The sequence below is a fragment of the Scleropages formosus genome, chromosome 10 (assembly GCF_900964775.1).
Source record: "Scleropages formosus chromosome 10, fSclFor1.1, whole genome shotgun sequence".
NCBI lineage: Eukaryota > Metazoa > Chordata > Actinopteri > Osteoglossiformes > Osteoglossidae > Scleropages > Scleropages formosus.
The window spans coordinates 5,291,921-5,346,393 of NC_041815.1; the positions used below are offsets into that span (position 1 = coordinate 5,291,921).

The following is a 54,473-nucleotide window of genomic DNA, read 5'->3' on the forward strand; positions in this document are numbered from 1 at the left end:
GCATTTTTATAAGTTCCTCCTGCTTAACAGCCGTAATTGTAATTGGACTTGGCATAAAACTCAGACAGGCTTGTTGATTTAATGAGTCATGCGTGTCACGTTTGCTTCACATTAGCTAACCTCAAAAATGTTTCATATTTTTGTTTTCCAGCAGCCGTGACCCGTGAAGGTCAAGTTGGAGTGTTTCCGTCTTTCAGGGGGCAGTGAGTATTTTCTGGAGCATGACAATTCCATGACCATGGTCAGCGTGAGTCCTGATACCTTATCAAGGTGGACCTGCCAGTGAACCCTGTCTCTGCTGTCCTGCTGTCTGAGTGAAAAGGTTGGTGAGTTTAAGTGCTACTATTACTCATATGTGTGTGTGTGTGTGTGTGTGTGTGTGTGTGTGTGTGTTGGGGGGGGGGAGGCAGTGTCCTGCAAGTTCATACTAAAAGATACAAGGTATACTGCTGGGATTTGTCTTGCATTATTTAGCATGTGTTTCCATGTGAATGCCAGGGATATTTCTTGCACTCGTGCACCTGCTTTCGTGATTCCTGCAAGCATGACAGCAGGAGAGACGTTATGTTCCAATGCTATCCTGGTCGAATTCTTGCCATCAAAATATTGTCCATGTGTGTCTTAAGCAGGTAGGGAACCATGGGAAATGTAGAGAGCCAGAACTGGGACCGGGTATTTTGTGCTGATGATCCGGGTCTCTGGTCTCGCAAGCACGTGTCCCACTCACTGCGAGTGTCCGGCAAACGGGCCCGGCGGTCAAGGCATGCATCCACAGGCAAGACAGAACACCGGAATTCAGAGACCAGCACGCGGTCCAGCAGCACTCCCAGCATTCCGCAGTCATTAGCTGACAATGGATTGGAACCTTTCATAGAAGCCGGCACCCTTCGTGACTTTGGCAGCCCTATTTGGGTGGATCGTGTGGCCATGAGCTTGCGTCCTGTGTCATTTCACGATGGCCCAGCAGAATCCAGCCAAGTTCCTATTTCAGGCTCCATCCCTAACCCACCAGGGGAGCATTCAACCTACATGGAGAAGGTTTGTGATGGGCCACGGGAGAGTGTGGCCTACAAGAAGAAGCGTTCCAAGTCAGCCGACACTTGGAGAGAGGACAGTCTGGAGTTCTCCCTGTCTGACATCAGTCAAGATAATCTCACCAGCACGGAGGAGATTGGTGACATCACTGGTGAGAGGGGCTCCACCAGCCATTGTGACGAGCCTGAGCTGCTTGACTCCAGCGATAGGTCCAACTCCATGGATGAGCTCTATATCCGGAGAAGCCCCAGCCACAGGTCACAGAACCCTGCCCACCGATCACCATGGAACTGCTTCAACAAGCACAGTCAAAAGATCTGCGAGGACAACTGCATGGTGCCTTTTGAGGATGACAGGAGTGCATTTGGTGCCTACACCTTGCCTTGTCGTCGCTCCCACTGCCTGTCTGAGGGTCTTCCAGGCCACCAAGGGGAGCTTTGCACAAGTCTTCAGGGCCGGAGGGTGCTGACCACACAGGTAAGCACCCACAGTACACTCATTCAGCACACACGGCATAGCTTGCAGGCTAATGTCTGAAAAAACTTCAGGAATGTGTATTTATTAGACTTGATTTTTACCCACACAAATGTTCTTTAAAAGGACCTTCTGCCTACAGCATTAATAGATAATGGGATTTGAAGTGTCTTTACATGTTTAAAATCATCTGGGTGTGCGTAAAAGCCTGGTTCTGCAATTCCTAATCTCCATTCTCCCATGACTCCAGCTGTTTATGAAATTTATGGGAAAGAGACCTTGGATGTAAAAATCCAGCAGAGACTCCTTAATGCTTTCTGGACTCACACTCATAATCTTATAATAAGACTATAACAAGTAAAAGGCATTTCCGTTTCAAAGAGTTAGAATCATTTTCATCCATTGTCGGACTTGTGCATTGAACAGATGAGTGCTTTACCAGAAACAGGAAAGTCTATAAGCCAATAGCCTTCACAAAACCGTATATACAGCGCATTCTGTTTCAGTTCTAGCACTATAGATCTGTAATGTGGGATATAGTTTCTAGTTGAGTCTCCAGCCCATTAAATGTTCTGCTGTTCTGTCACTGGTTTTTGGTGATTTTTACAGAAATATCATGTGTGTCACATTCTGTTAGTGCTTGAGCAACTCTGTGTTCATAGAGATGAAAGAGTGCTCTGGCTTGGCCCCATTTCTGACCCCCAAGTTGACAGAATTGCTCATCCCTCAGTGATGGATGTCAGACCCTGGTGGTAGACACCAATTAGCCTTTCCCATAAGGGGAGGCGGAGGAGCTTCAGAAAAATTCCCTCTCTCACAACATGCGGAGGATCTTTACTGTAGTCTGGTGGGGAGCTTGGGACTGAAGTGACCAGGAGGGGGAGGGTGAGGTTAATTCCTGGCAGCAGACCTGTGATCTCTATATGTGGCGTGGTGTGCAGGATATCACAACGGGTGATGACAGTGAGCATGGGGACAGCGGCATTGACGGGGTGTCGGCTGAGGCGGAGCAGCGGCCGAGACGCTACAAGGCCATGTCAGCCTCCTTTTCTGTGTGCTCACCCACCGGCCAGGGCCTCTTCGCCACTGGCAGCGACAGTGGTGGCAGTGGAGAGGGCGGAGGTGGAGATGTGTATGAGAACTTCCGGCTGGAGCTGGAGAGGAGCTCATGTCATGTAGCAGAGCCTCCTGATGAGGTGTGCTCTGCCGCTAGTGATGACTGCAGCAGTGGCACTGGTGGCTCAGCTTACCCACTGGACCCACCCCTCGACACTGGCCAGGGGACGGTTCGCAAGGCTGGCACACTCACAGTGAAGAACTTTCTGGTACACAAGAAAAACAAGAAGGTGGAACCAGCCCCAAGACGGAAATGGAAGCACTACTGGGTTTCACTGAAAGGTTAGTCTTTCTCAACCCTTAGCGGTCCCATTCCTTCCTTTACCATAGCTTTCTAGCAGCTGCCATTTTCACTTCACAACTGAGCACTTTTTATGAATTAACACAGCAGGATATGCTTCAGCAGTTCAGCTTAAGATCAGCAGCAAAACAGCAGTGACTTTTGGTAACCAACAGTTTTTGGCTGATTCCTCCACAACATTAGCCGCTTTGTCCGCTTCCAGCTGTAGATGAAGAAAGTGTGGAAGAAAGTTCTCCATAAAACCTTCATAATGTTCACATGTGTTGCATGGTTATAGATGTTCAGGCATAACTGCTTTAATGTATTGTTGGAATTTGGACATAATAAGCAATGTTTTCACGCTAACACCCACTAATATGAGTTACATCTGTTCCTGCTTAGTCTGGATCGAAATGAAATCTGTTCTGTTGAGGAGTCAGAACTGCACTTCTTATGCCTACCACTGGAGAGCAGAATGAAATTGGGGAATTCACAGCACACAAAGCTGTAGATACACACGTGTCTCCTTTTAGGAGATTCCCTGAAGAAATGTCTTCTTGCGATTTTCAGAGCAGATCAGTTATGCTTTAAAAAGGCCTGCTGTGTTCATTCAGTTTAACTTCAAACTTCACAGAACAGTTCAGGGCAGTCTGTTCACTTGACTTTTGCTTAGGGTGCACCCTCTTCTTCTATGAGACGGATGGGCGTTTTGGGATCGACCATAACAGTGTGCCCAAGCATGCTGTATGGGTGGAAAACAGCATTGTCCAGGCTGTCCCAGAGCATCCCAAAAAGAACTTTGTGTTTTGCTTGAGTAACTCGCAAGGAGATGCCTTCCTCTTCCAGGTGAGGAGCACTGCTGAATTGTACTCACTTTTAAATGCCAGTCAATGTTTTTTTTTTTTTTAAGCGCCAAACATCATCCTTACTTGTATAGATGGAAAGTTATAGAATAGACATTTTGTACTGGAATAATGAACTTCCAAAAATAAAAAAAACCCCATGATTTTATGTGTGCATTTTATTTTTTATCATTTTAACAATAATTTCAGTTTGCCTAGAAACTGATGAGCATGACACATTTTAGTGCTACTGACCAAGAGGTACCAGTAGGCAACCGATACTGTGGTGACCTCTCCATATGTGTGCATAACCTTCAGCCCCTCTCTGCCTCTCAGACCTCAAGCCAGACAGAGCTGGAGAACTGGATCACAGCCATACACTCAGCCTGTGCATCTGCTGTGGCCCGCCAACATCGCCGCGACGACACTGTGCGCCTTCTGCGCTCTGAGATTCGGAAGCTGGAGCAGAAGATCGACATGGATGAGAAGATGAAAAAGATGGGTGAAATGCAGTTGTCTACGGTCACCAATGGGAAGAAGAGGAAAACCATCCTGGAGCAGGTACACCTCATTTAGTTGGAGACTAAACATTGCCAAGAATTTCATAGTTGGAGCCGACCAATGTGTGACGAGAATGCAAGAAGATGTGATTTTTGATGATAGCTGAAACTAGAAGCTTTAAGACATATATCTGATAATCAGGCATATTAAAATCAAAAACTGAATATAAACCTAATAGTTCTAAATGTCAGTTTCAAATTTTCAGTTACTGTATGTTTTTGATGCTGGACTCTAGTTGAATGGGTGCTTAAATCAAAAGGAACCAGGCGCTCTGTGACCCTTTGAAGAAGTACTAGTTCCATTGGCCCCATCATAGCTTGACTTTCTATGGAGATGAATAAGAGTAAGGTTGCTTCGTATAAAGCAGAAATTGCCCCAGTCCCTGCCAGACCTTTGAATGGGGGGGCATTGTTCCTGTCCTCTTTGGACATCTTGGCAGAGGGACAGATATCCTTAAGGGCCATTCTTTCCTTGTCTCAAGAATGAAACAGTCCAACACCTGTCTACTATGCCCCTCAAAACGGTACAGCCTTAACTTTGAGTAGAGGTGAAAGGTCAGGTGCTTGACTGAATGTGTTACAGAATTTCTGTACAATGGACAAGGCCTGCCCCTCAAACAAAGGGCATTTTCCTCACACTAACAAAACCATGGCGATATTGTGCTTGGAAAGCTGCATCTCTCTTGAGAGCTTCTATGAAGCCAAGTTGAACAAAGTCTGCTTGCAACCAGCATCTGTCTGTGTATGTCTCTAGATAACCATTTCCTTTCTTTCGCTCTCATTTTGACTCCCTCTTTTTCTTCTCTTTTCTCTGACAAGATTTTCCTGTGGGAGCAAAATTTGGAGCAGTTTCATGTAGACCTGTTCCGGTTCCGGTGCTACCTGGCCAGCTTGCAAGGTGGCGAGCTGCCCAACCCTAAGCGGCTGTTGGCTGTCGCCGCACGGCCCACTAAACTGGCTATGGGTCGCCTGGGCATCTTCTCAGTCTCTTCCTTCCATGCATTGGTAACTGTCTTGGATACAGTGTTCTTTCTGGGCAGAAAACATCTTTAAACGTCTCAAATAGCCACCTTGGACTCACTTTGAAAAACAAACAGCTTTTAGTATGATTGTTATTATCATGTTATTTTGCCATGGCTTTTGTCCAAAGCAACACAAAATTTCAACTAAGACCGTTATTATTTTTTACTTAAGCAATTAAGGTTCAATACTTTTCTTAAGGATGGCTCATTAGGACTTTAACTGGTCAATCATTAGGTTGATTAGAAGAAGCTTAGAAGAAACTGAGGCTGAAATCATGTGAATGTGTGCAAAAGATGTTAGTGCAGACTTTTGGATTTATTGTTATTACTCTTTGTTTGACCGACCAATGTCTACAGCTGCTTGTCCTGAGTAGGGGTGTCCCAGTCTGGAGCCTTGCCAGGCAGCACAGGGCAGAGGATACACCCCGGATGGGATGCCAGTCTGCTGGAGGGCACCCCGGGCAGGGTTTGAGCCCCAGACCCATCACACAGCAGGCACAGACCAAACCTGCTGCACCACCATGCCCCCTCATTTGTTGTTTAATTAAAAGCAATATCATTAGTGTATTTTGTTCACATAACTAAATATATTGCACTATTACATTCAAGACAACAGTTTACTAGCAGTCAGACACATCAAGAAGCACAATAATTAGCTTGCCAAAGACGGCTACTTAATTAAAGGAATTATCTTTAGTTTGATAGTAAATAACACCAGGAAGACAAGTACTGCTGCTGGAGTTTGTGATTGCAACAAATGTGTGGAGTGCAATTGAAACTAAAACTATTGTTTGCAACATATGATTAAATCTTATATCTTTTTTGGTGCAGGTGGGGGTGATAAAATTCTAAGTGATTACTAAACATAAAGAAACAGAGCAGACAGAATCAGTTCCAGGCTTCTTTCACGTACCGCGAAAGAAAACATTTTTAACAGGTTGACTGGTTTCGTAACACGGTCTGACATGCTGCATAATGCTCGATAATAAAACAAAACAGTGCATTTGAGAGCTCCTGTCTTCTAGTGCACTTCACCTGGTTGAGCTCATCGATTTTGACATTAAATACAGAACTCTGAAAGAAAAAACAGTGAATGGCAGTTTTAATGTTGCGTCCAGAACTAGCAACTCAATGCACTACTTGTTCCACGGCCACCCACGTAATGCTCACCGCAGGTGGGCGTCAGAGGACACTGGTTGCCGAATGACATGATACACCAAGATGAGGAGATCTGAATGCACCCACAGAGGTGTTTTGAAGGCAGTACTTCAAAAAGCTTTTTATTTCAAACGGTACGTATATGTTTCAACAAAAAAAAAACAACAATACAGTACAATAAGTTGCATTGTGTCCTTTCAGAGCGTATTTACATTGTATTATATAACTAAAAGCCCAGATAAATAGACCTATACGCAATGTAATCCATTTTAACACAGATGGTTTCGAAAAACTTCTCAAATTTGAAGTGGGTTTTGTTTTAAACTGATGGCATGGTGGGTTTGGACAGTGCCAGCTGTGTGGCGGGTTAGGGGTTCGAGCCTTGCTTGGGGTGCCTTGCAACGGACTGGTGTCCCGTCCAAGGTGTGTCCGCCTCCCCCTTCGGCCTTGCACCCTGTGTTGCTGTTCGGGACAAGCGGTTGTAGACGTTGGTTGGTTTGTTTCAATTGTTTTATGTGACATGAATACAAAATTAAGATTCTCATGCTTCTCTAGTTGAAAAACGACCCGGAAATAATTGGTGCATACATTTACTAGCCAGAGATGTTGAAATAATTATCAGGTTATCAAAACGAAAAGACAAAACGACTTACTTACAGCTGACTTATTCAAGGTAGTACTGTGGATGTCTGCTGTCTGTACTAAGAAGTGACTCTCAACAGCTGTGTGGATTTTCTGCTACATCAGAAAACACGAGGTCTCCTGAATGACCAGCAGGGTGCTGTATGCCTCCTCCTCCTCTCCCAAAGGTGGTGGCCCGCATGGAAAACGGGGTGCGCCAGAGAACGCAGGCCATGTCTCGAACCTCCACCAAGCGCAAGAGCAGGTTCTCATCCCTATGGGGTCTGGACACAGCCTCAAAGAAGAAGACAAAAGGCAGACCCAGCATCAGCCAGGTTTGCTGCTGTTTATCGCAGCTTTCTGAAACATTATACAGCCATTCCTCACATAAAAGGGTTCATCTGTTCCACGAATTAACAAGTTTGATGAATGACCGTTGAGAGGGGATGCAATTAATGTTCTTTTTTATCTAAAAACTTAATCATCTAGAATGCTTGTAACAAAAATATAATTTCAGCTTGTCTTTCCATGCTGTATTTTCAGTCACTCATTCATTATGGATAGCTTGTCCAAGGCTAGGTCATAGTGGTCCAGAGTCTGTCCTGGAAGCACAGGGTGCAAGGCAGGGTATAACCTTGACTGAGACATTTTGATAATTTGGCTCATGGATTTTTATGATATAATGAAAGAAAGCTCACACGATCACTGCACTGTGGACTGTGCTGTGTTACTAATGAATTTTTGGTGTTCATTGATCTTCTGACTTTATGCTAATGTGAGGGTATGCATGTTAAAAAGAAAAGTTGTTTATATGTACATTAATTCATTTAGCAGATGCTTTTCTCCAAAGCAACTTCCAATGAACTCTATGTAGTGGTATCAGCCCACACACCTTATTCACCGTGGTGACTTACACTGCTAGATACACTACTTACAATGGGTCATTCATCCATACATCAATGAAACACACTCTCTGTCACTCACACACTATGGGTGACTTTAAGGATCTGCCTCAGAAGCATGTCTATGGACTGTGGGAGTTTACCAGAACAAACCCACACAGAGACAGGGAAACCATGTAAACTCCACACAAACTGAGCAGGGCACTGAATGCACATTCTCTCGCACCACCCAGGCGCTGTGAAACACCAAGGCTATTTGCTGTGCCACTGTGTCACCACATGATACATATAATATATAATAAGAGTTACAATACTTAATAATGATAGTTACATATAGTAATAGTTCCATGTTTATAGCTCATTTGTAAAACTGAGCATTAAGGGACAACATGTGCTATAGTGGTTAGAGCCACTGCCTTGCTCTCGAAGGTCTCAAGTTCACCACTCCTATTACTATGGATCTTGCTACATACCCTATATTACTTCAGCAAAAACTACCATGCTCTTTCAAAGATATAATTGTCAGTAACTTAATATTGTATTTTGCTTTAGAGAATGAGTTTGTGATAGTGTTGAATCTGCTGTTAAGTTTATGGTTTGAATTTATCTTAACTGAGGGTTGTGAGAGGGGGGTGTGGTGGTGCAGCGGGTTTGACCTGTCCCTGCGCTCTGGTGGGTCTGGAGTTCAAGTCCTGCTTGGGGTACCTTACAGTGGAAATATAAAACTGGATTGGTTATGGAAGAAGTGTGATAATGCTATTAAACTCCATGAAAGAGCTTCTGTCTTCATCTAGTGCCTCTGTTAAAAGAGGTCTAATGACCTGCCATTCACACCTTATATACTAGCAGTCCAGGGTAATGTGGAGGTTAATAGATATTGACATAACTGTTGTGCAAGTAAAGTGACTGCACAATGGGCAAGGATGCCATTGCAAAGAATAATCAGCCAGTTGTATGAAAAAAGTAAATATATTTTCCTAAGCTGTTTTCTCAGAAGCCCATTATATAAGAACTGTGTGTACTGTGCAATTTTTTTTTTTTAAAAATTGTGACTGAAGTTCAGGTACTCAAGTACAAGCCCTAACAATAACCATTAGGTTGAAAGTTTGAAATCAAGGTGATTAAGTATCTCTTTGGTAAAGTAATCAACTTTATGCTCCTAAATAGATGAACTCTGAAGCTGTGTTATTAAAAGTTGCTCTGTAATATTTTTTCTCTTGTGCAACTAAGTAGCAATGAAATATTTATAGAAATTATCTCTGCAAAACCCGCTTTCAATTCACAGGTGTCACCCTGTAATTTGTAAGCCTTTTCACTTCCAGGTGTTTGCTGATGGCAGGGAGCCGACGAAGAAGTGTCCGGATGGTGTGTTTGTGGACACTGCCAGGGAATGTGTGGTACGTGGGATCCGTCAAGATCCGTATCTTGGCCGCAAACTGTCACGAAAGCTGCTATCTAATCGAGCAGAATGGATGCGGATTTTGAGAACAGATGAACGCTCAGACTCTGCCATCTTATCAGAATGCCAAATGGAGTTCTGCGCTACACTTGTCATGTTGTCAGTCTCCAAGGAAAACAGAATTTTTGGTAGTCCAGGGACTGATAGTAACCGTGAGGTCTTGGGATCAATCAAGTGGTACGGAGACAGGGCAGAACAGGGCACTGTTCAGTGTTCTTCTTACACGTCTAGTACTGGCCTGCTGATGGACAGATGGTGAAGGAATGGTAGGACGGGGAGGCTGGGGGCAGGCTAATCCTTCGTCTGCTATGGGTTTTTGTTGCTGCAGGCAGACTGACAGATCTTAAACCACACTTTTCCTCAGTAGGCAGAATGTGCATCAATCCATTCTGGCACGAGAGGGCATGTAGGACCAAGCTGAAGAAGACTCTCATGGATACAAGCTTAACATTGTATCAAAGGGCAAGGCAATATTACTGAACTCACGACGCGATTTGGAAAGGACTCACCAGCGATGACTTCACTGCTTTGACAGCGCTACACATCTCTAAGCAGATAAAGCACTGGCAGCCCTGCTCCAGAGAGTGGGCTATCTAAAAAACCATCAAATGATACCCCATCTCAAATTAACAAGCTGAATATATAGAATCATAGAAAGAGATACGCAGCTTTTTGGAGCACCTGTATTTGTCCATAACATATATATTTATGTTATCAGCTCTGCTTCTTTACATACTTTTTAAAATCCTTCTGGTCTGTGTTTAAAGATGTAAGTTAGACACGACAAAACCCTAACGAAAAGAAAATTAGTTAATATTTTCTTCATACTGGTGGTGGCAGGTGCTTCAATATGCTGTTGTCTCAACCCTTAAATCATGTGAACTGAAGGAGGGGCAGATCAAAATGGACTAGAATGGCGAGGCAGAAAATTGACACACGTTATTCTGTTCTCTGTCAAAATACGGGAGATGTGAGGACAATGCTCATGTGTTTTGTTGCTTCTACTTTCTAAAGAAGGAGAATGAACGACCAGTGAAAAGCATCCACAAATCCAACACAGAGAGTGATGTTTGGGTGCCACACTACCTCACGCCTTCATGGGTCTGTTTGCCCAACGACAAGCCAGTGCTAGCCATTGTCCAACCGGGAGACTCCACCCTTGATGTTCTTGAAAGCATCTGCAAGGTAGGAGTCCAGCACCTCTTTCAGCAAGCGCTCTGGACAGTCAAAAAGTTCCATTCATTTGACAGCATTACAGAACCCTTTTCTTCTGATCCTCCTCAAAATGTTTTACTAAAATATATATACTATAAAACCGTTACACCTCATCCACTTTTATGCTGTAGATGTTCTAAACTTTCTGCACAACTGCAGAACCTTGTTTGATTCACCTGATGACATTACATACATTATTTGTTTATTGCAGTTGCCAATACCGACATTATGGATATTATTCATTTGTTTGATGTTATTTATTTGATTGTATTCATCTGCCGAAACTGGTGGTATTGAAAAAACTGACTGTCTGCCCCTGAGTCAAAATGATCATGCGTCTGCATCTCTAAATCTATAACTTGGTTAGAAAATACACTTTTGTTTATCTTTGACTTGGAGGAAACATTTGTTAAATGAATAAATACAAATTTAAATTATATTCACTTGTCACAAGCATTCTGAACATAATTATAATTTGTTTCTTTGTAATCACCTCTTGTATTTTTTTTTTGCGCTCAGTGATTAATAAACATGCTAAATGCACAACACTTAGAAGTTAAAATACGATTTTTTTATCCCCCTCAAAATGTCCTGAAGTTGATCATTTAAAAAGGGGATGAACAACTGCAACAGATTAAGCTTTCTGTTCATTTCAGAGTGTTTTTCCCCTTTCAGATCGTGATGCATTGCTACAGGCCTTGATTTACAGACCCAGAGGCACACTGTGCAGAGAGCATCTCCCACGGGGCTGACTGAATGTCTGGGAAATCCAATAAGACAATGCTTGTTGCAATCCTCAGATGAGGCCAGCAAGTAAAAGATTTCCCTGTCTGTGATTTACAGAGATCATCTAGGCAATGCTCAAATCATGAAAAATGTTGCCATAAAGCTTAAGCAATATTATTATTATTATTATTATTATTATTATTATTATTATTATTTGCTACTATTTAAAGGAGGCCTTATGATACAATCTTAGGGTTTCAGAAATCTTTGAAGTCAGTCTCATATTATGATATTGATTTCTTGTCTGAGCCCATTTCTGTCAGAAAACAAATTTGGCAAGTGAAGAGTTTAATTCAGCTGTTCTTAATAGGTGACATCTAACGGAGAAGGTGACCCATTAACACAGAACATATTACCCAACCCAACAAGTTCAGACATCTACTTCCAAGTGTGACCTATGCTCTTTGTGATAGTTATATCAAAATAAGGCTTGTCTTTACTCTTAGTACATAGAAATTCCACATCTGGGCTGAATGAAGTTTAGTCTTGGAAGTACACGCAACACCACTCTCTTTCTTGTTCCACTGGGAAACAGGATGAAGCCTGGGAACTAAACCACCACTGCCCATAATGGAGATGCAGTGAGTTTACTCTTTCAAAACTCCTGTTCTTCCACAGACTCACCATCTGGATCCTGCCAGGCACTATATGAGGCTGAAGTTTTTAACTGATGACCAAGTGCAATTCTATGTTCCAAAACCCGAAGAGGAAGTGTCTGATCTGGTGAGTTTTACCACAAGTACCTCAACAAGTTCTGATTCCCAAGATTTTGGCCCCTCTTTCACCTTTTTCAGTTGCTTTTTTCTCTTTAAACTATATACCCAGCGGAAAGGTCGTGCACAGCTTCAGAAATACAGTACCTTTTCACACCATTTATTAATTGTTTATTGCAGGTCTACAAAGAAATTCAGATTTGCTCCAGGATCACTAAACTCATTAAGTTTGACCGTCATGAATCTTGTACAGCTGGTTATGGTAAGATCTCTATGAAGCTATAATAACAGAATGTCACGTCCTTGTTGCTATCCTACTTATATCCTAATTTGTACAGCTTTGACTGAAGCCTGGAGTTTCCATTCTTTAAGAAAACTGCTTTGACGTGTGTGTATTTCTAACAGGGTTTGTACCATCATATCTCTGTTGCACTTTTTTCCTCCAGGTTTCTCCATCTCTGTAGTGCAGGAAAATGACAGACAGAAAGTCTACATCACTGACGTAAAGGTGGGAGGGTTAGCTTTCGCCAGAGGTAATTTGGCTTTTTCCCCTGTCCTTTTCGGTTATTTCTTGTGTCTTGCAAAGCAAGGGAGATCAGAGGCTCGTGATTTGAATTTACTAAGTATAATAATACACTACAGTAAGTATATAAGTAAGTTATATAAGTTTGCTGTAGTGTTTGTACTGGTCACTCTTGTTTTCCCAAAAAGCTTAATCCACGCATAACATTTATAACACTGTATAATGCTGTGCTGTAAATCTATGTTTAACCTACGGGAGTGTTTTCTTATACAGAAAAGTAAAAAGTCCCAAGACTTAATACCTTATATACCTTTTCTGTGTTCATGGTGCAGCCCAAGACAAAAAAAAAAAAACTGAACTTTTATAACTGAAGTGCCAGAAAAGTAATTTACACTAGGTGAAGAATTGCCTACCCCACAGGTTCAAACGTATAGCAGTACCGGTCGAAGTGATCAGTACAGTTCTAAGGGGGGTACGTCGGACCCTAACCATCCTGCTGTTGATTGTTCCAGGCCTGAATGCAGGCGATGAGGTTCTGCAGGTGAACGGAAAGGACACCAGCTGTCTAAGTGTATCTGACATGAAGGCAGCATTCCCTCATCCTTCCCTGTCCCTGACCGTCAGTACGCTGCCTACCCTGGATCGGACCCAGCTTTGCTACTTTCCACCACAGCAGTCCGATGGTCTGAGGGACCTCTATACTGACATCTTCTCTCAGAGTCAAGGTAGGGGAGTCTCAGTGAGGACCACAAGGGGACAGTGCAGACTAAAGTAGAGTAACCTCAATTTCAGATCAGGAGCTTAGCATAGCTTTTTACTGACATCACTCAGTATTTACCCAAAATCATTTGATCCTTCACCAAAATCAATTTTTTCTTGATGTGGTGTTCAACCATAATAGTATTGGTAATGGAAATGATTGACAGAATTTGCTTCCTGGTTTTGTAGAAGACATCCTTGATGATGGAATGGTCATGGGCCTGGAGAGCTCTGGGGACAGTCTTGATGGTGATTCTGAGATCTTCAGTGATCCTGAAGAAAATCGCAAGGTAAGAATTAATGTTATGTCACCCTTAGGTCATGTTAGAATATATCAGGAACTTTAAATTTTAGTTATATTTACATTATTATATGTATTTGTATCACAGTATTTATATTTAAGTGTGTTCTATTTCAAATATCTTGATACTTTGTACTTTCTAAGGTATTTTTGCCTTGATTATTTGAATAAAGAGCTGTCGTTTGTTTTGTTATATTGTTTAATTAATTTGATCCTTTAATTCTGGTTTACATGTTCAGCTTAATTGAGCTAATTTCTCTGTCTTGCACAACTGGCAATACTTTATGTAGTCAGTTAGTAAAAACTGAATAATGATAGATAACTAAAATTAATTTGTACTGCTTTGTTTGAGGACCATAATTTAGCTAAATAAAAACAGAACACATAGCAAATTTTTCCCAAGTGATGGTTCTTTTTAGTTTTTAATAGATGTTCCATACACACCAGCTCAAAGTCAACATTAATCTTAATGAAGACTTTGAAAACCTCTATTTGCAGGATAAAGACGAGGAAGCCATACTTACATCTTAATAAATCCAGTTATAAATTTATATAAATTTATTAGAAATGTCTAATAAAGCTTTTCAAGTAAATTAAGGCAGCCATTATTATGGCATGAATGTAAGATTTTTAAATATCCCCTGCTTGTAACATATCTAGATCCTGTAAACACAACTTTAAATGGTGCCATCAGAGAATGTTTTGGATTGTAATGACATTCATTTGAACTCCTGTTAATACACATCCGATGATCTGCATGGCTTTCTGGAATGGTACAGCAATCAACAAAGTAGATCAGAGGGTTGTAGATTTGCATCCAAGGAGTGTTCTTCTCTTGAATTGCTTCATTATTTCAGTCACTGTTCAATTATGTAAGTGGGTAAGAGTGTAAATTTTGACTAAGTTGGTCTAGAAAAATGCCTCTGCTTAGTCCCTAAATATAATAATATAGTTATGCTGACTTTTTTCAACGGAGTGCCAGACTATGAGTAATAAAAGAAATGATCTTCAAGGTGTCTTCTTGAGGGGAAAAGAGTTTTCTAATTCCTGCTATGTAAATGAAGCACTTTCCAAATGGAGCCAGAAATTCATTGTGAGAGAATGACATCACGGGTTTGTGTTGCTATGTTGCAGGGCCACTGTGGGGTTTTTCGTTTGCCTGTATTGGTTTACTGAAACTTGTTGCATTAGAAAAAAAACTGGTGCTTTTTCCCTAAGTGTCCTAAAACTGGTGGCTCACCACAGGAGCCCATCGTCTGGGATAGGGTGGGACGCCAGAACCACTTTCCTATTTAAAAAGCTAACCAGCATCCAGCCTGTCTACCTGCATTGCTCCCTGATGCACCATCTGCTGTGAGCTCATTTATTCAGCCCACAGAGCAGGGCAATGTGCACCTTTGTCTGCACATTTCTCATTCAGCATCCCACGTCTCATTGCTCATTTTCCATGAAACTGCAGCCAGGTCTGGTTGGCTTTGACCTGTTTCTTTTCTACTCTGTCTGTACCTGAGGGGAACATCACAGCTGTGTGTTCATGTAAAAGGACTTGTATTATTTTATTTATTACTTTAATGAGTTAGAACAAGCAAAGGGGGTATGTTTTGCATGTTATACCATGCTTTTTATGTGGGATTGCAATGAGTGTGTATTGCTCCCTGGCTCATTTTGAAGGGGATGTTGTGCTGTCAGCCAGGCAGCTGTTAAAGGGATCAGGGGCATGTATCTGATGGTAAGGGAATATAAGAGAGGGGGGAATCTTACTGAAGTATTCTCGCTTTTTAATTGCATGATTATGTGTGATAATTAAAGCTATTCCGGGACCACTTTGTCAGCCTGGCACCATAAGCTTTAAATAGATAAATAATCAGACAGACCTCCAACCCACCAAACAATGTCTGTAACCGCCTGTCCTGAGCAGGGTCACGGCGAGCCGGAGCCTACCTGGCAACACGGGGTGCAAGGCCATAAGGGGAGGGGACACACCTTGGACAGGCCGCCAGTCAACTACAAGGCACCCCAAGCAGAGCTCAAACCCCAGAGCCGCCACACAGAAGGCACTGGTTAAACCTGCCATGCCATGCCACGCCACATCACACCATCCCCCCCTCAGACAGACCTCGACACAAAAATCCAGGAACGGTTTGAGTTCAAGTCAGTGTATCTTTCTTTTGTTCCCAGAAGTTTCGTTTGAGAAAGAATACAGAGGAAGGGTTTATGCTGCAGCACCTAAGACCCGGATCTCAGACTTTTGCATCCAAAAAGGACTGGTACTATAAGTAAGACAGCCAAGCTGTCAGGCTTGCAGTGGATCCTTGCAGCTGAAGCATCTGCAGGAGCAGCAGGAGGCTGGTATCTGCATGCAGACTATGGTTTCTTTCCCCCGCCCCCAGTTTAAAGCCCCGTCTCTCTGACTCTAATCACATCACCAGGAGCCACTGTGCCAATGGAACGGAGCCAAGGACTCCTGCAGAATATTTAATCAGCATTGAAGTTGGATGTATCTCTAAGGTTTCTCCTAAAATTGCATGCAGAGGGGGCAAAATGTTTGTGGTCCCTCCTTTCATAATTTACACAGTGGTGTTAGAGTAGTCACTGAGGGGCAGGGGATATTTGAAGCTCTGCCTTCCGTAATGCATAAATGCAGGGAATACAAAGAAAAAACAAGCAAATTGTTCAACACAGCAGGTATAGTATTTGACAGTGGCTCAAAAGTCGTTTTGGTCATCATTGCATTGTGAGATCATTTGTCATGCTGGTGATTTAAGTATGTGTGTCTTGCAAATATTTCTTAGTTTTGACAAGGGATTACGGCTTTACGTCAAGCCAAATACCGAAATACAGGAGTAAGACTCTTAAGTTCTTTGGTTTTTTTATCTTGTGGAAGCAGGAGGTTTTTTCTCTTCCTTCCAACCGCTTGGCTATAGACGTATTATACGCCATATTTTATAGAGTATATTCACACGTGTAGGTCTGAAACCTTTGAGATTTTTTTTAAAAGTCTACTCAACGGGTTCTGCTATGATGTGTTAAAACTTTATGTAACTTTGTTGGATACTTCTTGATTCTTGATGATAGCAGGCATTTTGCCCTCACTAATAATGTCAGTCTCAATGTAATAAGCAGCACCCCAAGTGATCAGCAGAGGTCTTCACACGTTGCGAGCTAGCACAACGTAGCACACCTGATCCCAGGCATTCAGTTATCCCTTATAACAATCTGGTCTTTAAAAAGAAGAGTCTGGCAACAGTCAGCTTGTGGACTCTCAACCAGTGTCCACCATAGTACCTGACTGTCTGAGCTGTTCTGCCAAAGTACCTCCTGCTCTTGTCTCCAGTTCCAAGTACCTGCTCCTTGTGTACTCCTTCCCTCGAAGGATTCCTTGTTCTTCGCATCACCGCATTCTGAAAGTCCTCAAGATATCATGTCACCAAATCTTTTTCCTTGTTCTGTAGTCTTCACGTCTCCACGACACAGAATCAGTACCAATCACCTATTACACTTTGCCCTTGCAACACCTGTAAGTAAATTCTGCTCTTGAGTTCTCCAATATCTCCGTCTGAGTAATTATGATACTGCTTATACAGTTGTTATATTCTAGCATCTTGACTCAGACTTCAATGACCGTGGTTTTAGGAAAGCTTATGTATTAGTCTTGACATACAGTATACCACAATAGTAAATAATTGCTGAGATTTTGTGATGGCAGAAAGATGGCATGGGAACGCTGGACTCAAGTGCAGGATCTTTCGTTAGACTCAGGCAGGACAGGCAGGTTCTTGTGGTTGGGGACGAGCGTACGGTCGATCGATGGGTAAACTGGGTTGCAGCCAGGATCCGAAGATCTGGTCGTGGGGCAAAGCAAGCGGTTGTATCCAGGGGAACATAGAACAGGACAGGATGCAAAGGGCTTTGGAGCAGGACCAACAAGGAAGTATGTGAGAGCGCAGAGGGGCCAGCTGACTCAGGGCGAGTGCAATTCCATAATTAGAGTTGTTCAGTGCCTTAAAACATGCTGGTGTTGATTGGCCTCAAGTGTCCTCATTAAGCGAGCAGTGGAGGGGAGTGAAAGATTTTTGTACGTTTTAGATTACATGTGCATGGAATTCACTGTATGCCAATTTTTCATTTTGACAGTGAGAGCATGTCCATGTCCACCTGTCACTGTGGAAGCAGTTGAACATGTGTTTTTGTGACATTATAATGACACCATTGTCTAAGGTGACTTAAAGTGTTAACAATGATTTACCAAATTATACAGCAGTGTATTCTTGAAATATCAATTCAGGGTAAGTTTTATTGTATTAGGAGTGGGATTTTAAAAAAGGGACTTTAGGGTTGTAAGGCAGCACCCCTAACTACTGTGCAACCCACTGCCTCATACTTTGCCAGATTAATTTTGTTTTGGTTTTGCAATGAATGGCTTTGGGATTTTCTATGGGGCCACCTTATGAGTAATCACCTGCAATGTCTGGGCGGTTATTTAGAATGCCCTAATTTCTTTCTGCTTTCCCTGGGGTGTGGTCATTTGATCCAAACCAGGGGCTATTATTACAATGTAAAAATTGTACCAGCACTGACCTGTAGTTCTCTGCCACAAACCATGAAGCAGTGGCCTGTACTCAATAAATACGTTTAGGTGTGCCTGGGCAGCCTTTAGTGGTCAGGATAATGAGATGGGTGCAAGTTGAAGAATTGGCATGTTCTGCATAACACTTTAAAGTTCTTAATTTGGATTTCTAAAATAGAGTATTTAGTCGTGATTGTTGCACCTAGTGGTAAAACAAAGATACCTCTCCTCCAGCCTAGTTAGACTTGTGCTATAACTGTTATGAGTCTCTCGGGTCTTTCAGAGAGCAGTTTCTTCTCATTGTGGTCCTGAGACTGGAGGCAATGCATCACATTATAACTTTAGGCTGTACTTATTCTGAAGTTGATTCCCCGTTAGTCCTTCCCCTTCTGTTTTGTCAGTATTTTTGAGGAAGTGATTTTAGGTCGTTTTTATTCATCGTTTTATCCGTTATTTACTATTTTAATATATCCCTTTGTTTTATTTTGGCATTGGTTTTTGGACCAATTTTATGTCTGTACTATTAAAGGCCCATATTTAATTTCATATAGCTGTTTATTATGTAGAGGAAATATGTGTGTTGGCCTCAGGTATGAAAATATTGTAATAAATACAGAGATGAGCAAGAAACAGGAGAATACAGATGAGTGAAGAGTAGGACGGTCAATTAGCCTGATGTCATGGATGTACACTTCATTCCTCAATACTGGTTAAGTAACAGTGATCCAGAAATGACAATATAGATCATTCATTTGTGTTTGCTGTGTGTGTTGCATAAAGGCTTTGTGATTAGTTGCAGTCTGATTTGGAGGGAACGCTTTTCCTGGCTCTGCAGTGAAATTCTTTGGGGACCATCTGTGTGTTTTGACATGCCTACCACAAGCTCCCAGGTTACTGCTGAAGGTGCGCATTCACGCTGATGTGTGAGAAGGGGGTGGTGGGCTTTTTGGCCCTAAACTGCATAGAGGTACGCTTATTTATTTTATTTTTTTTGGGGGGGGGGGGGGGGGGAGATTCACAGCATGGTCTGTGACATGTCCCTGTTTGTCCCCTGTCCCCGCAAAGTTGCCTGTCAGCTTATCCTTAATCTTACCTTAATCTTTCTCTAGTTACCAATATTGCAGCCCTCTGCATTCCGTTATCCTCTTCAACCCTTTGCCGTCTTTAATAAATGCACACATGCAAGAGATTTGTAGTATAATCTTACATTTCGCGTTGGAAATTAGGTACAAACTTAACATGCCCAAGTAGAGGATTTTAAACATGGGTATGTGGAGGCACCGGCATATTCTGAAAATTTTGCAGGATCTAAGATAATAGTGTATCGTGCTCATGCTACTCATTTCATAAGCACAAGGTGTTGTAATAGCTCCTTTACCCATTCTGCTCATGTCTCGCTCCTCTGCAGCCCACTCGCTTACACCCCCTACCCCACACACTGCCCCACCTCCTCCGTATTTAAATTTCACTGCAGAGTGCCTCACCAGCCAATCCTGCTCCACGACAGTCTCCTTCCTGGTTCTTTCATCCTCCCTCACTCCCCTCCCCATGGACACGATTATTATCATCCCCTGCTCAGAGCGCTGCCCGGTGTTCAGAACTGCTTGTCCTTGCACTTAGCCAGCGCCTGTAAGAGAACCAGCAAAAGCAAAAGTGTTACATCCCAGCTGTGCAGCAAAGAAGGGGAGTTTGCAGCGGCTTGGCTTGGCTTGGCGGTTGGGGGAGGGCGGGGGGGAGGACAGGTACCTGGTCACTTCCCCAATACCCTCCCCTGACCACAAAGCTTGTTTTAGAAACAAGATCAAGAGAAGGAGAAGCACTGTGAAGACCACAGTTTCAGGACCTGGTGATCACCTGGGAGACACAAGCGATCTTGAACCCTTCACCGTCTGTGGCCACGCCCACGCTCACACCTGACCATGTCTGCGCTGAGGAGGAGCCGCCACGGCAAGCGCTCCTCCGACTCCATCTATGACATGCTGCACCTGGTGAGATCTTGCCCACCTGCCTATTGTTTGCATTTTGAGCAGGATGTCGCGAACATGGGAGCTCGACCGAGGTTTTGGGCTGCCGATCTTCTCAGTTGGCTCCATTCCCCTGTCGTGGGCCGCTTTTGCACCTTGGGCTCTGCCGCCTACACTTGCTACAGGAAGCTGTGATGCGTTTGTGCTCCGCAGGGCTCTCTGGCTCTCTCTTTTGGCTAGAGCTGCGTGATAGTGAGAGAGCTATATGGTGTCTCGATGAAAGAAATGAATCCGGAGGTTTGGCGTGCTGTGCGCTGGTGCGGGAAACTGGGCTGTGGTGGAAGATCTGCAAGGACTTGGTCACCCAAACTTTGCCCAATAAAATTGCACAGTTGTTTAAGCAGCTGCACTTATAGCCATGAGTTTACATGTTCAGATCTCAGAAGGGGCCCTCTGGTTGTGTTATTGAACATCGAAATTGAGCTTGTTTGCCACAGTAAATTGGTATGGCACGTGATTGGATAGGAAATTTAGTTTTACAGCTATAAATATCTAGCGAGAATGAGTCGGTGTGTGACTGTCGATGTGCAATACATATAATTAATATTAATTTCTGTTAGTAGTTTGCGATGACACCCTGCTGTTTATCATTTCAGTATTTTTGTTATGCATGTTTAATTCCTTGCATATGGTGTGAAAAACACTATTGCATTTGAACTGCATCCCTGTTTGCATTCTGTCAGCTGCTGAGCAGAGGAGAGCAAACAACTGTCATCTGACACATAGAAATTTTTGAGAGATGTTCTGCTGGAGATGAAAGTGGGATTATGTTCTTTTTTTTGAAGATTAGACTCTGGCTGCCATGGGCTCTCAATGAGATGGACACGTAATACTGCAGCGCTTTTTACCAGTGTGGTTGCCCACTGGAGGTGTGTGTATGTGTGTGTGTGTGTGTGTGTTTGTTGGTACTGTGTGTCAATTTCATTCTTTTTTCTCTTTGTGTTTGTATATTTTTGTTATTGAGTTATTTCATTCTGTGTGTGTTGGTTTGATGTACTCTTCCTCGGGATCTGTGTCTTTGTTGGGACTGTGTGCGTTTATACTGTGTTTGTGTGTGTCTGAACAGATGTTTGTGTGTCGCTACTGTATCTGAGTGTTTGATTGCACTTTCTGTGTTGATTTACAGTATGTGTGTTGTGTTTCTGCTGTGTGTCTAATTATACAGCATATGTGTTTGTAGGTACTATACTGTGTATATATAATATGTATATATATATATATATATATATATATATATATACATATACAGTATATATACACTGTATGTATGTATATATATATACATACACACACGTGTATATTTATAACTGTGCTGGCTGCGGATTTTAAATAAACTCTTTCTTTTATATTTGCACTGTTATCTCTTGATCATACTGTATGTTTTTGATTCTACTGTTTGTGGGTCTCAACACAAAGAAGTGTGAATATGCTAATTATGTCCAAGGTCTAGCAAGGACCACTTAGCATTATGTGGCTGTTTTGTGACAGACGTTTCTAATTATAGACGGTTTTTTTAATGGTGAGATCTACAACCCACAGCAGTGCAATAAAAACCAGATTTCGTGGTTTCACAATGAGGTGCACTATCACGTACTCTTGTCGAAAGCAGAGGTAGGTGTAGCTGTTGTTTGTGTGTGTGTTTTCTAGTTCTGAAAGATTAGGTTTATTGTAACTGTTATTGTTGCTTGGGTTAAGTCTGATTATTTGGACAACCTTGATCCAACTTTATTTTCTGAATTTATGGCCTAATAAGTGGGATCACAGATTGTAATGATTTCTTTCATATGGTGGAAAGTAACAAAGTAACTGAACTTTAGAATCACATATCTGCACCTATGCCTCTCTTTCTGTTAATGTAATGTACACAATGTATTTTCTATGAGATGTACGTCGCTTTGGAGAAAAGCATTTGCTAAATGAATAAAGGTAAATGTAAATGTAAATGTAAATGTAATGAGTTATATATGGCACCCGTCAAACATGTGGGTCTACCAGGGCACCTGAAATAAAGCAACTTATACACAGATCAGCCATGTCAAAAAACCAGAGAGGTGAAGTGAATAACTTTGATTATCTTGTTATAATGGCACCTGTCAAGGGGTGGGACATATTAGGCAGCAAGTGAACAGTCAGTTCTTGAATTTGATGTGTTGGAATAAGGAAAAATGGGCAAGCGTAAGGATCTGAACGACTTTGCCAAATTGTGATGGCTAGATGACATGTGATGGGTAGTACCTATCAAAACTAGTCCAAGGAAAGACAACTGGTGAACCAGTGACAGGATCATAGGCACCCAAGGCTTACATCATACTTTTAGGCACCCAAACCATACATCAAACTTTTGGCGTTTATAAAAAGCAGTTTAAGGATGTCTGCTTTCTTCCATCATGGTCTGATTTTTTTTTTTTTTTTCTGGTATTTTATAGTGAACTCCTGTCAAAGACTTTGCTGAGGACCCACGTCAGTGCTCTTTTCATATGGCTCATTGGATCTTTCTGGAATCGATCCCTGGGGAGTCATCAGATATGTCAGTGTGGCGAACGTGCTCACCCTTGAGCAGTCACTGATTAGCTATGCAAATCACAGACACCGCAGCTGTGCACTGGGAGATCACAAGGGTATCAGGAAACCCCTCACTGAGGGGAACAGCAGTGCTCACAGCTGGCCCAGCAGACACTGGGACCATCTGACTTCTAATAGACACTCAGGTCCGTGTCATGTTAGAGCCACACTAAAACGCAGTCTTTCATCCTTCCTTACCACTTCACATACTCTTCCTCTCTTGAGGTTGCCTGCTCATCATAACTTTTTTTTTGAGCAAAATGGATATATCTAGCCCTGCCAGTCTAATGCTGATCTTTTTCTTCATATATCTAGTTCTGTTTGAACATTTGTGTATCAGATGCAGTGATTTCTTCTTCCTGTGTATTTAGTTTTGCTGTCTCTCATGTGTATCTGATGCTATGCTCATCCCCTTTTATCCATTACTGCACTTGGCCTCTGTGCATCCTGTGTGGTTCTCATCTCCTTGTGCCCATAGAATCTGTTTAGCAGTCTACTATGCACCTCTTTATTCCATCTGTGCCTCTATTAAGACCTTTTTGGGGAAAGCATTACATTAGCTATTTGCTAAGCAGATGCTGTTATCCAAAGACACTTTACCTGTTTTTGAAAACCTTTCTGGAGAAAGTATTACATTAGCTATTTGCTAAGCAAGTGCTCTTATCCAAAACCACTTTACCTGTTTTCGCAGTAATGCATCTCAAGCAATTTTACTACTTTGCTAAACAATTCAATGGCGTCACCCCTTCTGGGGCTTGACTGCAGTTGTCACTGCATAATTACACTTTAGTGAAAGTTTGGTTTTGCTCTTCGTTTTCCATCTTATGCGGAAAATGTGTTCCACTGAACAGCTATTTCAAGGACAATGCTTCAAACAGTGGCTTTGAAATGCTTCTTAGCATTATTTAATCCATTTTACTGAATCCCTTATTGGAAGTCTGGGGAATAATTTCCTGGCTTGTCCCGACTTCTTTTTCCTGTTTCCTGGTTTGCTTCATTGGGCACAATTTTCACAACACCCAGTTCAAGATATCAAGAGCTTTGAAGTGGAGCTGGAACAAACATTTTGCTGGGAGAGTTTAAGCTCTTCAGGAACCATTAAATGGGTATTAAGGAGAAGAATAAAAAAATCATGCTGAAAGGAGATTGTTGTAGCTAAACCACAAACATGCAAATTACCATGAGTTATAGTTCATCTTGATTGATATAATTGGCCGTTTCTTGTTTTTTTTCAAATTAGCATTTTAAAACAAAGTAGAGCTAATCACATAGCTCACAATGCCATTTTGGAAATGTTGCCTTTACTTTTTTTAATTATTATACTTTTGTTGGTATATTTGGTTTGTTTAAGTTAAAATTTCTGTGTGTTGTTTGCAGTAAATTGGGTGTTCAGTCCAGCCAGAGCTGTAGGCTGCAAAGGAAAAAAATTCACTCAGACACATAATAGGGTCTACTTATATCCCTGCGTGGTTGGTGAGGGCGAGAATTGCTGCATTGATCTGTATGTTTTATTTGAGTGATCTTTAGAAATGAGACCTTTCGAGTGAGTGATGCTTGAGGAACCCCTGCTGTCAGTTACTTCTGATGGAGTTAAAAGGGGAATGTAGTTTTGTATGGCATGAAGAGTTGTACATGAGTACATCACTTCACTGTGTGTATAAAATCAGAGCAAACCTCTCACAATTCAGATAAATACCTCCCTGGATTCTGAGGTAGCTCTGGACAAAAGACAAACCATAGGTTTGCCAGCTGTGTTCATCCCAGAGTAATCTAGCATAACAAGGGTTCATTTTCAGGTCTGAGGTTGAGGGAGAGAGTGCTCTACTGAGCCAAAATTACTTCTGACACCAGGGAGACTTGAGAAGAGTGGGAACAGTGTTCTGGCCTAATAATTTCCCTCAATACAGTAGTTGTTAATGCTTTTTTTCTTTGAACATTAACACAAAAGATGGTCCAAAGAGGAACAGTGTTCATATCTGTAATGTTATACATATACTGTAACTTACTGTTTAATCCCAAAATATATGTCTTGTATCTTGATCACGGATCACATTCAAACTGAGTTTGGGTCCTTTGCATCACATATGATGTATTACAATAGCTAAGAGGATATATATTAGTATCTATGCTTTTTTGGATTATTTTCAGTTACAGTGGAAAATTGTAACATTGTGATTTTGTGCTTTCGAGTAAAGAAATTCCTACACGGTGGTATATCCATATTTAGATTTTTTTTTGGCTTGACACTTTCCAAAATTGTTGTGCAGGGGGAGGACTGGCAAAGCAACAAGCGTGAACAGAAAGTTTAAATTAAACATGGCAAGAACATTCTGCAACTCTAGAAATAAAACTTTCACAGGTTCTGGCATATTCTACCTCACTGCTTAACTATGAAAGTTTTGGAAGGTTATCCTTGGTCCTGCACACATCCTGTAGGGTCCAGACCTCTAGGGTCCAGAACCTGTAGGGTCCAGAACCTTCACCTCAAACATACTTGACCTAATTGTTGTGCCACAACTCCGGTTTCCTTGGCGACGTCCCACTGTTAATTGATAGTTAATAGTTAACATCCACTGTTAATTGATAGTTAATATATTATTGAGATTCTTTGGTAGGGGATGTGAGGGAGGACGGTGGATCAATACACTACCTGGATGCTGGCCAGCAGGAGAGACAGAAATAAAGAAAGTGGGGGAGGGAAGGAACCAGATGGAGGTGGTTGTTACGGAGGCTGAAAATAGATTGCTCGAGTGGAGACGATTGTCAGATATCCCAGCGCATAGGCATCCCGGCTCAGTGTCAGAGCTGAGCCAGGGCGAGCAAGAGATGAAAGAGACGAGAGCCCCTGCACGTTGGAGGGATGTGGGAGCAGGCTTATGTAAGCATGCTTCTCCATACCAATTAGTCGGCAACTTTGAATTTCAGTCACTTCTCAGCAAAGAGCCAGAGAAGTCTTCGTTCACCTTCTCCCTTTCTGCCGTCCCACTCTTTGTCTCTCCGTCTTTTACTGTCATTCTTCTCTCTCCTCTTGTTGATCTTTCTCTCCTTGCTTTTTGCTTCTTCTTATTCTATCTTTGGTCCACCCTGCCTCTTGCTGTTCTTCATCTCTCCTCATTCTCTCACATTCTCGATTCCACTTTATGTCTTTCTGTTTCACGATCGATTTCTGTCTCCTTTCCTTTCTCCATTTTTCTCCTACAGAGCACAGAGCAGGTGGCGGCTTTCTGCCGCAGTCTCCATGACATGAACCCCTCCGAGGGCTCCTCATCCACCAGCCCGGACTCACCCCTTCCACCACCTGCAACCCCCCGCCAGCTCTCCGACGCTGACAGGCTCCGCAAAGTCATCTGCGAGCTAGTGGAAACGGAGCGGACCTACGTGAAAGTCAGTACCGAGTACCGCTGCATGCTCCTCTGCTGTGCATAGAACTGTTTTTTGGGTAACACTGAGAGGGACAGTGGGTGATGGTCTTTGTTCATTCTCTGGATCTGTGGGTGATGGGTACAAAGCCCAGTGACAGAATATTTCTGTTCTGCAAGGATTTTTTTTTTCCATTTCCTCACATGTATCTATCCTTCCAAATGTCAGATTAAGGGTTTTGCTATTTTCAGTGCAAACGTACAGTATGTGTTAGTTCCCTCGTTTCAGTAAGATGAAAAATATGCTGAAATGCCTGGGACTGAAACATTGTTAAGCTTCTTTTAATAGCTGTATGCAGTTTTTGCAGGTCAAAGCAGAGAAAAAATTTAACAAAATATCTTCCCTGCTCTATAGGTCCTGCTTGATACATTACAATTACTCATTTCAAAAACATTATTCATTCATTACATTTTATTTTTCTGAGATCTCAGTGGATTCTTTACATCCAATAATCTTGCTTCTCCTGACAAGTGAGCATTTAACCAAGTTATTGCATGTCCTTGGTCAACACCACATTCTGTAGCTATTCTATAACAAATGACCCACAATAAACCAAATACACCATTGTTATTTTCTAGGATCTCAACTGCCTTATCGAGAAATATCTGACACCCTTACAGCAGGAAAGCTTCCTCACGCAGGATGAGGTATGTCAATGCCACGTTTTTACAGCAGGATGCAGAGTGGTGGGTGGGTGTATTCATAGGTGGGCTGGGGCACTAAATGAATCTATTGAGCTCCTGTGGAAAAGCAGATCAGAGGTGGATGAGCCATTTTTACCTTTTTATGTCTGAAAAGGGCTGCATTTCATATGGAGAACTTGCTGGATTTTATAAATGTAATGAGGTTCTAATCAAGCAACACATGGTTCCCTGAAGACATGCTGGATATGCTGACAACAGATGATTAGCTCTGTGAGCTTGCAATATGAAGGTCCTTGGTTTATGTCCCTGCTCCTGATGCTGTACCCTTTGTACCCTAGATCAAGACAGTTACGCTGAACTGATACAGGACGAAGACAATGCTGTTTAAATGGTTAAATCATAGAAAAGTTGCCTATCTAACACTGTCAGTTTGAACAAAGGCATCAGTGAAATTTTAATTTCATTTTTATGCAAGCAGTGTTTGAAGGATTTATAATGTTGCGCTCTTGGTGTCTTTTCAGTTGGATGTACTCTTCGGGAACTTGCCCGAGATGGTGGAATTCCAAGTGGAGTTTCTTAAGACTTTGGAAGATGGGACGCGATTGGTACCAGATCTTGAGAAGCTGGAGAAAGTGGATCAGTTTAAGGTTAAAGTCCTCTTCTAAATCAGTCCCTTGGTCTTTTAAAACATATTTGAGCCTTAACAGACATCTGGTATTTTTTGGCTCAATAATCCTGGAGTACTGTACAAGGAATTCAGAAAATATGGCTAGTGCAAATGCATCTGTGGATCTTTGTAAGAGATGTAAACTGAGCTTTGAGAAGATTTTTGTTGATCTCTTACTTCAGTGGAACCCATTTTAAGAACTTGTTTGGATGTGGCTCAAAAACATGAGGGTGGAGACATTTACATTTATTCGTTTAGCAGATGCTTTTCTCCAAAGTGACGTACATCTCACAGAATAGCATTTGCTGGGACTGAGATTTTCTTGTCTTCTCTTTGACAGAAAGTTCTGTTCTCCCTTGGAGGATCGTTCCTCTACTATGCCGATCGATTCAAAATCTACAGTGCCTTTTGTGCCAGTCACACCAAGGTTCCCAAGGTCCTTGTGAAAGGTACTATTTTTTTTTATTTTTCTCTACAAATGTTTACCTTATGTGAAACTTCCACATGTTGAATGGAATAGCAGCACTTGCCAAGAAAAGTTAAAACATTCCCCAAGTAGTCAGTACGCCAGCTAAAGTTTTAAAGACAAGACCACAACTGATTATCCGCTCAGCTAATTGATGAGTTATGACTGCATGGTAAAAGTAAATTCTAAGAAGAGATATTTCCTGTTAATTGAAATTCAGCAAATGAAATGGAATTATCTTGGTTGTATGGAATCAAAAGAGAAGTCCTACAGAGCTTCCAAGTGTGTTCTCTGTCACAGAAGTAGTCAAGAATTAATGGAGCATACAAGGAGGAAAAAGAGAATGAAGCCCTAAAAACTAAGATTGTTTGTTTTCTGAAGCGATGGAGGAATTTGTGTTTCTTCACATAGTATGACTTCTGGATGTGTGTTCCTTTAGCCAAGACTGACCCTGACTTCAAGGCTTTCCTGGATACACGAAACCCTAAACAACAACACTCATCCACTCTTGAATCATACCTGATTAAGCCTATCCAGCGGGTCCTAAAGTACCCACTGCTGCTGAGGGAGCTGTACTCCCTGACAGACCCAGACAGCGAGGAGCACTACCACCTGGATGGTAAGCCAACTGCACCAGAACACACCTCTTCCCTGTGTCGCATACACCTGTATGTCCCTGCTTCTGTTTCTACCTGGTGGTATCTGGCTGCAACTTTTTGTGATGTCTGATCCTCCCTAATGTTTCCTGTTTGGGATTTTACTGCTAATATTCCAGTGTGATAATTAATTTGTTTACTTGGGAATATTTGTGTCTACATTTGAATATACTCAACAGAAATTTCTGCATATCTGTTACAGCGGTAAAATCGATACCCTCCTGACAGGGTCGTACATGTACCTCCATGGATGCCACACCTGCAACTATTAGGCCAGATTTCTAAATAAGTGTGACAAAACACACAGAGATGTAATTTTCAATGGATTTGCTCTCTCTCATCCTCTGCAGTGGCCATGAAAGCCATGAACAAGGTGGCCAGCCATATCAATGAGATGCAGAAGATCCACGAGGAGTACGGGGCTGTATTCGACCAGCTTATTGCTGAGCAAGCGGCAGATAAGAAGGAGGTGAGGTTGCTGTAACCCACCCCATCTTTACTGTTCTTCCTGTCTTCTTTACACCTCCCATGTATTTCACCGGTGTACAGCTGCAAATAAACCAGCAAAGGTATTGGATGGTTTGTTAACTCATTATTTCAGGTAGAAAAATTACTAGGCACAGTCAGAACTATAAATGTTGATCAATCAGTAGATCATGATAATAGTTGATTGGTACCCATCCCTCTATAGCTGGGCTCACTGGACGGCCACACTTCAGCAGCTTCAGTGAGCAGCTCACCTATGATATTTGCTGTGTTCTTCTCCTTACGACGACATATCTTTAAGGATGTTTGTGAGAGAAACGGTTTCTTCATTGGTGAATTGGAACACAACAATAGTATTGTGGTGATTGGTGAGTGTGTGTTTATGTGTATTTTATTTTTCTGAGATTTTGAGTCTGTGTCCCACAGGTCACTGACCTGTCTATGGGTGATTTACTGCTCCACACTAATGTGTCCTGGATTAACCCCCCACCGTTTTTGGGAAAATGGAAAAAGGACCCAGAACTAGCCACATTTGGTACGTTGGGGGCTCACAAAGTCCCACAAAAAATTAAAGCCTGCACTGACATAGCACCGTGACAATTATTTATTAATTTATTTATTCATTTTTTGCCTTTCTCCAATGGCTTTTGATGCTTTCCATGTTCATTTTCTGCAAGCATACCTTAGCCCATACCCACAGGGGTTTTTATATACAAATGCTTTTAAAGAATAAATATTAAACTAAGTTTCTTTGAATTTGTGCAGACTTAGGTAATTTTAAAAGGGCATTCAGTGTGTTTTTGCTGTAGAAATTCTGCGAAAAGGTTTCTGCTTCACTTCTCATGTGTGTTAGTCATTCTATAAGGTAACATTTTTTCCAAACATGACCTTAAAAGCATAAGTCACCAAGCCTCAAGCATCATTTTCAGAAGTCTGGGGGATTCTTGGCTCTGGTCCAACTCTCCGTCTCTGTTTTTCCGCTCTTTTTCAGTCTTCAGAAATGCTGTTGTATTTGTGTACAAAGAGTGCTCCAAGCAGAAGAAAAAAATCGTAAGTGCTGTTTCCTTTTCAAGCATCCATTATCAGTGAAAATGAATAAGGGCAACAACACGGCTCTGAACCAGAAGTACAGTGATGTCAGTGATGTCATGTGGATACATATCACGCGGCACTCTTCTGTTTTTACCAAAAAAATGTTGGAATTATGTATTTATTAAGATGGGGATATATTGGCCCCAGTTCTACCCCCTTGTATACAAACAGTTCTGTCTATTGCAAACACATCACACATCATCTGATGCCGCTTGTCCCATATGGGGTCGCGGGGAGCCGGAGCCTAGCCCGGCAACACAGGGCGAAGGGACACACCCAGGACAGGATACCAGTCTATTGCAAGGCACCCCAAGGGGAACTCGAACCCCAGACCCAGCGGAGAGCAGGACCCGGTTCAACCCACTGCACCACCACGTCCCCCCCTTGCACACAGTTCTGTATATTTTTATTCCATTTATATTTTCATTCTTCCATTGATTTAACATGAGGAAATATACAAATGTTTGCAGATACCGTTGTCTTCAAAGGGTGATATTACTGTGCGATTGGTGAAAGTATGTTTCTCTGGCAGGGTGGGTCACATCGTGGATCCACATCAGATGAGAAGGACCCCTTCCGTTTCCGCTACATGATCGCCACTGACGCACTCCAAGTCCGCTCCCTGCCAAGTGCGTGTAAAGACTTGTTTATTTTTTATTTCTTTTTATGTCCTTTTCCGTATGTGCGCGCCTCTCTTAACTGTGCACTTGCGACATACTTTCATCAAAATGTTCTTTATGGTAGCCTGAATCAGAACCTCAGTACGTTCAGTACCTTTTTTTTTTTCATTCTTCATTTCCTATTCATCTCGACCACACCTGGTTTCTAGCAGAAATTATATTAATTAAAAGGTAGTGTGGTGATTAAGGACACGTGCGAACTTGTACCCAGAAACTGCCTTTTAAAGTCCCACGACAATTAAAAAAAAAAAAATGCAATGTACTTAACCTGAATTTGAGATCAAAGTTTAATTTGCATTCGATTAAAACTGTGGGTAAATGCTTTGGCTAAACAGTTATTAAAATTTAATGAATAGCCACTGACCTTTTTCTTATACATGCAGCTCCTTAACTGATCTGCCACCTGTCTACAATAAAACTGAAAATGGAGAAATGCTGGTTTGATCATTATTTCTCATCAGTCATTAATTCTGTTTATTTCACTTTGAACAATTGCAGCGACTCATGTGCTCTTTTTCACAGATGGTGAAGGCACTGCGGCGTGTGAGATTGTTCATGTGAAGTCAGAATCGGAGGGGAGGCCGGAGCGAACCTTTCACCTCTGCTGTCGGTCAGAACCGCTTTTTACCCCCTCCAAACATATAACAGTATATAGCAGTTAAACAGTTTTACTCAGTAAGACTAAATATTTCTGCAATAGGATGCATTTAATTAAATTTCCTGACATTACTTCATGTAACACATTTCTAGTCTTTTACATTTTCACAGCCTTTACTTTTAAATTTACTCATCCAGCAGACAGTTTTCCCCAAACCAGCTTACATTGTAATATGTGCACACGTATTGTACACACACACACACACTTTCTGAACCACTTGTCCCATTTGGGGTCGCGGGGAGCCAGAGCCTAACCTGGCAACACAGGGCGTAAGGCTGGAGGGGGAGGGGACACACCCAGGACAGGACGCCAGTCTGTTGCAAGGCACCCCAAGTGGGACTCGAACCCCAGACCCACCGGAGAGCAGGACCCGGTCCAACCCACTGCGCCACCACACCCCTTACCTACTGTACATCTAGCTTTAAACTTGGCTGCTTCTTCCATGGTTTTCCCCTGTTTGCGAAATGAAGCAAGCCCCCTTCCAGTGGTTGTACTGCCAACAGAAAGCCATGCTTAGCTTGTGTGTCATCTGTCTTCACAGATCAGCAGAGAGTAAGAAGGACCTACTGAAGATGGTTCACTCCATATTGCGGGACAAACAGCGAAGGCTCCTCCTTAAGACAGAAAGCCTGCCCCTCAGCCAGCAGTACGTTCCCTTTGGGGGCAAAAGACTCTGCGCCCTAAAGGGGGCTCGGCCTGCCATGAACAGAGCAGGTACAGGCCCGGTCTCATCTGTTGATCGCATTTTTATCATTATTATCATTATTATTATACTAGGAGGCAAAGCAGTAGTGCTTTATTTAGCTGATGCCTTTGTTCAGTACTATTTAGGATTATTGCAATACATTATGTGTAGCATGGTTGAGCAGTGAATAGCGCTGCCACCTCAGAGCATCCGGGTGGTCTGAAAGAACATCAGTTGGATCCCTGCGACATCTGTTTGAAGTTTCATGTCCTCCCCCGTGTCTGTGTGGGTTTTCTCCATGTGCTCCAGTTTCCTCTCACAGTCCAAAAACATGCAGTTCAGGAGGATCAGTGACTCTAAATTGCCCATAGACTGTGTGTGTGTGTGTGTGTGTGTGTGTGTGTGTGTGTGTGTGTGTGTGTGTGTGAGGCTACCCTGCAATGGACTGGCATCCCATCCAGGGTGTATCTACTCCCCCAGCCTTGTGCTACTCTCCAGTTCACCGTGGCCCTGATCAGGACAAGAGGTTATTGAAATTGGACGGATGATACATATGTGCTTTTAAAAGTACTGGTCGGCAATAACATGACAACAGTTCTAAATAAGCATGTTACTGTTTTCAGTAACCACATGTATTGTATTGTTTTCATTCTTATTTTCCACTGGGGCATTATCACACACACATTGTTTGAAACCACTTGTCCCAAGTGGGGTCACGGTGAACCTAAACTGGCAACACAGGGCATAACGCTGGAGTGGGAGGGGCCACACCTAGGGTGGGACGCCAGTCCATCACAAGGTACCTCAAGCAGGACTCGAACCCCAGACCAACCAGAGAGCAGGACCCGGCCAAACCCACTATGTCACTGCGCCCTCCCATTTCTGGGGCAATATGTTTTAATTTAAAAGTACATTTTATAAAGTATATGTTATTTGTATATGTTTACATTTTCATTTACATCTTGCGTAGAGATAAATCTTTCATACTTCCCTTCTAAAATGTCTCCTTATTTTTTTGTTAAATTGTTCTTTGCTTGTGACAGAATATATTTCCTTTTTGATTGTTTTCTATTGCTAGTTCTTTATATTATGTTTTACATTAATATTCATACTTTTTTTAATAATTACTTTTGCAGTAAATTGATTTACCACAAAATCAAAGAGTTCTAGGAGCCATTGTACCCTTTACATAGTTTAACTGAGTAGTGTTTTGTTTTTTGGGTATGAAGAAAAGAGCTGAATTTCTTGCCGGAGTTCCTTGGTTTCTACTACCCTCACCTTGTTACCCTTGCGTGTAGTTTCTGCCCCAACTCGCAACCTTGGCCGACGGAAGCTGGTACGCAACCGCTTCACCATCGACACAGACACTGTGTTTGACAGTGGGCTCGACAGGGACATGGCTACAGAGAACACTACGCCTGATGAGCTCACACATGCCGACACTGACCGATGGGTGGAAGAGCAGTTCAACCTGGACCGCTATGATCAAGAGCAGGAAGAAGAGGAGGTCAAACAAACTCACCGCTGGATGGAGGAGCAGTTTCACCTGGATCGCTATGACCCAGAGCAAGAGGAGGTCAAGGAAACAGATATCCTTAGCGATGAGGATGAGGACTGTGCCTCCAACAGGTCAGCGAGCATTGAGCCCGGCCTGGAGATCCCAGTCAGGGCCCTGTCCCTGGACAGCAAGGAGGAGAACATGCGAGAAGGTGAAGACGAGACAGAGAGGGAGGACATACAGGTAGGGAATAAAACTGGAGTAAACGACCTCACCTTGGAGAGCATGCAGTTACGAAAGACCCCGGAGGGTTCAGAAGGCCTTGTGTCACCCCGGCAGGGTACGCAGTTTGGAGGCGCTAGCGAGGAAGTGATCTGGGTGCGACGTGATGACTTTGAGAGAACGGGGAACATTTAAATCTGGAGATCACATGGGCCAAGAACTCAGAAACTCCTAAAGCTTTAAGTTGGCTCAGTGGAATAGTGGAGTCGCCATATCGATGACCTGCAGTCTCACTGAAGTCTAACTTTTAACCATAATGCTTTAACAGCAGATGTCACTTTTTAACATTAGCTCTTCTGCTATTAAATACCTGTAAAGACTATCCAACATAAATAGATGTGTAACAATATCTCACCATAGACATTATAAGTTAAATTCAGAGCAATACACACACACTCACACACACACACACACACACACACACACACACACACACACACACACACACAGTCTGAAACTGCTTGTCCCGAGCGGGGTCGTGGTGAACCGGAGCCTAACCTGGCAACACGGGGTGCAGGGCTTGAGGGGGAGAGGACACATCCAGCATGGGACACCAGTCCGTTGCAAGGCACCCCAAGCAGGACTCAAACCTCAGACCCACCAGACAGCAGGCACAGGCCAAGCCTGCTGCATCCCCGCGCCCCCGTGCCCCCTGCCAGGGCAATATAAAGTCATACAATTTATTCTCCTAATACATCAATGTGCTGACAAGGACTGAGTCTATTTTTATGATTATCCTTACAATCAAGATAGTGAGCTTTGGAAATAGGCAAAGTTTGCACGTGAACATAGGCAGCTAACTTAATTGGCTCAGAAGTAATATACAAATCTCTGTGTTCAACTGGGAAAACTGGAATTTATTCAATACTAAATGACTCAGATAATGTATATCATATTTTAAGGGCTGTAAATTATTTATTATGTCCTATGAGGAATAGAAGAAAGATGTAGAATATACTGGAGATTCAACTCGCTCATGTGTTTTACTGCTGGTGAGCACAGGTTAATTATGGCAGCACAGCCACTCGTTTATTTATACATTTTCCTTTAAACACACTGATTTCCGAGAATTTCTCTCTGTTTTGTATTGAAGACATACCTTAGGTTTTTTGTTTGCATTTTGTTCAGTTATCAAATCTCCAACTTTTATAGTATTAACTAAATAATTGTTAAATTTTAACTGTCCTGTTTTACTTGAATTCCTGCAGTTTGGAGAGAAAACATTTTTATTGCTGTTTCTTATTAAACTGCCATTTATTTATGTTTATTTTTTTTTAACACTCTTGAACTCATCTGCCGACATACACACTTGGTGATAAAAGACTGAAACACAAATGGTAGTGATTAGTGCACATTGTAGTAGTAAAACTGCACTTGCAATCTATTACACTCATGTGAAATATACAGTCCTCTAACTCTTTGTGGTTGAAAATGGTCTTGTATATCCAGTGCCTAGTAAGAGGCAAAGCAATGGTTTCTTGTTATTCTTTTGATGTTGTTTTTTTAATATCTTATGAAACAGTAGTATTGCCACAGGTAATGCAAAATTTATTTTGATAAATCCTTGATTGTGAAGCGCAATCCAGGTCAATGGTGATGTGTTGTATTATCAGCGAGCCCTAGAGGTGAACGTTTCAGACGTGTCCTTTATAAAACTACCCTTTGCAATACCAAGACTCTGTTTTTAATGTACATAGGGCTGATACAATATCAAATAAATTGGTTTCTTACTGTGTGCTGGGAACATTTTGTGTGAGACATTAAGTTACAGAGAAACCCATTTGGAAACAGCATAATTTCCCTATTCCTGTTCTCATTTGAAGCTTTTGTATAAATTTTTACATGGCACACGATTTCACTTGTTTATATATAGTGCAAATGTCTCTTTACTTGAGGCAATTTAGGTTTCCTGTACTAGAACCCGAACCTCTGATCTATTTGATGTATTTCACTAATTCAGCAGTATCACACTATGTAATGTGAATTTAACAATGTCTGATTTACATTATTAAATTGCTCATCGGAGGACTTAGTGTACATCACTTACATTTACATTTATTCATCTGGCACACACTTTTCTTCAAATTGATATGCAGCTCAGAGTAAACAAAAGTACATCCCACTGCAACTTTAAATATTTCACCCCTTTGTATAACTGAATATTTAATGAAGCTGTTTGGTTTAAAAACTTCCTTCAAAAAATCACCTGAATTTTTAACGTTTAACTCTTATATCAGTACTCTGTTTATTAAGCCACTACATAATGCTCAAGGGTAAAGCTTCCTGTTATACAAAAAATAAAACATGCTTGAATATATTTTATCATTTAGCCTTTCATTGTTTATCATGTTCTTTGAAATACGCACCTATGCAGATATGAGTGTCTAAAGATAAAATAGGAAAGTGTCAGCACTGCAACCTATTTTATGTAAGTTTTTTAAAAAGATTTGCAAGCAAAGACATATGGTCTGGGCTTACAGCTCCTCAGGGAGCTGCATGCCAGGGATGAAGTGCACAGAGTTAAGAAGGATGGAGGAGAGGGTGTAGGAGTAGACGCGAGAGCAGGAAGAGGAGGTTGTTTTGGGGGCGGCAGGCAGGCCTTCAGAATGGCAAACATCCAATCTGAGTCATGGTAGGAGGTCACAGAGGGAGCTGAGCCTCTACAGTGTGCAGGGACAGATATGTTTAGAACGATTCCCCTGGGCCACAGTTTAATCAACATCAATAATATTTAAAAAAAATTTCACTTTCCACATTTGTCCTATGTGGAGAAAACTGGAACACCCACAACAGCTGCTTAATGACATTCTTTTTTCCTCCTATTTGCTAAATCAATGGACAGAAAGCAAAATTGCTTACTAAAATAAGACACCAAGATCCCTTGGAGGAATTGTTCAGTAAAATATTCATCCTTTTCTCTCCCAATTTGCATGAAGTGATCCCTCCCCATACCCTATTTCGCGCCCCACTGAGCTTGATGCACTCCTCCATGAGCAGTATTGGGCTCTATCAGCACAAGGAGATTGACCTCTGTAGGTCCAGCCTCTTGGCACTGTATGACGGGGACTCATCTTCTGCAAGATTGGGATACCTAGTAAAGTAATAGTAACCATTACTGCCTTTGAATCCAAAGGTTGGAGGTTTGATTATCACCTCTGGCTGAGTACCCTTGAGCAAGGTACTTACCCAAAATTGCTACAGTAAAAATACCGAGCTGTATAAATGAGTAAATAATTATAAGCACCTGAACATTGGGGGATGTGATGGTTTGGTGGGTATGGGGTTCGAGCCCCGCTCAGGGTGCGTGATGGTTCCGTGTTTCTCTCTGCATGTACCTCCCCCAACATACAGAAGACCGCACTGGCAACCCCCTTCTGTTCCTACCTTGCCATGAAAGCCACACGGGTAATCGCTCTAGGTCAGGTTTGACTCGATAACAGCAATTACCTGAACACCGTAAGTCACTTTGGAGAAAAGCATCAGCAAAATTAATAAACATATAATAGTTTCCATTTCCTTTACTCTTAGCCACTCCACTCCATACTCACTGTACCCTTTCCCTGACAAGGCTGCTTCTTGCTCTCCCAATTTCTCAGTTATACCGGCCCCAAAGAAACACTCTAGGAGGGGTGGGCAGTCACTGGTACCTTTTTCCCAATTCCTTGACCTGGGACTTTCTTGTTATCTTGTCCTTAATTCTGGCCAGTACAGTAGCAAATAGCTTTCTTTGCTTGGTTTGCTTTCTTTTATTGCCACTTTCTTTTTACTGTTACTTTTTACACTTGAAAAAAACACAATATGTTCTCTTAGGTCAACAGAACTGAATTCGACTTAGAGGCATGACAGGAAAGACCAGCAGATAGCTGGAGCAGATTATTCTGCACTCAGTAATACCTTCCAGTCCTGTGTGTTCAGTGACATGCTGGAGAGGACCAGCTCATGGCTTTCAGAAGGCAGATAACATCTCCAGACTCATTAAGAGTGAACACGCATGACTGCTCATAGAGTTCATTTACCTTTCTTTTATAAGTTAGACACCTTTCTTACACAAAGCTAAAATAGATCAAAGGGATTCATTTTTACTTCCTCCTATAATTTTTCCCTAAATCTCATTCGTTATTGCCAGCGCATAATTGCAAAGTTTCCCTCTTGAGTCATTCATTTTATACTTTCATTAGTCACGTGCAAGATACATGATAAATTTTTCTCATTTACATACAGATCTGTTTATGTGCTACAGGTAGTGCCCATCAGCACAGAGCTCCACCTAAAGGGCTCTGGAAAAATATCCAGCTGGATATACATGCACAATTGCTTTAAAGTGAACTGGATTAAAGGATCAGATCACCAAGAACACAATACACACACACACACACATTTTCAGAAACCGCTCATCCCACATAGGGTCACAGGGAACCAGAGCCTACCCGGCAACACAGGGCGTAAGGCCGGAGGGGGAGGGGACACACCCAGGACGGGATGCCAGTCCGCCGCAAGGCACCCCAAGCGGGACTTGAACCCCAGACCCGCCAGAGAGCAGGACCCGGTCCAACCCACTGCACCACTGTACCCCCCCAAGAACACAATAAATAACAGCAATACTTACACCACCCTGCATCTTGAGAAAAAAAAAAAGTCATTTTCAATAAAAATGGTGACTTTGCCTAATTTGGGGCTGCTGTTTTCAAAAATGCCAACCAGAAAACTGTATCACATCAAGTTTTTGTATAAAATACACACACAAACACACATTTTCAGAACCGCTTGTCCCATACAGGGTCGCAGGGAACCAGAGCCCAACCCAGCAACTCAGGGCATAAGGCTGGAGGGGGGACACACAGGACAGGACACCAGTCTGTTGCAAGGCACCCTAATTGGGACTCGAACCCCAGACCCACCAGAGATCAGGACCCGGTCCAATCCACTGCACCACTGCGCCACCGCACCTCCTGCATCTTTCCAAATATGTTATATATTTTTCTGTATTGGTATGACACTTGCTAGCATAAACATATGATATGAAGACAAATACTAATTTTTTTTCCTCTAAAAACTGAAGAAATATAATTAGATATAGAAATAAATACAGTAAAAGCTCATTACAGAATATATTAACATAATATATATATTCAGCAATCAGATTGGTTCAGTCTTCAACATTAGTGCAATACACAAAATCTTCTTCCTTACTAAAAAACTGTATGAGGTCTTTCTCCCTATTTTTGTAGAAAGAAAATATTGTTCTTGGGACAAGCAGATTTTTCTCACTGAGCCTTGAACCCAAAAGTTCTGCAGCCTTTTTGGGTAAATCAATATCACAAACTAAATCATTCAGTTCACCCTGACTGCATCAAGTGTGGGATCTTCACATTCTTCATCATCTGTGTATGGTTCTACAGGTGAAAACTGTTCAACTTCATCTGTGTCATCAGTCAAGGCTGTGAAACCTGGAACAGGTATTTCTTCAGAATGGATTACTGGTATTATAGCTGATTGCAGATTCGGGTAACTTATTGCCGATTTGAGAGTCACCCAAGTGATTCTTTGGCTCCCTCCACACCATTGGAATGCCAAAGTTTAAGTTTTTTCTTTGTCCTTTAGCCCGTTGTCTCAGATTTTCAACACAAGAGCGACAGACTGGTTGTGGAACCCAGGTCTTATCTTGGCCACCCAGTTTCATTCCAAAATAAGCAAGAAAAGCCTTCCTCACAAAGTCTTCTGACATTGTGTCACTGCTTTCATGTACATTTACATTTACTCATTTAGCAGATGCTTTTCTCCAAAGTGACATAGATCTCAGCGAAAATACAATTTGTGCATTACATTAAGAGGAAGAGACATACAGTAGTTGCAGACATGTGATTCTTAGGTAAACCCAGTTTGTTACTTTCCACTTGATGCACCGATGTTCATCACTCAGGTAGGTGCATAAAACACACAGGATAGATGAATCCTGAATGTCAATATGTGGTCAAACAGCCACAGATATAACAAAATGCTGAACATCTGGATCATGTATGCAGTCATGGCCCACAGGGACAATACCCCTAGTGACCAAAGGAGGCGCCACTCAGATCTACTCGTCCAGTGCCATATGAACCGCTTGTCCCATACGGGGTCACGGGAAACCGGAGCCTACCCGGCAACAGAGGGCGTAAGGCCGGAGGGGGAGGGGACACACCCAGGACGGGACGCCAGTCCGTCACAAGGCACCCCAAGCAGGACTCGAACCCCAGACCCACCGGAGAGCTGGACCCAGTCCAACCCACTGCGCCACTGCGCCACCGCGCCCCCGATAATTTGATACTCATTCAGATATAAAAGGATGAAATTGTGAGCAATCAGCCGAGGCAAGATTGTGGATTCTTAATCAGCGGCCTGTTGTGATTTCCCTTGTAAACCTTAGTTACGCACTTATACCCAAAGTCTTGTTCCATAGGTGTTTATGTTCCACTTCCAAACGCCTGTCCTCTCTATTCCTCATTTTGTGCTCCGCTCCAGGTCCAGAGTTCCAGTCCGGTATTTCGTCACACCTCCGTATTCAAGCCCCGCTCACAGATTTGTGTTTCACTTTTCACCTTCACCTTTACGCTGTACTTTACAGTTTGCACTGTGCACTTACAAAAACACTCTGCGCGCGGGGTCATTATACTTTGCAGTATGTTCGTGTTCGCATGTCACACACAGCAATTCGGAGTGATAATTCTGCACAACGACAGAAAGGAAATATGTGAACCACTCCTTACCCTAGTAAAAATGAACCCAAAGCTCCACTCTGCTGATATCACTGGCTCACTGGAAGGTCACAGTCACCCATTCTGGTTGTTGCTCTCACAGTACTTATTGCTGGTAAAAATCTAGTAAAAAGTAGATGGTATACTATAGGCATACATCTTGAAAGGGGGGGGGCTTGACGTGCTAGACAAAAATATATATAGCTATTATTTTTGGATTCAGCGCCCCAAAACTAGGTGAAAACACAGCTGTTAGTTTTCAGTTAGCAAAATTAAATTGTAGTCAAAAGTGTTAATCCTTAAACCTTAAGCAAGTTACTCCTAACCTTGAACTCTGGGACAAGGTCAGCGGTGAAGTACTTTTCACATCTTTCTCATGGTCTGTACATACTGTATGTAGTGCATTTTATTACACAGCAGGTGGAGCCCAGTGCCTATAGAGTTATTTTTACATTCACTTCGATTGCCGAGTTATTTCAGTTGGAAATTAGGGCATCTTAAATGTCTAGTAGGTCATGCATAAGGTTGCCAACCGTTCCGTATTTAAGGGATAAGAGTTGCGTTCCGTATTAAAACCACACGGAACGCGGTTTGTCCCATATTTTAACCTTTCACACCCAGAGACATTTAAAAGTATTTATTACATATACTACATAAATAAACTTCGCAGTTTGCGTAAAAGTGTTAAAATAAGATTAGGAAAACTTGACAAAGATGGATGTGAAACACAGCTGTGTTGCGTGTGAGTCCAACTGTGAGAGGGAGGGTTAAGGGTCAAGGGTCAAGAGTCCCCCTCCAGCGAGAGGGACAAGGCAGGTAGCTACCAACTAGATTACTAGATATCATCGTGGCTACTAATAGTCCACCTCGTAAACGAAAATGATCAAAGAAGTATAATAATGGGAGACAAAGTCAGGGAGAACGAGTTTATGGCGAACTGTAATTTAGATTTTGTAAGAGAGATTTTTCTCTCAGCCACGGTGGAGTTGTGTGAGATGTAGGTGTGTCCACGTAAAATCGTCGACGGAACAACCCCCCCAGGAGAAATTTCCAGTTTTTTTGTTGCACCCACCTCAACCGATACTGCTATATAGTATGTGGTTAGCTATTGTTTTGTATATTCTATTACACAGACATTTTCTTCAAACTTTTACTTTTCAAAATATATTACAAAATGGATAATCCATTGTTAAAATACATTTCCAGTATAAAACTACATTTGATTTGAGTGAGCTAAAAGCAAATTAAATGTCTTAGATTCATTTTAGCATTTAATTCAGTCAAGCAGAGACTTCTTTTTTTACACATGTACATTAGTTACAGAGAAATTCCGAGTGTCCCTTATTTTTCTATAAGCAACCCAGAAGTGTCCCTTATTTTCTTCTGCATGGGTTGGCAACCCTAGTCATGCAGTCTCCCCAACAGCTCCTACGAATCCTAACCTGTGCAAAGTCTACGTTCTCCGTGTGTTTCGGTGCCTGTCCTCAGGGTATTGTGGTTTTAATGTAACAAATGAGATTTTATTGAGATGGTTGTGCAGAGGTATACTGTCTATGTGATTTGTTAATGGGTGATTACTTCCTATTACATGTTGGTGATATCACAACATTCATTTACTCATTCAGCTGATGCTTTTCTCCAAAGATAATTTCAAAGTTAATCTACCTACAATTCTTTACCCATTCATACAGCTGGGTAACATTACTGGAGCAATTTATGGTAAGTACGTTGCTCAAGGGTACTGCAGTGGGAGGTGAGGATCAAACTGGCAACCTTTGGGTCCAAAGGCAGCAGCTCTAATAATTACACTACCAACTGTCCCCTTGACTTAATAACCCTTCACTGGTGACTTATCACAAGGAAATGACATTTATCATTAAGTTGCAAATTCTGTGCCACATCAAAAAAAGTTACTTTCAGTCATCGAACAGTTTACCTGTAAAATATCTAGAGTACCTTTAAGCAAATTACTTAATTTGAACAGCTGAAATAGATATTGATTTCAGCAAATAGGTGCAACATAGTTATAAGCATGCAAATTTGTCTGGGAACTGATGACATAAAAAAGAAAACTGATCAGAGACTCAACCTTCATAAGTTATCTGAATCTGAGGAAAGTTATAGACCCACACACAATGTCTACAACCACTTCTCCCAAGTAGGGTCACAGCAAACCAGAGCCTAACCCAGCACCACAGGGTGCAAGGTTGGAAGGGGAGAGGACACACCCCAGACAGGACACCAGGCATAGCAAGGCAACCCCAGGATTCAAACCCACCAGGGAGCAGGCCCCAGCCAAACCTGCTGCACCACTGCACACCCCCTTCCTCAACAAATACACACACACACACGTTTTCAGAACCGCTTGTCCCATACAGGGTCACGGGGAACCAGAGCCTACCCGGTAACACAGGGCATAAGGCTGGAGAGGGAGGGGACACACCCAGGACAGGACACCAGTCCATTGCAAGGCACCCCAAGCAGGACTTGAACCCCAGACCCACCGGAGAGCAGGACCGTGGTCCAACCCACTGCGCCACTGCGCCACTGCCCCCCCCCTTCCTCAACAAATATCCATAAATAATTTACTCTACTGAAAACGATTACCTTTACATTGAATTATGTCATGGATAGCAAACTCATAGATATATTTTTATATTTTCAAATTTTTTAAACATTAATTTTAAATCAAGCATCTGCTTTACGGAGCCACAGAAGCCAATCCACAGATCTCCACAGGGTACATTAACACCAGGTTAAGAACATCAGACTTACAGTTTTACAGGGTCTTTCTGGCACTGTCAAACCTCCATCCAGCTACCGTGGCTCTAAGGAGTTCATCTGTTGATAATGCAAATACCAAATTTTGGTCTTTGGTCAATGTAGATCACTAAAATTCAAATAATGGCCCAACAAACATCTTTGTCTAAACAATACACTACCTGTTGTCTTTGCAGAAAAAATAGGGAAACCTGTAAGTCTCGTTCGATTAATGCATCACCTAGGCAACATAACATATTTTCTGTATTGCTGAATAAAACATAACCTGCACATTTGATATTCATAACATTTTAATAGATTATACATGGCAAATATTCATATACTTCACAAACATCTGAGAAGAGTTGTCATGCAGGACAGAAAGGGTGATGTTCTTATGGTTGGAATGGATTTCTACTCGATCAGTCTGTTTGGGAATATTCAAAAGCGGGTTTGGTCCACAATGTTTCGTTCTACATTTAGAGCAAGGATGATGTCTGGTGTATTGGACCCTGCTGTGTAGAGATACAGTTAATCAGCAATTTTCCTGATTAACATAAAATTCAAATTGGCAAGCCTTATTACTGCTGCTACACAGAGCGGAGAATAGTAGCTGTGTATTTTACTGGGAAACACTGAACATAGCTGGTTTATTATTCATTTTTGATTGATTTCTGTGCAACATCCAAGCTGATCTTTTGTAAAATACACTCCAGCTTATTCACGTAAGTTATTTAATTTCTAGTTGTGGAGATTCATATGGCTGACTCTCTTGTAGCTTTCTCTTGGGGGTCAATTTTTGTCATTTCAATGAGTGATTTTGTTTGATAGTTTTCATTGTGGCTTCTTTTTGCAAGAGGGATTTTATTTTTATTTTGTTTAACTTTACTGGTAGTTCAAGGAAGACTCTGGCTCATACGGGCGTTACCTTGCATCTTTGTGAGACTCAATAACAGATGTTTGCGTTTGCTCTCATAGCAACTGTGCTTATTTTATTCTTTCATTTACCCTGTTTCTGTTGGTTGGTAAAGGCAGGCAAGCTGGAGCTCTCTTTGAAAAGTGGGAACTGCGAATGTATTCAGGATCCAACTTTCAAAGCTCTCGTTTTTCCTTTTTGAGATGGACTTTGTGCTAATTTGCGTTTGGTTTCTATCAGACTTTCGATGTGTTGCAGCAGCTGGTTGTACCGGTTCTGGAGTTTCTGCCATTGTTTTCTCCTGTCATGCACTTGTGTGCTTGAACGGTTAAGTGGTGTTTGCATGAAACTTCAGAGCAACTTTCTTCCTTTGCCCTAAGTAGCTTCTGAAAAGGGCATGATGTCATGCAGTGTAATGTGAGTTATAGCACAACCACAAAAACTGCAAGCATCACATTGAATAATTTGTTGCTGTAGTTCCTTCTGTCAAATAAATTTATGTATCATATCATTCCACTAAATAACATAACTCATTTGAATAGCTGGTAAATTCCTCACTTTGTTTTAGGTTAATTTCCCTGATAAAGGGCATTTCAGCAAATTCCATTTCAGGTTTTTAACTTGTGGCCTAAGCTTCTTCTGTGCCTTCACACTTGAAGAATATCTTAAATCACAAGATTTCATTAAATATATTGAAAAGCAGTCATTTTACAAATATGACAGGTAGTGTAATTTAGTGGTTATTGTAATCGAAGGGTAAGTACCTTGCTCAATGGTTCTACAGTCAGGGGAGAGATTCAAACCTGCAACCTTCGGGTCTAGAGGCACTAATGCTTACCATTACCAGCTGTCCCTGACATGGTGTTCTTTAATAAGGGCATTACCATGGGAAGGTAATTGTATCCTGTAGTATTTTGTCACCATTGTAATAATTCCGTCTTGTTAGACTGCAGGTGAGCAAATGCACGCAAGGTGCCAAGTCAAATCTTACCCATAGCAACCACTCATATGGTTTTCAAGGCAAATCAAGGGAGGAACAGAGGTGGGTTGCCAGGTCCTTCCTCTGCATGTTGGGGGAGGCAAACACAGGGAGAAACACAGAGCCACCATACCCCCTCAGCAGGACTTGAACCCCAGACCCACCACACAGTCAAACCTGACGCACCACCACACCCCCTAGGTAAGTAAATTATATGTATTAAAAACAATGCTTATTGCTGAAAGATCAGCTGACTCTTATCAAAAAAGCAAGGGTAACGCAATGTTACAGGAAGTGCTACAGAGAAATTTGATGAATTTTATACTTGATAGGATGATCTTTGTGAAGCATGACATTTGGAAGGATCTGTTTTTAACTAGGAAATAATTCAAGAAGAAACTGTACAGTTATAAGGAAGGAAAAAAATGAAACTGCTGAATTTCAGTTTTATGCACTGACTCTACCAGCAGCATCTATAGTTACATTGTTTAGGTGCTGGGGGGAAAAAAGGAGAAAAGGTTAAAAACAAGGTAAAGGGACACTACAAAACCAGGAGAGAGTTTGTTCCTGAAAACAGACATTAAGTACAAAATAAGCTAATGGTGTTTCCATTGAAAGAACTGAAGGAGCTTTCTGACTCCCTCAGTCATTTCTGTCAACAGTGTGTCCTTGTCAGGGTTGCAACGGTCCAAAGACAATCCCAGAATCAGTGGGCATGAGCCTGGATAGGCAAAGGACATTACTAGCAAAATTATTTTCATATTCTCTCTGCCTGTTTACATTATTTAGCTTTTTTATCCTGCATTTCTGGCAACAAACTTTATGATAGCAAATAAAACCAGACCAAGACAAATGCAGGTGAACTGTCTACTAAAGTCCTTGACAACAATTGGCAACAAGAACCATACAGAAAGTGAACAGAAATATTACAGGTTTCCTGTACACCTTGAGCTTTTGTTAGCTGAACCTATATTCATCCTATCAAGGATGAAACATGCACACAAACCAGCATGACTACATAACATGAGATCTTACAAGAGGAAAGGCCACTCCTCTCCTACCGATATCATTCCATTCAACCATAGAAATACTGAGTGCAGAGACACAATGCCGCAGAAAGAGGCAAAGCAAAACTCAGACATGATAACTAAAGTTGAGATCTTGGGCTTGGTGCTGGGCTTGATTGGCCTCGCGGGCACCGTTGTCATCACAGGACTGCCTAACTGGAGGGTGACAGCCTACATCGGGGCCAACCTCATTGTCATGGAGAAGTTGATGGAAGGCCTGTGGATGGACTGCTATCGACAGGCCGACTTCCGAATGCAGTGCAAAGTGTACGACTCACTACTGATCCTACCACTGGAGCTGCAGGTCTCCCGAGCCCTAATGTGCGTCTGTATTTTCCTGTCCATCACTGGCTCACTGGTGACAGGCTGTGGCATGCGACGTACCGATCGGTCTCAAGAGAACAAGCGGGGTAAGAACATCACCATTCTGCTGGGCGGCTGCCTGTTTCTGCTCTCCTGCATTGTAACAATAATCCCTGTGTCCTGGGTAACTCACACCATCATCCAGAACTTTTATAACCCGCTACTCCCCGATTACCGGAAGCAGGAGCTGGGCGAATGTCTCTTCGTTGGCTGGGCAAATTCCGGTCTGTTTCTTGCTGCCGGGGTCATCCTGATTTGGTGCTTTGTACGGCATGGGCAAGAGGAGGACCAGTACTACAGCCCAGAGGAGATTGTGGACATGATGGAAAGAAAACCCTCTCAGAGTCATTCCAAGAGTGAATACGTCTGAGAAGGTCTGTACTCCCGGAGGACTCTGTATAGAGATGGTGCCTCTTTCCCAAGTCCTAAAAACATTGACGATGCTTTACACCAAAAGCTTTTATTGCATGTATTGATTCTACTCAAGATTGTTTTTGTTCTATAAAAAACATGAACTCATGATCAATCCTTTACTGTGACTTGATGCCGATGCACTTCTCTATCCATTGTTAAGGATAATGAATTTATATAATGAATGATGAATGAATAATGATACATAATACATATACTATAATAATGATATATATATGCATAATGAATTTCTCTTTCTCTTTGACTGAACTGGTCAGATAAAAACCTGTGTTAAATACTTTAATATATTGTAATTATTTTTACATTTTGTTAAAAGGGTGTTTAAAAGCAATTTATTAAAGTTTTTGCCAATCTGAGCTATTCTGATATAAAATTTTGCCAGTCTCATAGTGAGATATACGGATGAAAAATGGTTGAAAATCTTGAGCTGGTATATGTTATTGTCCTTCTTTGTCGGCACAAAGTACACAGAATAAAGCGAGTTTGTAATCATTCAGATATACATCTGCGCTCCATACAAAATGAAAGCTGGGTGTTTATTCTTGAATTAATGTGCATTTTTACACACGGAAACATGCATAGTCTTTGCAAGCCCAGGGGGAGATATCCTAAGGCACTTCATAGGAATAATTTTTCATCTTTTGCTAAAGCAAAGCATGCATTATTTGTCCAACGCATATAACCAATTAGGATTTCAACAGTATGGAGCAAAGCAAACAATTTTTAAGGTGAAATGCATGATACACCTTGGAAAAGTCTCCAGTCCATTAGCAGACACTCACACATATAAACCAGCATCACGGGATCTCTAGGAACTTCACAGAGACAGGACTGTTCAAATTCAGCGCTACACACACGTATATCCACACATATCGATTTTATGAAATGACGCAATAGGATTCATAGAAAAATATTGAATAAAAAGTACATGTATGTAAAAACCCACATAGAGCCATGCACACACCACACAGACTGAGCTAGATTCGAACCCTTACAGATCAGTTCCACCAGTGGTACAGACTGTGCCACAATTTCCCCGATGTAGAACGCTGAATTAATCAGTCACTCACACATTATCCTTAATTTATTTTCCAGTCAAGGTTGTGGTGGATTGGAAACACAGGTCTTTGGGCTATAAAATGAAACCCACCAGAAGATTTACATTTATTCATTTAGCAGACACTTTTCCCCAAAGCCAGAACACTGGGAGAACGTATAAATTCCACACAGAATGTGCTGGATTCAAACCTACGCCTGAAGAACCAAAAAGCTCTGAGACAGCAGTGAATTGCCAGCACCTGAAAGCTATATCAACAAAAAACAATAAATACAAAACGCACAAACAAACATAACAGATACGAATGTAGACAATAAATATATCTGACCTTTAATAGACGTGTTAAATACAGTTAAACATTCTGCTGCCAGCCATCATGTTTCCTCAAGAACTGGTATGCACTCATTGGACAACATTCACTAGATGCCCTCCTCCAAAGCAATTTACCCTGTTCACTTACCAACAATTACACACACACGCTGTCTGAAGCCGCTTGTCCCGAGCAGGGTTGCAGTGAACCACAGCCTAACCTGGCAACACAGGGCACAAAGCTGGAGGGGGAGGGGACACACCCAGGACGGGACACCAGTCCATCACAAGGTACCCCCAGCAGGACTCGAACCCCAGGCCTGCCAGAGAGCAGGACCCGGTCAAACCCACTGCCCCCCCCTTACCCACACACACAGACACACACACACAGACACATTTTCAGAAACCGCTCATCCCACACAGGGTCACAGGGAACCAGAGCCTACCTGGCAACACAGGGCGTAAGGCCGGAGGGGGAGGGGACACACCCAGGACGGGATGCCAGTCCGCCGCAAGGCACCCCAAGCGGGACTTGAACCCCAGACCCACGGGAGAGCAGGACCCGATCCAACCCACTGCGCCCATTACCATTTACCCATTAATACAATTATACCAATTTATATTATTTTTACCCATTTATTGGATAATTTTACTGGGTCATTTAAGGGTAAGTACCATGCTCAAGGCTATGACAGCTAGAAGTGGGACCAATGGCAGCAGTTCCAACCATTACACTAGCAGCTGCCCCCAACAGCTGTTTGGCTTTATCTTTACTTTTAAGAAGACCTGATGTTTATTTTTTTCTGCTTGAAGAAATAAAAAGTGAATTTCTAGAACCAGAGTTATCTATACCGATACCGCTAGCAGGAAGTGCATGCCTTTTCCAGCCAGCTGCTGTACAGCAATTACACAATACACTTTCTCTGGTCAAACAGCTTTTTAGCGTTTAGTTACTCTATTGTTAGACTACATTAAATATAAACTGGGAGTGTCTGTCTTTGTATGTGTGTAATTCTCTTCTCATATCTGTCTCTCAAAACTCACACCATCCATATACAGAAAAAAAAAAACTTTTACTGAATCTGAACCACGGGGGCGGGGGGCAGTGGTGCAGTGGGTTGGACCGGGTCCTGCTCTTCAGTAGGTCTGGGGTTCGGGTCCCGCTTGGGGTGCCTTGCGGCGGACTGGCGTCCCATCCTGGGTGTGTCCCCTCCCTCTCCGGCCTTGCGCCCTGTGTTGCCGGGTAGGCTCCGGTTCCCTGCAACCCCATATGGGAGAAGCGGTTCTGAAAATGTGTGTGAATCTGAACCATTTTACACTCTGCTTACATCTCAGTGCCATGCATGTGATTTATTCCAAGGGACCACCACACCTATATGAAGGCAAAATAGACTTACAAAAAAGTAACTCATGATGCTACGTGAGCTCTGCTGGGAACAGATCGTTTGAGTTGATTAAAAAAACACAATTGCCTACTTACAGGACTGTGAGAAATCTTTAACAAAAAATCCAACTGGACACTGGGTAAAGAATTTCTGAAAGGGCTGTTTTTCATGTACCCTGTATTGCCTTTGCTGTGATGTGTCTGTTCACCTGTATTTGATTTGAGAAAAATCGCACTGAAAAACATTTTGAAGTCAGCCAGCCTATTATGTTACTGCTGTCAAAAAAATGCCACATAAAAGTAACCAACTGACTTTCAACTGCTGCAATAAAATAAGTTACTCCCAGTTAACTTATGATGCTTTTCAGGCGGGGACAAAGTTGCTGGACCTGTACCGTGGCATAGCATTCTTAACATACTTGCTGAGGTGTAAAAACTAGTTCTCTGACGCTTCCCTTCATACTTTACAAGTTTTGTCTGGGAGGACAAGGTAGCAGGTTCCTGATCACAGCTCCAGCTCCAGTCCTGACAACAGACATGGAAATGTCATATGTGGACAGCGTGTACGAAGAGAAAAAGAGGCTAGAGAGAAAGGAGAGGAAAGAGGGAATCTGCCTTGAGGTAGTGGCCTTGGTCACCGGGTTCATTGGACTCATCGGCGTTTCTGCTGTGACCGGGTTGCCCATGTGGAAGGTGACAGCCTTCATTGGGGAGAACATCATTGTCATGGAGACACGCTGGGAGGGCCTCTGGATGAACTGCTATCGGCAGGCCAACATCCGGATGCAGTGCAAGGTGTATGATTCTCTGCTGTACCTGCCGCCAGACCTGCAGGCCGCCAGGGGACTCATGTGTTCTGCGGTGGCCCTCACCTGCTTCGCCATGGTGGTGTCGGCTGTGGGCATGCAAGGCACCAAGTTCGTGGACCAGCGTGGGCGTACCAAACATGTGGTCCTGGTGGTGGGTGGCTGCCTCTTTCTGGCCGCCTGCGTCGTCACGCTCATCCCCGTCTCCTGGACAGCAAACGTGATCATCCGTGACTTCTACAACCCACTGCTGATCAACGCGGAACGCCGTGAGTTGGGTGAGGCACTTTACATCGGCTGGGTAACGGGAGCTTTGCTTTTCGCTGCTGGTGTGATGCTGGTGTGTCGCCATGCACCTCGCACACAAGAAGAAGAAAAGATATACCCAACTGGTTCCGTGAACTACCCTTACACCTACCAGCCTGAATACAGCTATCAGCCAGCGTACACCTACAACCCTGGCTATACCTACCAGCCTGCATACTCCTACCAGCCCGTCTACTCCTCTGTGCCTCCTCAGGGATCAGTAATTTACAACCCTAAACAGTATATATGAGTCAAGCCAGGATTTCTGGTGGATGGGGGTCACAAGTTAAACACTTGTGCCTTGGAGCTCAACCTACCCCTTGCTCAACTGCTCCAGGAGAAAAAAAGCACTGTGAAAAAAAGAAGAAGATGAAGAAACAAGCTAGGAAGCAAGGGTTTTCTTCTAAAGATTGTTTGATTGTTAAAAATGTTATGCTAACTTTGAGACAATGTAAAAAAATCTGACTTTTTTTTTTATAATTTACAAAATCACAATATGAAGAGTAACAACAAACATTGTTTGAAGTTTCATTCATAAGCAATTCCTTACAACTGATTTCTTTCAGATTTCAAAGAACTACTGAATGACCAATATTTTCGGGACTTTTAAAGACCTTTCATAGTGGAATATGATAAATAATAAAGTAAACTTACACCAATGACAGTACAGATTGAACTGATATTTGTGTATTTTAATGCTTACCACAAACTAAACACTCAACCATGTTTGTATAACCTGTATGTTGTTTTACTGTCTAATGATGAATTTAATGTACATATGTGTATAAGTTTTGGGTTAATGTTGAACTTTGGAATGTTTGTTCTGTTTTCGCATCAATTAATCAATTAACTTTGTTATTTTTTTCAAAACTGAGGACCCTAAAAAAATTCTATTTGTACAATTTGATGTTTGTGTTCTTAATTCTTTTTTTTTCAAGTAAATGTTTACTTATTTTTAATCTGAACTTGTGTTTTCAGGTCCTTATTTAAAAGAAGTAAAAGACTAAGCAAATTGCTTTGCTATTTTGTTGATCTTATCCATCACAAACCATCACAAATTCTTCTACACCGGAACATGGGACTTTTTCCCAGAGTTGCTCTTCTGAAGGTGCCACGTCAGAGAAAAGTTCTTTTGTATTGTCGCGGAAAATGTACCAGAACCGGTTGAACCGGTCTAGTAACATCCGCAATGCAAATCTTCCTCAGGGTGCTTTACTGCATAAAACACTGGTTGTTTTGCCCAAAGCCAGCCAACAGCTAGGCGTGTGTTGAAATATGAGCCAATCCCATAAAGAAAGCACTGGAAGGTCTACTTTTACCAATGGCTGATAGTTGTTTTTCTTGGATATACTAATGCTTCATAAAGTCATGGAACCAATTATTCTAGTGGCTAAGAAGGCTTCCCTACAGAATTATGGTCAAGAATGTTCGAAAAATGCGATTGTGAAGTTCAACAAAGAACCAATAAAGCAACACAAGGTGGCTCTGATTCTTATATTTTTATTCTTAAATTAACCTCCAAAGCTACTATGCCATTGTCCCCATTTGTACATGCTGAATCATTTCCCTGAGGGAATTTTTAAGTAAATCTCTTCTTGGTTGTCATCCATTGAGTTTACTTCATCTCTCAGCTGAACAACTGTCAAATTTTCAGCCTTGAAAGGACAAGCTCAGTTCCTTTTATGCCCAGTATACCCTCAAAATTCCCTTTTCTGGATGTTTTGAGACATATGTCATTTATTTCAATTCCATAACTTGCAGATGAGAAATACACCTACACACATTGGCTGAAGCTGCTTGTCTTAAGCGAGGTTGCGGTGAACCAGAGCCTAACCCAGCAACAGAGGGCACAAGACTGGAGGAGGAGGGGACACACCAAGGACAGGACGCCAGTCCACCGCAAGGCACCCCAAGCAGGACTCAAACCCTGGACCCACCAGAGAGCAGGATCTGGCGAAGTCCGCTGCGCCACCACGCCCTCATAGATGAGAAATATGATTAAGAATTTCACTACTGACCAGATATGTTTATGTTAGAAGCAACAGTTCTGTTTCCTTGTGCTTTTGTACTTTGTGGCCAATGGCTGAGAAGATGTTGGAGGGGGTTGTGCTTTTTGAGAGACCAAATTTCTCTTAATTTCTTGTTCAAAGGGCAACATGAGCAACCAATATGAAGATACCAAATTATAAAATTTTGTCATTCTAATTTTATTTTTGAAGCGGTGTTCACAATGTTTACACTCATATTGCAATTCAGCTCTTTTTTGTGATCTGTCTTCCACCTTGTCTAACAATTAGAACAAATAAAATACTGTACAGTCCAACACTAACATAAAGCTATGCTGGAAGTCTGAGCCTTTTCACAGAACTGCAATTCACATGAAAAAGTTACATATTAAAGTTAAAGGCTAGCAAATGTTCTACTCTTGAGCAAGTGCTTATCCCGCAACACTTCAGCAAATGTTCAGCTGCTGAACTGAATGTGCTTTATAATACAGTGAGCCCACTGGATGAAATAATTTTTAAAGCAATTAGTAAAGGGTAACATGTGACATGCGCCGATACCGGCGTCAAAGTTTGAAAGAAGTCCAAAGTTTAATGTATGTCCTCGATTGTTTTTATAAAGTTTCACAAATGTATTTTATAGGATCTGATAGTGAAACATGAGTCCGGTGAACAAACACCAAGGCTAAGCCACAAAAAACACTTTGGCTGGCCTTAGGGGATTGTAGTTCATAGCAACGGTCTGAAAGTCCCTCCTTCTCTGTCCATGTACATGGGAGGAGGTTTGGCCCATGCTTACGTAAAAGCTACTCTTCCACAGGGATGCAAAACAGTAATGCAAGCGAGGGAGCAGCTCAGTGTGGGGCAAAGCGTTCTGGGAGAATGGCCAACTCAGTCCTTCAGATCGCTGCCATGTGCCTGAGCCTTCTGGGCCTGATCGGGGCATCTGCTTCCACAGGGATGCCCATGTGGAAGGTGACGGCCTTCATTGGAGAGAATATCATCGTCATGGAGACACGCTGGGAGGGTCTGTGGATGAACTGCTACAGGCAGGCCAATATCCGGATGCAATGCAAGGTATATGACTCTCTGCTATACCTTCCACCAGACCTCCAAGCTGCCAGGGGCCTCATGTGTTGTGCTGTAGCATTGGCCTGTATTGGCATACTGGTGGCTATAGCTGGCATGCAATGCACCTCCTGCA

The 54,473-nt window shown here is 42.2% G+C and overlaps 4 protein-coding genes across 7 annotated transcripts in view; all 4 read left to right on the forward strand.

Annotated features, from left to right (window-relative positions):
* The first annotated feature begins 639 nt into the window (after positions 1-639).
* Positions 640-34,596, forward strand: LOC108941465 (T-lymphoma invasion and metastasis-inducing protein 1-like). Of its 4 annotated transcripts, none has more exons than XM_018764140.2 (26): positions 640-1,512; positions 2,451-2,907; positions 3,579-3,751; positions 4,084-4,308; positions 5,127-5,312; positions 7,297-7,443; positions 9,333-9,407; positions 10,484-10,654; positions 12,089-12,193; positions 12,364-12,445; positions 12,630-12,716; positions 13,219-13,431; positions 13,655-13,755; positions 26,121-26,303; positions 26,918-26,986; positions 27,505-27,630; positions 27,991-28,099; positions 28,556-28,735; positions 29,123-29,241; positions 29,685-29,793; positions 30,250-30,308; positions 30,883-30,985; positions 31,553-31,640; positions 32,230-32,402; positions 33,672-33,880; positions 33,950-34,596. In XM_018764140.2, exons 1-26 carry the CDS (start codon positions 640-642, stop codon positions 34,286-34,288), a joined length of 4,761 nt encoding a protein of 1,586 aa, XP_018619656.2. In that variant the 3' UTR covers positions 34,289-34,596. The 4 variants fall into 4 exon arrangements, with proteins under 4 accessions (XP_018619656.2, XP_029111501.1, XP_029111502.1 ...); XM_029255668.1 differs by adding an exon at positions 31,310-31,315 and having other exon boundaries at positions 30,883-30,979; positions 33,672-34,596; XM_029255669.1 differs by having other exon boundaries at positions 10,487-10,654.
* Positions 34,597-46,682: 12,086 nt separating this feature from the next.
* LOC108941247 (claudin-17-like) lies at positions 46,683-47,342 on the forward strand. The gene has a single exon (XM_018763948.1). It carries the CDS (start codon positions 46,683-46,685, stop codon positions 47,340-47,342), a length of 660 nt encoding a protein of 219 aa, XP_018619464.1.
* A 3,285-nt stretch (positions 47,343-50,627) lies between these two features.
* LOC108941428 (claudin-8-like) lies at positions 50,628-52,141 on the forward strand. Its single transcript, XM_018764098.2, has one exon. The coding sequence runs from the start codon at positions 50,692-50,694 to the stop codon at positions 51,514-51,516; it is 825 nt and encodes a 274-aa protein (XP_018619614.1). The 5' UTR covers positions 50,628-50,691; the 3' UTR covers positions 51,517-52,141.
* Positions 52,142-54,117: 1,976 nt separating this feature from the next.
* cldn8.1 (claudin 8.1) overlaps positions 54,118-54,473 on the forward strand; it is a 1,407-nt gene continuing 1,051 nt past the window's right edge. Inside the window, exon 1 of the mRNA XM_018764109.2 lies at positions 54,118-54,473. This exon is cut by the window's right edge and continues 1,051 nt beyond it. Within this exon, the coding sequence (XP_018619625.1) occupies positions 54,152-54,473 (322 nt within the window). The 5' untranslated portion in view covers positions 54,118-54,151.

Bases quoted from the DNA above. Each gene is read 5' to 3' on its own strand.
- LOC108941247 (XM_018763948.1), top strand. From the start codon at position 46,683: ATGATAACTAAAGTTGAGATCTTGGGCTTGGTGCTGGGCTTGATTGGC.
- LOC108941465 (XM_029255668.1), top strand. From the start codon at position 640: ATGGGAAATGTAGAGAGCCAGAACTGGGACCGGGTATTTTGTGCTGAT. The intron at 13,432-13,654 runs GTAGGGGAGTCT...CTGGTTTTGTAG, and splicing joins CATCTTCTCTCAGAGTCAAG to AAGACATCCTTGATGATGGA. The intron at 30,309-30,882 runs GTAAGTGCTGTT...TTTCTCTGGCAG, and splicing joins CCAAGCAGAAGAAAAAAATC to GGTGGGTCACATCGTGGATC.
- LOC108941428 (XM_018764098.2), top strand. From the start codon at position 50,692: ATGGAAATGTCATATGTGGACAGCGTGTACGAAGAGAAAAAGAGGCTA.